Raw genomic sequence first — 72089 nt, forward strand, 5'->3', positions numbered from 1 at the left:
TGGCGCAATGCAAGTATGCAGGCTGGATCATTTTGCATCTGTAATTCCTCATTGTCATGGGCCCATTCTCTCCATAGGTGAGTCATTTCAGCTTGAAACCTGCACAAAATAACCCTAAAAACAGTTAAAATGGGGGAAAATCACTTAAGGAATCCATGCATGAGGGTTTCAACTACGCCCTACAGTCCTAACGCCCCCCCAGTGTTGCACAGGGAGGATTAATGCCCTCCAGTAGCTCGTACAGAGCGTTTAAGGCTCTCTATTGGCCATCTAGAGGGCGTTAGTGTGCAAATATGGCTCTAGGGTACCTCAGATCTGCAAATTTCCACGCATAAAACTGTTAAAAAAGGTTTAGTAAGGCATAGAGCAAGGTTTTAGGTCTCACCTGGGACTGACGACACGTTGAATGGTTGCCCGGATCTCCTACAATGGTCCACGGAAAATCTACTCCTCTTTAGCTCCAACAAAGCTCTCACAAACTTCCAAAAAGTGAAAATGATGCATGTGAAAGCTCAAATCATCTCCTTATAACTTTGAGAGACATGAATTTTTTAATCATTAAAGAGGAAGTAGTCCATTCTCCATGATTTTTTATCATGCATGAACCCAGATAATAGGAATTGCTGCTTTTTTATACTTTTTACTGCTTTTGATGAAAGTACTTTTAGGAATGAAAAGCAGAAAAAGCTGCATGCAATTCTAAATAGAGCACTTTTAGGGATATTTTATTGCTCTTTAAAAAATATAAACATCCCAGAGTTTTCGTTGTTGTGCTCATTAAATCTATGTAATGATAGATAGAGCACTTTTGGAGACATTTTATTGCTCTTTAAAAAATATAAACATCTCCGAGTTTTTGTAGTAGGGCTCGTTAAACATATATACCGCAATCAATAGAGCACTGTTAGGGATATTTTATTGCTCTTTAAAAAATATAAACATCCCCGAGTTTTCATCATTGCACTCATTAAATATATGCAACGATGGTCAGATCACTTTTTTTGATATTTTATTGCTCTTTAAAAAATAATAACAATATCCGAGTTTTTCATCATTTGCACTCGTTAAATATATGCAAATGCTGCTCTGAGCACCTCTTTTTCGATCTTTTTCCAGCTCATAAACTAAAAAAGACCAACAGAGCATTCTTTTTAGGCACTTTTTTCTTGCTCTTTAAACTGAAAAAATCTCGAGGTGTGTCTTGCCGCTCGTTAAACTTGCTAAAATATGACCTGAGCATTATTTTAGGTACTTTTCTTGCTCATTAAACTAAAAAATACCGAGTTTTTTTACTGAGCTCATTAAAGTGTCACGTAAAAACACGAGTTTAGTCTGTCACCTCATTCTCGTAACAAAATGAGGTCGACATCTATTGGAAAAAGGTTTCTCTTTATCCGGGTTCAATAGATTACAATACAGAAAAGTAATCGATTCGGGTATACTATTAACCTTTTGTCACACCTGGTTAACAACTATGACAAAGGGACTACCATGGAGTCTCTCTTTATGACCTTTTTAGACTCTCTGAATATGAAAAGACCACTGAGTTGCTTAGTCTGGACTCTTTAAATACACAGAAAAGACATAGAGTCATTCTTTTTACGATACTTTTCAAACTCTTAAAAGATGAAGAATCGACGAGTTTGCCTGTCTGGACTCATTAAACTAATCAGATACGGAAAATAGTTGTTCTTTTTGCGATCATTTTTAGACTCTTTAAAAATGAAAATATCGATGAGTTTACCCGTCTGGACTCATTAAAAAATCAGACAGGGAAAGTGGACAATACAACTGTATCCTGTATTCGAAAGCGTGGTTTGGCAGAAAACGTTCCCTTGAACATGGCACTCCCTCAGATAAACCTTCATTTTGATAGCCTCTCGATATGAACCCTACCAGCCTATGAGTTTTTAGCCTATATACCCTGATGTAATTGCATCTCCGTATCTTAAATACTTTGTAGTGTTCATGAGTTTAGTGCTGTCTGGTTAAAACCATTGTCATGCCTTCTATTGTTCAAGGGTCCCCATTTGTTTCCTCTATCAACCGATCCTACATATCCTTTCATCATGCCCTCCATTTTTTAGACCCAAATGCTCAAAAGATTCTTCAAAAAACAAAATCATTCTTGTCTGGTTTCATGTTGACTGATGTAGGACACGTCATTGCCTACCTTTCGACAGGTTTCTTCCTATCGACTTCAACACTCTATCTAGGAAGATAACCCAAAAACACATTCAGTGCCTTGGTACTTGCAGACATTAGTGGCAGGTTACCTTGTGTTTGATCACGAGTTTTCATTATTGGCTCCTGGTTAAGCGATTCTACGAGTGTTCGACGACAAAAAATCTTTCACACTCGCTAGTTTGCACTGTGCATCTTGGAGACCATCACCATTATCGGTGGCCTTCCTCACATCTGTTAACGGTCTCCATTGTTGGCTGGTAATTAGATGATTTTGTGCATGTTCGACGTCAACACATATTATCACGTGTACCAATCTATGTTGTTCAGTGAAGCGGGAATCAAGACCTTAGGTAGAGGCTTGCATCATTTAGCCTTGTTTCCTCTCCTAAGCTGTGGATATTGTTCTTTGGAGACAACTATTTCAGGATGATCTATTATGACACTAGATCTGCCCTGTTCCATATTGGCATCCAGCATTGTTATATCTCAAATGAAAAAATTACTCTGACATAGCTACTGAGTATGGGAATGCCTGACTCAGGACATGATTTTAGCAGTTTATATATATGTATTTGTGTTGTATTGGGTTTTCCTTACTGCCCGAAACTTCTCTCTCTCTCTACAAAGATTTTTAATAGCAAATTACATTGTTTTTCATAAAGTATTTCGGCCATCATCTCTGCCTCTGATCTCATACTTTAGGGGGCATCTGTTATAGGACAAATTGACCTCCTCATCAACTCAGAGGTGAAAGACAAGATGATTGAAGAAATGACCACAATTGCAGGCCCAGAATCCACACTAATGCTCTCTATACACTGACAACCTGCTTTATAAAGCTTGTTACCAAGCATAAAGGAGCGTTAGTCACCCTGCTAACTCATGTTGTTAGACCAGGGGGAGAGTTAGTGAACTTAAGTGATGTTCAAAGGATCATGCCAATGAATCTACTCATAAATATCTAGATATTAAATCCCTAAATTTGTGCAAGAAAAGTAAGGAAACTCCAAAAATCAAGATATTTGGAGAAATTCCATTCTGAGAATGAAGGAAAATGGGAAAAAGCTTGTAAACAGGTAGGTTCATGGTTTTTTCCCTAATGAACTCTAGGTGGAGCTTGGCAGCCCTAATTCGATTGCTACATAAGCAGCGAGAGGGCCATTGCAAAAGGGTCAGAGCATTTGGAAGGATAGCCCATAGAGCTGTTGTGAACTGTCATATTCTTGAAGAAGTTAGCTGAAAGAGGGGGAGAGAGAGAGGAAGAAGGGGTAAGGAAGGCTGATACAATGGATTATTGTAATCACTCTTCCATTCTGAATATAGAACTGCAGTTGTGTTCCCTACTCCAAAGTGTCGGTAATATTGTTCATTTATTTGTTCATTCTGATGCTTGTCGAGTTGAGTAGTTAAGTTATACATTAATACATATTTGTTATGGATTCTTACATTAGCTTTCAAGAGTATATGCTGTGATTGGTTTGCCTTGTCCTTTGTGCAGGAATTGTCTTGGAGCCGACCTTGAAGGAGTTCTTCTTGCTGCATAGAGATCCCCAAGAGAATCTAGAAGGAACCGCAGGTGATCCTCTTTCAATATCTTGTCAATTTATGTTTGATAGATGAACATGTGTGTAACTGGTAGCTTTTGAAGATAATCTTACAGTCTGTTGAAGGTCCTGGGAAGAACTTTGAGGGTAGTTTTCATCCTGTGCATTTTACCCCATAGTAGTAACAAGTGGCAGTTGTCTATGGCATGTTTTCCATCTATTTGACAAATCACACACCATAAAGCAGGCACCGCACTAGGTCCTTCTTTTGCTTCTGGCCTTAGAGGCATCGGTCCTCCTCCTGCGAGGTAATTTGTAAAAACCGGGCATTGGTCATTGTCATGACCCTGACTGTTTCATTTCATGCACCATACCTCTTCACATAGTTCTGGTCAAACCGTCCTGTATTGTTTCAAACTCTGCATCTCCATGCATAAATTCTTTAGCTATGCATGGATCTACTGAACTCCTAGGTTAGGATCCTGCATCGGGGTCTCATGTAACCTCATAACAATCTCTAAGGCCTCTTCCTGAGTTGTTATCTTCTACTATGATAGTGCACTCCTTAAATGTGGTATTAGTGAAGATACAAACCACTCGCGATGTTGTTCGTCTATCAGATTCATATTAGCTTCGCGAATCATAAATTTCAGCATCTGATCCAGTTCCTAAGGAGTCTCACCTGGCAGCATCGTGATCTCTTTAAATCCCACGATCGACTGCGCTTCATACTTAGGCCTGCTAAATTCTCTATTTAGCACTATTTGGATATCTATGATTCCTCCATTTAGATTATCATTGGAGTACTTAATATACACAGTCAGTGCACGATCCTGTAGGGCACTAACCAGTGTCACTTTCTTTATATGGTCATCTATAACTCCTTGCGCTTCCCATACAGTCCTTACAATGAAACAGAATTGGTTCGGATCCTCATTTCCCAAACCTTTGAACACAGACAAATTCACTGTTATTTCCATATTGAATCACGGTGGTGGTGGAGTTGGTACAGGTGAAGAAGGAGGTAATGGCAGTGAAGCTGGTGGTTGTGTTGGTGGAGGTGGTATTCACAGAATTCATTTCCTTATTAGATGAATAGAACTTCTTGGTGAGACCTTTGCGAGCTCTTCCTCATCCCCTCACAGAGGTGAAATCAAGGGGCTACCTTCTGGTCCCTTATTTCCTTCGTTGTTGTAAGCTTTTCCACTTCGCGTAGCCCCAAACATCAAGGTAACTGCATAACCCTCCTTTCACACAATAGCATTTTAATCCAAGTATTCAAAGACTTTACGTACTTACCTCGCGGTCATTTGATAAAACGTCGCTTTGCCTCATTGTAGCTAACTGAGGTTTCAAATGTGAACTCGGTAATGAATCCTCCTATAATACGATCGAGCCAATGATCAGGGACGCACGCAATCTTATCCTTTGATGCTTCCAATCTTCGCACTAGCTTTGGGGTCCACACAATAGGATCGTCAGGCTTCCACCTTCCTTGGATATCTGATAGCTTCACGATCTACTCATACAACTCAGTAAGGAAGGACATGAAGAAGATTTCATGAATCTTCGTATACAAGTAGTTGTCTAGCCACTCTTCTTTTGACAGTCGCAGGTTTCTGTTCTCCTGCATCGCGAACTTGTGAATTCTTCTGTCCAAGCAGCCTTCAATTTCTTTCTTAGTTGGATTCCAGTGATACGACATCAGACATCTCTATGAAAATTCTGGTTTTGAGAATGGAACCATTTGTTGGCTTATGTGGGCTTGACCCAGGTTCGAAGTTATCTCGCCAAACAAATCACTACACTACTGGCCCTTTCAGCGTCAGCGTGCGGAGCGTAGACTGAAGTCTCACGCGAAGTAGTGGGGGGAGTGTTGGAACCAAGTTTCTGCACCCTTGAGATGTTTGTGATGTCGATCCAGTCCAACTAGGCCTCCCTTCACATAGGTTGCTTCATGCACTATTCCAATCTTTAGTATCTCGCGAAGTGTCAGAATTGTCCTTCGTGCAGCCCTAACTAGGGACTGAGATTCTTTCGCTCTACTATGGCAGCAAACTGCACTATTTCCCAAAACTACACTGCGTATCTTACTTATCTTATTAACATGTCTTGATTATCTTCGCGTAACCAAATATTCTCACTTGCATTCACTTAACAATAATAGTTATATATATTCGCGCATCATATAAGAAATAGAATTGCAATTCATACCCAATATATCTAATGCATAAAACAAGAAATAAATACATAGAAATGATATGAAACCTCTATTTATCAATACTTCCTCTATTACAAACTCGACTCTCCCTACACACTCAACTGCAAGGGTCCGCGCACTCAGCTGCAGACTACTAGGCCTCTGTGCACTCAGTTGCAGAGCCTTTTCCTACTCTACAACCCAAAACTAGACTTTACTCCACAAATCTATCTTGCATACATCATTCTTTCTTGTTTTAATCTTCTTAAAATACTTAGAGCCTTGCTCTACTTATATAATCCCATGGTCTGATCTCTATAGCCAACATTACATTATCAAAATTAAGGGTGAACAACCCTATGACTCTTTAACAAACTACACGCTCCATGCCCAAAAAATTCGGAGTCTTTACATCAGATTTACAAAATTGAGCAAAATCTGAGCTCTAAGCCCCAAAACTTCCTGTTATAGCTCCAAATCTCACTCTTATGGTTTGTGATGCTGCACTCATGGCCTAGGGCAACCCATCCTTCTAGACTTGGTCCAAAAATTTAAAAAACAGTGTTTTATCCCTTATACGCGACATTGCCCTGAGTTAAACACGTGTATACATGAGTAGGTCTATACCCAACCCGCGTATATGTATTAAAACACTTAAAAAATATAAAACTCCTTAATTTCGGGCGGAGATCGTAGGTTTTACCTGCTGATCACCTATTAGAGCCCATGGCCCAACTATTCCCAACCAATTCCCAACTAAAAAACTACTTTGGGAGAAGTATAAAAAGGCTTCAATGGGAAGGCCTAAGAGAGGAGAGAAGAGAGAGAAAGATTATTATGCTGAAATTTCCCTGACCAGGTCTGAAGATCCTTGTGCCTCCTGCACTTCCCCCATTTATAGGAAACCCTTGTTTCCTTGTGTGTTGATGTCTATCCACCTTTTGAGATATCATGGAGTAAGTCATGGAAGGAGTTTGCTAAAGGCTTGAGTTTGGTCGAATCCAGAGGACGGTTCCACTTGGAGCCTCGCGAAAGGATGAATCAGGTGAAATTATTCCTTTCTGTACTTTATTTGTCTATAATAAAATAAACACTTGTCCTTGTTCCTGATATAGATCTTCTTCATGTTTATGATATCTATGTTATGATTCATGTATGAATGGTTGTTTAATTGCATAACTAACTACCTTTCAATATATTATGAAGATGATTTATGGGTGAGGTTGTTGCAAAGATCATTTACTTATATTAATTACTTGCACATTCCAAGATCTCATAATTGGTTAGCTGATTCTATCGCTAATCAAGCATTATACTAGCACATCAATCATTCATCACAATAAATTCAAATATCAAAAGTCGAACTGTATATATATATATCATAAAAACATCTCGAGTGTACATATGTCTGTCCAAAAATAATATACAAAATTGGGACTCAAATGCCCATAATCATGTCCGGTATATCTAACACCCCGGCCCAGGATGAGCGGCTAAGTAGGTAGATATCGCATTGGCTACACGCCTAAAAGTGCGAACCCAGTCACGTGGAATGCCTTTTGAAAAGTGTGCAACAAGAAAAGCTTGTTGAGAATGCAACAAGATGATGGAGCTTAGTGGAAAGGAGTTGCCTTCACTAAGTGGGCCCGCAGGCAAATTATGGTGCAAGTTCTATTTTATGGATCCCAGCAGGGATGATCATAGCAAGAGTGACCACAGTAGGGATGATCATAGTAGGAGTGACCACAGAAGGAGTGATCACAGCAGGAGTGATCAAAGTCTATTTTTAGTCCCGCTGTCAAAAATAGAAAAGTCAAATATTATTGTCTCATAATAATATTTGGACTATAAACTTGATCTTATTCTCTTGGAGCACTTCAGTTTGAGCTACAGATGTGGCACATGCAGCTGTCAGAAGGAAGTACGCTTTCTTTGTGGGTCAGTTGAGTTGTTGCATGCATGACTTCAGTTAGAACTCAATCAGTTGAGTTTGGTGGAGTTGATTGTAGAGTTGATGGAGTTGTGTTCAGTTTGACTTGGTTAAACTAGTTGTAATTAGTCTAACTGCAAATAGACTAATGATGAGTTGTTAAACTAATTATTAGCTCATAATGCAACTATAGAATACATCAGTTAACTCAATTTCATGTCAGTGCATGTTCAGTTCAGCAGGGACAGGTGTTAGAGGATCAGATTGCTATCAGTTGTGACTATAGTTGTGCATGATGATTTGCACAATCAAAGGGATTGAGTATGCCAATGAATTGGCCAATACCAAGTATTATAGCCTCTACTCACGTCTTTCCCAGTGTGAGTGATTCTTTGGAGGTTAAATATGAGTTTGGTAAACCATTCTCATTCATTCTCAGCAGGTATTGTGCAGTGGAGGCAGGCAAGCAGCGGAGGAGATTTGGAGATCAGATCTGAGCTGTATTGTGTGTAACAGGTGGAGATAGTGCTGGATACTGTTGAGGGCCCTGAAATCGAGTCAACAACAAGGGGGATACCCACCCGGTCCGGAACCTGGTTGGCGGCTCCTTGCCCGTTTGGTGTAGTGGGTCCGACTGGGGGTAATGGGACCAGTTTCCCAATGTAAGGGGTGTGTGTGTGTGTAGAGCTTGATGGTATTGATCTAGGAGAATTTTAAGCTAATTTAATTCTAACTTCTAAAACTGATTCTATGCTATTATAATCTAATGTTGACAACACATCTAATCTACGCTAACCCGGGGTAGATTTCTTCTATTATGCGATCTGAAAAGATTTCGAATAATAACTGGTAATAAAGATCATTAAGCTATTATAAGAATAGAAATCAATTAAGATAAACTATTCTGCATAAAAAGTTAGGCAAAACAGTTGTGAACAACATATCGCATAATAAGTTATTCATATGTCAAGCACAAATAAATGACTCCACCGTACAGAAGTGCCAAATGATAATACACACATTCATACATCAACATATAAACGACTCAGCTGCATATCACTTTAGGAATATAAGCAGAAATTAGTCAAGAGATAAAAGTACCATTTATGACTGATTTCACTAATAGACTTCAATCAATAACGATTTATCTCTACTTGTTCTAATATCTACTAACAGTACAGAAGTGCAACATCAGTAGCAGACATTAAAATGCAAACATAAATAAATCTCGATCCATCCATTCATCAAAAACCCCCTCCGAGGGTGCAAAAGTGCATGTTCTAAGGACAAGTTTTTTGACAGATTTCCAGACCCTTCTCCAAATGCCATGAGAAGGGTTAAATACTACTAACTAACTAATCTTAATTACACAAATTTAGAAACAGCTTCAAATGACCGCCCTTTTACTAAAGCAAATTTATTTCTAAAAATTGAATCTAATTTCTAACAATTTTTGTATCTGCTCCTTAGTGCTGTAAGCAATGTAACGTTTGCCTGGGAAGAGTCAGCTGGTTGTCTTCTTTGTCGCGAGTGATAAAAGTAGAAATAACAAGAGCTGGCACCTCTTTCTGACAAACTAGAAGATATTTTCGAAAATCTTCCTCTGGCTGGGTGTATTCGCTGTGTGTATACTTAGTATAACCCAGATTTCTTTCGAACTGATTGTGCTGTTGCTATTTCGGTTTCCGGCCGTGCGAATGACTCAATGAGTTAGGAGTTTCGTTGCCTGGACAATCCCCTGTATCGAGAATTGCTTCCGTTCTTTGTTCCAGGCTTTTCTGGAGCGTCCTCCTTCTTTTGCGTTTCTCTTTTTGCTTTACCCAGTCTGAGCTTCAGGATCTTTTGTAAACACGCTGCTTTTGTGCGCCTTTGACTCTGAGTCTTGGATAGTCTATTTTCATCAGTGTCTGTTGAGTGATACTCTGGAATCCGCGGTCCTGCTGCATGCGGCATCCATTTGCGGAGGCATCTTCTCTCTGTTACCTTAGTATTGGCGCTTTCCCCTTTTCCTTGGATGTTTCCTGCACATTGATTTATATTAGTTGCTGCCTTGCAGTTTACGCAAAGAAGAAGAGAAATGACGAAAAGATTGACATGAAAGCTTTAAGTTCTAATGAATGCATAATTATGACACTCATCATGACTTGACTCTTCGAAAAACGCGACACAATCATTCTTGGATACTCAGGCGTGCAGTCATTAATTTCCCTTAAGGTGCGCGCTCAATTTTGGGTTTACAGACTATGTCGAGGAACTCTTGCGATGAGTGATTTCTGTGATTCGCATCGCAGTATCGAGGGTTGTGATGTCAAAAAGTGTTATCGTGGGAATTGATAGTCGCAATATCGCAGATCACAGATCGCAAATCTTTATTCAATCACTATGTGTTGCTTTATGCGATGTTGTGATATGCGATGTCGCATATCGGCCGTTGGCAGTTCCTTTAAGATTTTTATTTTAAGAGCGCTTTGAATATATGCAACGCGATTAATTTCGCGTCGCTTCCTCGCAGTTTGCTTATGCGCATAGGAAACGCTTCACTCTCTCTTCGCAATGCGATCTAGCCTTAGGGAGTTAAAATACAAAAACTTTGATAAAAATATTTTTGGATTTTTTGTTCAGGGTCCCCCTTTGCTTGGTGTTATTGCTAATATCAAACAAAGAGGGGGGTTGTTGGTGACCACAACAATGGCGATTCACTGTGAAGAACCAGTTATCTCTGCTTTTCTATTGCATTTTCACTTCCGAAACAGAAAATTTTTCGTATGTCTAAATTTTGTTATGGACAGATAGAGTACATTACCCCTTATCCTGTCAATGATACTTTGTCCCAACCTTTTCATATTCCGATTGTCTGCTTCCTCTGGCTTAGTTCTTGCATTCATACCAGACATTACTCGGTCTTTTTTAAAGATAAAATAAGGTCTTCTCTGCGTACTGGTTTTTAAAATATGCTCATTTGTCGTAGGTAGAGCCTCTGCTGCCCGCAAGCGTCCATAGCCTCGACAGGGTTACCATGTTATCCAGCAATGATCCTTTTTCCTGCTTGAGGTTATTTACAACATTTCAGAGAAAAATCCTTTTGACACTTTTTTCTTTCTTATTCTCTAAAGAACAATTTCTTGGTTTGGTGGCCAAATTATGACACAGTCATTCACTTGATTTACACTTTTGCTGAACAAGCTGGCTCGTGATGAGACCCCTTGTCTTTTGATTGCAACAATCTTGAGTCGTTGCCTTGTTTTGATAGACAGTATTGGCAAAGTCAGCAAGTTATAATATCTGTGATCATGATAAGCCGGCTCGTGATGAGACCTCTTATTCTTTGAGATATAGTGTTTTCTTGGATTGTTTCTCTTAATGCTACGATTTCCCTGAGCAGGGAGGAAGTCATTTTTTTTCCTTAAGAAAGCTCTGGACGACAATAATAGAGTTTGAAAACAACAGATTTACAGATAATACTTATTTTATTATTGATGATACCTTTCATTGTGCTGATATAAAACAGTTTTTTACCAAAAGTTGCTTTCATCAAAGTTTTTTGAAGTTGAAACTAACATCATATTTAGGCTAAAGTTAACTCTATTTGTCAATAATAAAAATCAGATTTTTCGAAAAGTTTTGCTATTTGTACAAGCGAAATCAAAATCTGATAGAGAATTGGTGTGCTCTTTCATGAATCCTTTTTAATGATCAGTCACAACCGGTTTTATTTATAAAAAGAGGAAAACAAAATAAAAACTAAAACTATCCTACAAAAATAGAAGAATGATCTTCTTATGGAAAATACATTTTAAGAATCTGTCCATTCACAGGCAGAGAATCTCTTCTACCTGTCAAATCCTGCAACACAAAAGTCGATGGGCCTATGACTTCTACAATCTGAAAAGGACCAAGCCATAGCTTCTGAAATTTCGTATGTTTGCCCTTTTCTTCATGAGCCTTATCCCATTTTAAAACTAAATCTCCCATCTGAAAGTTTTTTCTGGTCATTATGTTTGAGTCAAAAGAGGATTTTATTAGCGCTTGGTGGTGAGCATGGGTTTTCTTAGCTTGTTCTCGTCGTTCTTCTAGTTTGATTATTTCCATTTGTCTCAATTGTAAGGAGGAAGTAGGTACTTCATCGATGTATTGTACTAAGGACAAAGAGGGAATGACTAAGTGAGTTGGAAGAACCACTTCTCTCCCATAAACTAAATTAAAGGGAGAAGTGCCGATTGAAGCTTTCTTCGTAATTCTATCTGCCCATAAGGCATTTACCAGCGCTTTGTGCCAATTCTTTTGGTTTTGGTCGACTGTTCTTTTAATAATCCTGATTAGGTTCTTGTTTGTTGATTCAGCCAACCCATTGCCTTGCGGATAGTAGTTGGCAGAATACTTCAATTTGAACCCTCTCTTAAGCGCAAACTCAGTCATTGTATTTCCAGAAAAATATGATGCATTATCAAACATTAAGGCTGTTGGCAATCCAAACCTAGTGATGATAAATTGATCTATGAATTAAATAATGTATTCAGAATTAGTTGTCTTGAGAGTAACTGCTTCTACCCATTTGGTAAAATAATCAGTTGCCGTGAGGATATACCTATGCTGCTTAGAAGAGTGAGGAACGATCTCACCTATTATGTCCAAGCCCCATTGACTGAATGGTTGCTCGATGTTAACCGGCTGTAGTGGCATGGATGATTTCTTTTGTTTCCCTGCAGCAGTCTGGCAGACTTGGCATTTCCTTACGTAATTGTGTGAGTCTTTGAACATCGTGGGCCAGTAATATCCTGCACGTAAGATTTTATGTGCAGTAGCTTCTCCAGCATAGTGTCCACCTGCTGGTCCATCGTGGAGTTCCTGCAAAACCTTTTCGGCTTCAGTTTTCTCAAGACACCTAAGAAGTACAGAATCGTAATTCTTTTTAAACAGAACATCATTTATGAGCTGGTATTGTTTAGCTTTCAATCTCAGGGCTCTTTTCTTGGTGTGATCCAGGTGTGATGGAGCATACCCGTTCTTTAGATAATAAATGGTGTCAGCATATAATGATTCTGCGTCATTTAGGCTTACCTCATACGTGTGTACCTCTTCAGATGAGTTCTCAGGGATTTGCGATGCTCCCGCTAACATCTTGCAGAAGCCTTGACCTCTTACAATGTTTGCTGGCCTGATCTCAAGATCGTATTCCTGTAAGGCGGTGATCCAATTTGCTCTCTTTTCGCCCACATCCTTCTGTATCAGAAGGTTTCTTACCGCTAGAAACGGTATTACGACTTTGGTATGGGCTTTAAGCAAGAAAGGTCTGAAATATTTGATTGCTTTGAAAACAGCATATGCCTGTTTCTCCACGTCTGAATAATTGAGTTCAGCACCTTGTAAGTTCAAGCTAAAAAATGCGATTGGAGCTTCTGCCTTCTCTTGATTTGCTTGAGTTAAAATCGCGGCATAAGATTTCTCTGAGGCAAACGTGTATAAGATAAAAGGTTCTGAAAAATTTGGGGTTGCTAAAGATGGAGCGTTGATGATAGCTTGTTTGATCAAGTTGAATGCTTCATGCTCGTCTAGACCCCATTTAAAATTTGAATTCTTTTTTATCATATTTTGTAAAGGAGAAATAATACGTGAAAAATCCGGGACAAATCTTTTTACAAAATTGATTTGTCTGATGAAAGATTGCATGGCCTTTTTGTTATGGGGCATGGATATTTCGGAAATTTCTTTGATTCTGTCAGGTTCAATGTGAATACCATATTTTGACACTATGAATCCTAGCAATTTCCCTTCACTTAATGTGAACAAAGATTTCTTTGGGTTAAGTGAAATCCCATACCTTAAACATCTTTGAAAGATTTGTTTCAAGTATTTGAGATGGTCGCTTCGCTTCATGGAGTACACTGTTATATCGTCCAGGTAAATCACTACCGATTTATTGACTAAACCTTTAAATGCGATGTCCATGGCTGTATGAAAGGTAGCGCCGGCATTGATTAGACCAAATGACATCTTCCGATATGCGTAGGTACCCCATTTAGTTCGGAAGGTGGTTTTTAACTAATCATCGGGATGTACCAGCACTTGATTGTATCCTGAAAATCCATCCAGAAAAGACATTAATTCTGAGCCTGCTACTGCCTGTAATATTTGCTCCATAGGTGGGAGGGGAAAATTGTCTTTTTGACAGGCTTTGTTGAGATTCCGGAAGTCGATACAGATCCTAATATCTCCGTTTTTCTTTCTAACGGGCACCATATTGGATACCCATTTGGAATGTCTGACCGGGAAAATTATTCTGGCTCTCAACAACTTATTCAGCTCAGTCTTTATCTGATTTTCTAAGTTGGGGTGGATTTTTCTGAGCTTCTGTTGGACAGGTTTTTCATTGTCAATCATAGGGATAGTGTGTTGAATGATAGAAGTGTCGTAAGTCTTCAGCTCATCGTAATTCCAGGCAAAAACGTTTTTGTATTGTCTCAGAAGACGGATATATGCTGATTTTTCTTCAGGGGCTAGGCCGTGACCTAGATTAACGTTTTGTGGCTTCTCATCGGTTCCTAGGTTCACTGATTCATAGTTCAGAGTCGAACTGTAGAGTTTAGCATTAGCTGACCTTTTAAACCGACTTTTTAAATCATATAAGTCTTCTAACTTGACCACCGATTTGGGTATAGCATTATCAGTGCTACTTTGTTGTATTTGGTGATCATGATAGTCTTCGTCAATTATTTGGTTTGAGTAGGATCCTTCAGAAGTGAGGAAACTTACAATGTCAGGATCGTCGTTGAATACTCTCCAGTTGGTGATGTTGTCAGGGATGGACGGTCTAAAGATTAATTCTATTGAGAATCTATCTGGACTAAAATCTTCAGAGGGAATAAGTCTAGAGGCTACGTTAGCTAACAGGTCTGTGCTTGCATTTTGGAGTCTTGGGACTGACGAAATATTGAATGCTATGAAATGTGAAGTCAGATCTTGTACTAAAGATTGATAGTGTTTCAAATGACTTGACAGGCAGTGTATGGTGTTACGTACCTGTTTGACGATAATCTCAGAATCTCCAAAGACTTGAAGATACTTAACGTTCAACCCGATTGCTTTGTATAGGCCTTGCACCAAGGCCTCGTATTCCGCTGTATTGTTTGTACAATCGAACTCAAGTCTGCACGTAAGCATGGTCTTATTTCCGTCTGGGCTAATCAGAATGCATCCTGCCCCTGCTCCCTCGTTGGATTTAGAGCCATCAAAATATAATTTCCAAAACAAAGATGTATTTACAGGGTTATCTAAAAAATTAACACATTTTGAATCGTCAGTTTGGGAAAAGTTTTCTACTTGGGACAAAACTGAATTTTCCAAATAAGGTGAAATATGAGCATTGAAATTGCCGAGGAAAGAATCTACCGAGTAGTTGCCTATGATACTGTTGTTGTATGCTATTGCTTCATTCTCTCCTTCCAATTCTGTCACTATGTACTTTTGGTGCAACTCTCGTTCAACCTTTATTTGATTTGGTTTACCATTGTAGGGTAACCACATGTGTGACCAGTCGGTTGAGAAATATCCATGGAGTTTTTTAGACCAATCCCTGCTAAGAATCAAACCATAGAATTCAGGGATATCAGCCACTAGAATGTCGATAACCTGGCATACCTTCGGGTTAGACGACAGTCTTATGGTCACTTGATTAAGTTCACCAATCACTTCGACTTGCGATCGATCAAGTTGAACTATGTGCACTGCGGATTTTTGTGGTTGAACATTCAATTTGGCACATATTGATCTAGGTAAAATATTGGTTGAAGCACCAGAATCAACCAAGCAATTGTGCACGTTTTTATTGAAAATTTCATAAGTGAGGAGAAAAGGAGGAGTATGAGATCTAGATCTTCCTCCAATCAAAGAGATGTCATTTGGATCAACCTTATTGATCGCGTTGGTTGGAGGTCTTCCCATGTTGTGGGAGGCTACAGCTGTAGGTAAAGATGTAGTAGGCACGGCATGTAATTCTTTCATCATTATTTTCTATTGATGTTTCAATTTGCTCAACTCATAAAGAGTGATATTAGCCCTAGTCTTTTTCATGTCATCGATAATGTTATACTCCATTTCATCCGACACTATCAGTGTTCTTGATGGAGGTGATTGGTCTGATTGGACTGGGCTAAATTGGGTCGCTCTAGCGGTTGTTTTATTTGTTGTGACCTTCTCTTTTATTGCAGGGCTTGCGCCCTTCTGTTTAGGGGTAGTTTGGGGAGGATCAAGTTGATTTTTGCTTCTTGTGCTAACCGGAAATGCTTCTTGATCTTCTTCTTGTGGGAGGATGAAATCCCACATTCCTTGTAGTTCCACAACTTCTTCATCATCGGTCTGTCCTTCGATGGTATTCTCTTCTTCTTCTTCTTCAGATTCAACGTTTGAGACAGCATTGGGTGGCTTCACCTCCATGGGAGGATTTCTTTTAAAAGTCCTGAAAGGCTTTTTTGAAGAAGTTTCTGCTACTTGTTTTCTTATGTCAATCATCTCATTGGACATGGCCTTTAACACTTTTTGTAATCCTTCCATATCGAAAGGATCTTTCGTTTGTTTCTTCTTGGTGTCTTCTTTGAAAGAGATTTTCTTAGATTTGCGTTCTTCAATTGCAGATCTCTTTTCTAGGGCTACTACGCGCTTTTCTACTGCTAACGCCTCTGTCAAGTTTTCAACTAAGGTTGTCTTGCTTGCCCTATCTACGAAGATAGCCAAGTTTGATGGTAAGGCCGTGATATACCATTCACATCTTACTTCCTCGCTGGGTTGAGAAGCAGTGGGAATTTTGTTGAGGATCTTATTGAACCGTAAATTGAAATCTTTAATGGGTTCTCTAGCCTCAGCTTTAAGATTGGATAGATCATTGATCAATGTCGCTGTTGATCTATCATCACCGAACTTGCTAAGGAATTTACTTTGAAAAATGTCCCAACTTGTGATAGACCCGGAAGGTAACGAAAAGTACCATGACCCGGTTGTTCCTTGCATTGTATAGGGAAAAAGCCGGACAACAACATCTTCGTTAGTAACTCCGTTGAGATTAACAGACAACATGAAATTATTGATATGCTCTTCAGCTAGCATGCCTGTTTCTGGATTGAATTTAGGTAGCCATTTCTCAGGATGGGCTGGTATTGGGCTCAGGGATGGAGGCATTAAAACCGCCCCAGGATTGTTCCATGGAGACTGGGCCATCGTTGAGCTGCTAGTTAATGAAAGTGTAGAAGATGATCCTTGATGCTGAGAAGATGGAGATATTATGATCTTCGATGATTGAAGAGGAAGGGTTGTGGAAGATGGATGAGTGATTTGGGATGAAGATGTGGGTGGCTGACTTCGCAGTGAGGGAGTTGAAATGGACGAGGTAGATGAAAGAGTCTCACTGTCAGACTCTGGAGGTGTTTTCCTTGCTCTTTTCCTAGTGGGGAGAGGAAGTTCAGTTGGCTGGATGCAAAACTTTTCACTCTTCAATCTGGTCAGGGGATGAGCAGGGTTGTACTGCGAAGTCACGCTGCTTTTAGATTTATCAGACCTCTGAGTAAAAATAGAGAATCCCTGGAGTTTATGAATCAAAGTTTGAATTTCAGGGGGATCAATGATAAGCTGGTCTGATATATTAGGGTATGTAGCAGCGGTGGATGCCCGAGCGGCTTCTAGCTCCAAGTTTAATCGTACTGGAGAAGTCGGGGGAGTTGGTGAGGGTGATTTACTCTCATAATGGTATTTAGATTTTGATTTATATGCCATTCATAGTTCGCGCCCTCCTTCTAGCGCCAAATATGTTGAGGGCCCTGAAATCGGGTCAACAACAAGGGGGATACCCACCCGGTCCGGAACCTGGTTGGCGGCTCCTTGCTCGTTTGGTGTAGCAGGTCCGACTGGGGGTAATGGGACCAATTTCCCAATGTAAGGGGTGTGTGTGTGTGTAGAGCTTGATGGTGTTGATCTAGGAGAATTTTAAGCTAATTTAATTCTAACTTCTAAAACTGATTCTATGCTATTATAATCTAATGAAGACAACACATCTAATCTACGCTAACCCGGGGTAGATTTATTCTATTATGCGATCTAAAAAGATTTCGAATAATAACTGGTAATAAAGATCATTAAGCTATTATAAGAATAGAAATCAATTAAGATAAACTATTCTACATAAAAAGTTAGGCAAAACAGTTGTGAACAGCATATCGCATAATAAGTTATTCATATGTCAAGCACAAATAAATGACTCCACCGTATAGAAGTGCCAAATGGTAATACACACATTCATACATCAACAAATAAATGACTCAGCTGCATATCACTTTAGGAATATAAGCAGAAATTAGTCAAGAGATAAAAGTACCATTTATGACTGATTTCACTAATAGACTTCAAGCAATAATGATTTATCTCTACTTGTTCTAATATCTACTAAGAGTACAGAAGTGCAACATCAGTAGCAGACATTAAAATGCAAACATAAATAAATCTCGATCCATCCATTCATCAAAAACCCCCTCCGAGGGTGCAAAAGTGCATGTTCTGAGGACAAGTTTTTTGACAGATTTCCGGACCCTTCTCCAAATGCCATGAGAAGGGTTAAATACTACTAACTAACTAATCTTAATTACACAAATTTAGGAACGGCTTCAAATGACCGCCCTTTTACTAAAGCAAATTTATTTCTAAAAATTGAATCTAATTTCTAACCGTTTCTGTATCTGCTCCTTAGTGCTGTAAGCAATGTAACGTTTGCCTAAGAAGAGTCGGCTTATTGTCTTCTTTGTCGCGAGTGATAAAAGTAGAAATAACAAGAGCTGGCACCTCTTTCTGACAAACTAGAAGATATTTTAGAAAATCTTCCTCTGGCTGGGTGTATTCGCCGTGTGTATACTTAGTATAACCCAGATTTCTTTCGAACTGATTGTGTTGTTGCTATTTCGGTTTCCGGCCGTGCGAATGACTCAATGAGTTAGGAGTTTTGTTGCCTGGACAATCCCCTGTATCGAGAATTGCTTCCATTCTTTGTTCCAGGCTTTTCTGGAGCGTCCTCCTTCCTTTGCGTTTCTCTTTTTGCTTTACCCAGTCTGAGCTTCAGGGTCTTTTGTAAACACGCTGCTTTTGTGTGCCTTTGACTCTGAGTCTTGGATAGTCTATTTTCATCAATGTCTGTTGAGTGATACTCTGGAATCCACGGTCCTGCTGCATGATCCAGGCGGATATTGGTGGCCACCTGCCAAGTCCACCTGGACCCCCACCATTGTCTTTCTCAGCATTTTCAGTTTCCTTAATCGTAGCACAACTTACTATTTTTAGCAGTTTTTTGGGTCCTGAACTTCCGGAGCCGTTTTGAGGCCCTAAATGACATTTTTTGGGGAATCCGGGAGCAACATGGGTCCATGGAATGGACCGATGTTGCCCATTCCAACAATGATAGTGCTCGGATAGATATTTCTAACGAGCTATTGTATGCATCAAACGGAGATCATATGCCAAAGTTACGACCCCGGGAAGTTGATGTACCAATTTACCCCAAACGGGGCCCCACAGTTTGGCGTTTCATCTCCTAGGGTTAGGTTTTGGAATGTTAAGGGTTTTCCATTGTTTCTCAACAATAAATAGGCCTTTGAGCCTCATTGTAACACAGTTCAGAGGCATGTGGCCATCACATCTCTTCTAAGAGATAAGCTACCATCGCCCTAGCTGGTTTATTTCCATTTCTGGTTGTAAGCATATTTCAGTATTTTCCATTAATGAAATGAAGTATTATTTCCGCTGCATCTTTGTGTATATGGTTATCTCTGTAATTTGTTGCGTTCCTGTTTAAATCCAGATCAGTGGTATCAGAGCGGTCTGCTTTTTCTCTGTTTTTCTTTGCATGTCCCCAACAAGGTCGGATATAAGGAGTTAGGGTTTGAACTGGTTGAACCTTTGCAAGACCAGCCTCGCAAATCTCGACGGCCTCCCATGGCGGACGAGAAGAAAGACGAGGGGGTAGGAGATCCCATCAAAATCTTGCTCGAAGAAGCCCTCGAGCGACAACGGAACACGATGATGGACAGCTTTGCCCAGATCCTTCAGTGGCTACCCAGAAGCGACGCATCGGCTTCTAGCAGCTACTTTGGAAACGCCACACCCTTTAAGGTAGAAGTTAATTTTGAAATCCCCATATTCGAGGGTCAGATAGAGGCAGATGCCGTAGATAAATGGTTAAATCTGCTAAAGAGTTATTTTTCTGTTCATGAATTTTCGAGTCGGGAAAAGATTGTTTTTGCTCTTCTCAAAGCAGCCCCCCACGTCAATGACTGGTGGGAAACCTACTGTGAGCAGAAGGATGAAAGTACTGGCTCACTATTTTCAGCCGCACCCACCTGGGATTCATTCCAGGATGCCATCAAGGAGTAGTACTACCCTGTCGGAAGCTATGAGGATGAATACATAAAGTGGACCACGCTGCGGCAGGGAAGGGACCAAGACGTGCCGGAGTTCACCAATCTTTTCCATACCCTTCGCAAAAAGTTGGGTATCAAGGATTCGGAGCAACATTTAATACTCAAATACCGTGGTTGCCTACATAAGTACATCCAGGAAGAAATACAATTCCTAAACATCCCCTCGCTCGGCGCAGCATACCGATATGTCGTCAAGGTCGAACAGGAGTTTAAACAAAAGAAGCGAGATTTTGGATCTGCGAATCCAAAGCAGGGGAAAGGTGCCCCTAAACCACAGAACAAAGGACAAAGCCAAGGCGGGACAGCCCAAGACAACCAGCCGAAGCTGCAAGCAAAGAACAGCGCCGCGAAGCCGAGAAAGGACACTGGAAAATGGTGCGAATTCCATAAGAGCTCCACTCACAACACAAGTGAGTGTCGGGCCAAGCAGTCACTGGTGGCTGAGCTAAAGGTTTCAGAATCAGATGCATGTTCCGACTCTGAGTCAGAACCCGATAAGGGGTATGAAAAAGGGAAGTAGATCATTGATGCGGATCCCAGCGCCACTGTTGCTACCGCAAAGATCCAGAAAAATGAACCCGGAGATCCAGAGGAGGAGGAGCGTCTCTTCCACTCCCAGATGTGGGTAAAGGGCTCCCCGATACAGTTCATTGTTGATAGCGGGAGTCAAAAGAACCTCATTTCGGCAGAGGTCGTGAAGCGGTTGGGCTTACCGACCACAGCACATCCACAACCATACACCATTGGGTGGCTTCACCAAGGACGAGATCTTCGCGTGAGCTAGTAGTGTCACCTTCCATACAACATCAAGCCCTTCACGGATGAGGTATTATGTGACATTGCTCCCCTTGAAGTTTGTGATGTATTACTAGGACAACCATACTTGTGGAAGCGACATGCTGTGTATGAATCAAGGCCCCGTGCTGTTATTATTACTTTGGGAAATAAGTTGTTCAGGATACCAGAGGTAGCACCACCTGCCGCCATCTCTTTGATTACTGCAAAACAATGCAGTAAGATCATTTCTAAAACCAGGAAATTTGTTTTCCTGATGATACGCCCTCAAGGAAAGAAGAAGACAGTGGTCGCGGCCTCTAGGCGGGGTCCCTCTGTACGACAACTACAGATGGACAAGATTGTGGAGGAGTACGAGGACATCTTCACCTCCCCGGCAGGGGTTCCTCTGCACTGTCAAGTCAAGCACTCCATCGATCTAACCCCAGGTGCGCCATTACCCAATGGACCAATTTATCGGCCCTCCGTTCTGGAGAACAATGAAATCAAGAGGCAGATTCAGGAGCTCCTACAGAAAGGTCACATCTGTCCGAGTTCATTGCCCTGTGGGAGCCCGATCGTGTTGGTACAGAAGAAGGATGGGACGTGGAGACTCTGTATTGACTACCGGGCGCTGAACAAGATCATTGTCCGTAATAGGTACCCGATCCCGCGGATTGATGATCTCCTAGACCAACTAAATGGGGCGAAATATTTCAGCAAGATCGATCTGAAGTCAGGATATCACCAGGTACCAATCGAACCCTCTGATGTGTGGAAGACTGCCTTCAAATCCAAGGAGGGCCTCTTCGAATGGTTGGTCATGCCTTTCGGATTGACGAATGCTCCTGCAACCTTTATGAGGCTAATGGATGACATCTTGCGGCCATTCACCAACTCCTTTGTAGTAGTATAATTGGATGACATTCTGATCTTCAGCCAGAGTTGGGAAGAGCACCTCCACCACATCCGGCAGGTTCTCCAAACACTGCGGCAACACAAGCTATGTGCCAATTTGGAGAAATGCACTTTTGGCATGACCCAGGTACAGTATTTGGGATACATCATTGATGAACAGGGGGTGCATGTCGATCCAGCCAAGGTCCAAGTCATTCGGGATTGGCCCTCTCCAACCACTCTAACAAAGCTCCGCAGCTTTCTAGGTCTTGCCAACTTCTACCGCAAGTTTGTGTTGGGGTTTTCTCATATTTCTTGGCCCTTGAGTCAAGTCACCAAGGGAGGGGCGAAAGCAAAATTATTTTGGTCTGAATCTCAACAGAAGGCATTCATGGAGTTGAAGGATCGCCTCTGCACGACACCAGTGCTCGCGTTACCAGATTTACAACAACCATTTGAGGTCGAGACAGATGCCTCTGACTATGCTATTGGGGCAGTCCTTACTCAACATGGACATCCAGTGGCATATCACAGTGAAACATTTTCAGACACAGTCCGGAAGTACCCCACTTATGATAAAGAGATGTATTCCATTGTACAGGCCTGCCAACAATGGAAGCATTACATCTTGGGGAAGGAAACGGTCATCCACACAGACCACCGACCCCTACAGTTCATACAGACCCAAGGGAAATTGCAGAATGATCGCCATCAGAAGTGGTCTACATACCTACAACAGTTCCACTTGAATATCAAGTATAAGAAGGGCAGCACCAATAATGTTGCAGATTTCCTCAGTCGACCACCGATCATGGCATTAACCACCATGCTCAACTCTTGTGGGCACGAGAATTCTGATTGGCCACTTCTCTACAAAAGCGACCCAGAATTCGGCCACACATAGTAGACACTCTTGGAGGGTCGGCATGTTGCAGATTTTCACCTCCAGGGTGCCCTATTATGCCACCTCGGTCACCTTTGTGTTCCTTCAAGCGAGCGTGCCAAGATGATTTGGGAAGCACACTACAGTCGGGCTGCTGGGCATTTCGGGGTCGAGAAAACAGTGGTAGTACTGCAAAATTATTTCTATTGGCCGAATCTTCGACAGGATGGATGGAAGTACATCCGATCATGTACTGCCTGTGCCATTGCCAAACCGACCATTAAGAAGCACGGCCTCTACACCCCGTTGCCTACCCCTAGTCAACCTTGGGAATCCATCTCCATGGATTACATTTTAGGCCTTCCTTCCACTAAGCATGGAAATGACTGTGTTTTTATGGTCGTCGACAGGTTCTCAAAGATGGCCATTATGGTGACCTGCAAGAAGAATATCACAGCGGAAGCCACTGCTAAACTCTTCTTTGAACGAGTGTGGGTGCACTTTGGGATCCCACAGTTTATCATCTCAGATCGGGACAGTCGGTTTCTCAGCACATTTTGGTCCAGTCTCTGGTCAATGCTGGACACCAAACTCACGAAGTCCACAGCCTTCCATCCTCAAACTGATGGCCAGACAGAGGTTGTCAATAGGATGATTGTGCACATTCTGCGCATGTATAACTCAAAGCATCCACGCACATGGGACGAGAGCCTTCCCTATGTTCAGCACAGCTACAACCGAGCTCTTCACACCTCCACTGGCCATAGCCCTTTTCAGGTGGGTTTGGGATTCTAGCCACTATGCCCCATTGATGTGGCCATGCCACTTGCAACTACTCACATGAATTCAGCACATGTCCAGTCCGAAACAGATAAGGCCACCAGCTTCATTGAGCACATCCAACATATTCGCTAGCAGGTCCATGACATTCTTGAGAAATCAAATGCCAAGTACAAGCATCGACATGATCAACATTGGGTGCCACACAAGTTTGAGGTGGGTGACAAAGTCTGGTTGCATTTGCAAAAGGAACGCCTTATTGGAGCCTATCGGAAATTGAGACCACTCCGATATGGTCCTTACACCATTACTAAGGCTATGGGAGACAATGCATTTGAGCTCAGCATTCCCCCATTCCTTGGCCTGCACCCAGTGTTCAATGTGGACCGCCTTCGGCCATACTTTCCACCATTGCTAGACACATCCGACATTGCAGAACAGCTCAAACCCACAGAATTAAATCCAGATTGCATGGAACAAGCTGCAACTGATCGGATCATGGACACACAGATCAAGAACACTCGCCAACACAATATCCAACTGTATCGAGTTGTCAAAGCAGGCCAACTCCTTCAGTAGGGCAAGTGGCTCACCAGGGAACAAGTTCAACAAAAGTTTCCTCATCTCATGGAGGAGCTCAACGCAATGGGGACCATTGCTTCCTAATGGGGGAGGAATGATCCAGGTGGATATTGGTGGCCACCTGCCAAGTCCACCTAGACCCCCACCATTGTCTTTCTCAGCATTTTCAGTTTCCTTAATCGTAGCACAACTTACTATTTTTAGCAGCTTTTCGGGTCCTGAACTTCCGGAGCCGTTTCGAGGCCCTAAACGACGTTTTTTGGGGAATCCGGGGGCAACATGGGTCCATGGAATGGACCGATTTTGCCCATTCCAACAATGATAGTGCTCGGATAGATCTTTCTAACGAGCTATTGTATGCGTCAAATGGAGATCATATGCCAAAGTTACGACCCCGGGAAGTTGATGTACCAATTTACCCCAAACGGGGCCCCACAGTTTGGCGTTTCATCTCCTAGGGTTAGGTTTTGGAATGTTAAGGGTTTTCCATTGTTTCTCAACAATAAATAGGCCTTCGAGCCTCATTGTAACACAGTTCAGAGGCATGTGGCCATCACATCTCTTCTCAGAGATAAGCTACCATCGCCCTAGCTGGTTTATTTCCATTTCTGATTGTAAGCATATTTTCAGTATTTTCCATTAATGAAATGAAGTATTATTTCCGCTGCATCTTTGTGTATATGGTTATCTCTGTAATTTGTTGCGTTCCTGTTTAAATATGGATCACTGCATGCGGCATCCATTTGTGGAGGCACCTTCTCTCTGTTACCTTAGTATTGGCGCTTTCCCCTTTTCCTTGGATGTTTCCTGCACATTGATTTATATTAGTTGCTGCCTTGCAGTTCACGCAAAGAAGAAGAGAAATGACGAAAAGATTGACATGAAAGCTTTAAGTTCTAATGAATGCATAATTATGACACTCATCATGACTTGACTCTTCGAAAAACGCGACACAATAATTCTTAGATACTCAGGCGTGCAGTCATTAATTTCCCTTAAGGTGCGCGCTCAATTTTGGGTTTACTGACTATGTCGAAGAACCTTTTGCGATGAGTGATTTCTGCGATTCGCATCGCAGTATCGAGGGTTGCGATGTCAAAAAGTGTTATCGTGGGAATTGATAGTTGCAATATCGCAGATCGCAGATCGCAAATCTTTATTCAATCACTATGTGCTGCTTTATGCGATGTTGCGATATGCGACGTCGCATATCGGCCGTCGGCGGTTCCTTAAGATTTTTATTTTAAGAGCGCTTTGAATATATGCGACGCGATGAATTTCGCGTCGCTTCCTCGCAGTTTGTTTATGCGCATAGGAAACGCTTCACTCTCTCTTCGCAATGCGATCTAGCCTTAGGGAGTTAAAATACAAAAACTTTGATAAAAATATTTTTGGATTTTTTGTTCAGGGTCCCCCTTTGCTTGGTGTTATTGCTAATATCAAACAAAGAGGGGGGTTGTTGGTGACCACAACAGATACTTGTGAGGAGTATTGTACTATGTATTGTTACATGTTATGTATTGTTACATGTTCTCAATCAATATAATATACATATAGTTGGGGTTTTTAGCGAGATGCTTTCCCCGGGAAAATACTGTGTTGATATGTGTGATTGATGCTTCTATGTGCGCATGTTATTGTTTCTGCTTCTATAAATTGATGATCAACGTAGAGGAGGTTATGTATTATGCATGTTTTCCGAAATAGTGTATAATCAGGATAATCTCTATTGAATAAGTGTCATATTATTCAAAATTTCTACATGGTATCGGAGTTGTTGATCATCAGATCTACTATTCAGGAAGTGTTTACATTCTATTTCTTCAGGCAGAGTCTGTAATCGGGCTAGGTAGCCTCTGGATTCATCCTTCCTTTGGAAGGTGAGATATCCGGTGAATGCCCATACAGTCAATCTCTGTACGAGAAATATTTTTTTCTCACGAATCTTAGATCCGAGGCAGTTGAGTTGGTGCTGGTGGAATTCGAATTTGCAGCAATGTTTTCTTGGTGGCAACGCAGCAATGTCTTTCAACGGATTGCGATTGGAGTATGCTCTTGAGGGCAGGTCAAACTATATTGCATGGAAGGACAGGATGGAGGTAGTATTGGATGATAATGGGCTGAAGGAGTTCATAGAGATGGATGTCCCAAAGCCTACTGATGCTACTCAAGCTGATGCTTGGCAAAAGAAGACTGCAAAATGTCGAAGGATTCTGTTGGAGGGCGTGAAGGATCACATTGTGTCTAGCCTACATGGAAAGACTTCTCCATATCTGATGTGGAAGGCTTTAACAGATCTATTCCAAAGAAAGAGCGATTAGAGGAAGATGGCGCTCAAAGATAAACTCAGAAACATCAAATGTGAGAATGGAGACAGTATGCCCAGGTATCTCACGAAGTTCACCCAGTGCCGAGATGAGCTAGGAAGTGTGGGGGTTACTGTCGATGAAGAGGATATGGTGAGTCTAGCACTCCTTGGCCTTCCTAAGAGTTGGCATAGCTACCAGGACTCGGTGAATGGAAGGGAGAAATTGCAAGGATGGGAGAGACTTTGGTCGGATCTTGCGCAAGAGGAGATTAGACGGTGCACCAGAGACATTTCTTCATCTATGCATGATGAGAAGAACTGTGCCTTAGCGAGTAAGGCGAAGAAGGGAAAGGGGAAGGTTTCTCTTTCTGAATCCAGTTCTTCTAATGATAGGAAGAAGGTTGACAAGTCGAAGGTGAGATGCTTTCGTTGTCATGAGTTGGGCCATTATGCTACTAATTGCCCAAAGAAGAAGTCCAAGAAGGGATCCGGGGAAGGATCTGAAGGTGAGGCAGCCTCACTTGCTTCATAGTTTGAGTTGGACTTCACACTCTTCGCATGCATGGTTTCATCCATGGTGGGAAGTGGTTGGTTTCTTGACAGTGGAGCTTCTTTCCACATGACCGGTGACAAAAGTTTGTTCAGTACTTTGGAGGAGAAAGATCTCCAGATACTCATTGGGATGGGTAATGATGAGAAGTATGGTGTCTCAGGTGTAGGCACGGTTATTTTTCAGAGGGAGCATGGAGCTCGCCTTACCTTGACCGATGTCAAGTATGTACCAGGATTGAAGAGAAACTTGGTGTCGATCGCGATGCTGGAAGACAGAGGCTATGATGTGGTCTTTAGTAAGGGAAAGGTTTTCCTTAGACACATCATCACTAGACAAGTGAAGCAGATTGGTTCACGGGTCAAGAACCTTTATGCTCTTGAGGTTCAAGATGCATGCAAAGCCTTGAGCAGCGAGGCAACTGATGGAGACTTGGTGGTTGAGAGGGAGCGCATATTACCTCTCAACATGCAGAGCCAGAAGAAGTCTCAGACGATTGTGGAGGAGCCACGATTGGTGCAGCAGTTTCAGGAGGTTGTGGAATAGCCACAACAAGGGAGGCTGAGAGGAGATCGAGTAGAGACATCTACTCATGCAGAGACCTCCAGTAGGGGGAAACTTCGAGCCATGTGGGCTGAGGGATCGCATGTAGCCATACCTCTGGGTAGGAGGTGGGGTGATGTGGATTGATCGTCCCAAGGAGGAGGGGCAGGATCCTTGAGGTACCCAACCTCTTGGATGAGACCTTGCTACGGGAGCCCCGATGTGTAGTAGCAGGAACTAACTGATTGGGTAGAGACAGATGCGGATGGAGCGGCAGAGAGAGCGACAGTGCAGGGAATCCCAGGACAGTGCATAGCTAGCAGGCTGCAGCAATGCGAGAGGCACAAGTGTTTTGCACAGTGCTAGGTGGCACAAAGAGGTGTTCAATGGTGCGAGATGCATGGAGATTTTGTAGTAGCGCAGATGTCAGAGAGGGAGCACTTGTCAGCAACAGGTAGAGCTTCAGCATCAGAGGGTGTTTCTAGTCCAATAGGGAGGTCAGTTGGGAGGTGCAGTGCAGATGCAATGCTGGGAGATAGAACTAGCAACAGCACAGATGTAGTCAGAGATCAAAGTGATAGAGGCTAGAGCAGTCAGATACTGAAGAGCACAGAGATGCAGAGTTTTCAGTCGACAGAGGCAATAGTAGTCAGAGACTTTGATGACAGAGCAAGTGGACCGGCCAGATGTGTTACATGGAGAAAATTCCAGAGTTATAGGATCGGGTTTGAGAGGAAGCCTTTCTTGTTGAGAGGGAGTGTTGAAAAGTGTGCAACAAGAAAAGCTTGTTGAGAATGCAACAAGATGATGGAGCTTAGTGGAAAGGAGTTGCCTTCACTAAGTGGGCCCGCAGGCAAATTATGGTGCAAGTTCTATTTTATGGATCCCAGCAGGGATGATCATAGCAAGAGTGACCACAGTAGGGATGATCATAGTAGGAGTGACCACAGAAGGAGTGATCACAGCAGGAGTGATCAAAGTCTATTTTTAGTCCCGCTGTCAAAAATAGAAAAGTCAAATATTATTGTCTCATAATAATATTTGGACTATAAACTTGATCTTATTCTCTTGGAGCACTTCAGTTTGAGCTAAAGATGTGGCACATGCAGCTGTCAGAAGGAAGTACGCTTTCTTTGTGGGTCAGTTGAGTTGTTGCATGCATGACTTCAGTTAGAACTCAATCAGTTGAGTTTGGTGGAGTTGATTGTAGAGTTGATGGAGTTGTGTTCAGTTTGACTTGGTTAAACTAGTTGTAATTAGTCTAACTGCAAATAGACTAATGATGAGTTGTTAAACTAATTATTAACTCATAATGCAACTATAGAATACATTAGTTAACTCAATTTCATGTCAGTGCATGTTCAGTTCAGCAGGGACACGTGTTAGAGGATCAGATTGCTATCAGTTGTGACTATAGTTGTGCATGATGATTTGCACAATCAAAGGGATTGAGTATGCCAATGAATTGGCCAATACCAAGTATTATAGCCTCTGCTCACGTCTTTCCCAGTGTGAGTGATTCTTTGGAGGTTAAATATGAGTTTGGTAAACCATTCTCATTCATTCTCAGCAGGTATTGTGCAGTGGAGGCAGGCAAGCAGCGGAGGAGATTTGGAGATCAGATCTGAGCTGTATTGTGTGTAACAGGTGGAGATAGTGCTGGATACTTGTGAGGAGTATTGTACTATTTATTGTTACATGTTCTCAATCAATATAATATATAGATAGTTGGGGTTTTTAGCGAGATGCTTTCCCCGGGAAAATATTGTGTTGATATGTGTGATTAATGCTTCTATGTGCGCATGTTATTGTTTCTGCTTCTGTAAATTGATGATCAACATAGAGGAGGTTATGTATTATGCATGTTTTCCACAATAGTGTATAATAGGGATAATCTCTGTTGAATAAGTGTCATATTATTCAAAATTTCTACAATGCCAACCACATGACGCTGCATATCCTCAGGAAGGTCCTCTACGGCCGCCATCGGTACTTGGTGAGCCAGTCTCACCAAGTGCCGCTAAACTGTATGTAGAAGTCGTTCTATATCAGTGTCCGCCTCTTCGGCTCCTCGGCCATGCCGTCCGTGCCGCGGGAACCCATCTGGTCATACCGGCCCAATATCTGGAACATGATCATCATATTAATCATTTGAATCCTATCAAAAATATTTTGAAAAATTCATTATTATATTTGAAAAATCACAAAAAATCATAAAATCAAAAATCACTTACCAATGTTGCCCCATGCTGCAGTAGGTGGTAATGCTAGATCGAGATCTCCTCAGAAATCCAACCCAGCATAAGGGTAGTCATCTATGGCGATGATCTGCTGATCCCACCAGGTAAAGAAGTCATCGTCAAATGCAGTCCGTGGGACGTCCCCACCTCCTAGGCATTTCATCAGATCAGCCCACCTGCCCATGCGTGGATCTCGTGGGGTGCTGATTGAAACTGGCACTCTAGGACGAAGTGCTGGGACTCTCTCAAAGAAGAAAGAGCACAAGATGGTCCCGTATCCAAAGTTCTTAGTATGCCCTCTCTTGATGGAAGTAAGCTGGCTTTTCAGGCTAGCCAGAAGAGGAGTACACTAGTCAAATACGGTAGTGAGACAATCTACCGCCAGGCTCATGGCTGGTCGTGAAGCCTGGTGCAGAGATGCTGATCCGTTCACTCGAGCTATGGTGAACAAGATTATCCTCAACGATAAACTCGCTACATTTTTTATCGGAATCTGACTTCCAATCTTTCTCGGATGGCCCGGGCAGTATATGTGTACGTAATCCTCGATCGAGAGATTGCTCCGTGTCCTGCCCCTAGAATGTACTATCTCTCCCCTCCGGGAAAGACCTATGATGAAATATATGTCTTCCACTTCCATCGTGAGTGGCATCTGGTCAATGATAAATGCATCATCTTCGATACTCCAATAGTGAATGAGCATCTCAAGCAACCGTGTGTTTGCTTTCATATTTGGCAATTTGAAGAATTTTAGCAAACCACATCCCTGCAAGGCATCCAAAGAATTTTGATTGTTCATGACCTCATCGTCCACTGCAATATGCTCCCTCTCTCGCCAAGTGACAGTCATCCTGAGGAAAAAATTATTTTCAACAGTTAGTTTTTTTTGTTTAAAATGTTCGTGCCCTATACGTGGGTCCCCTTTACACACAGTTGTGTGTAGGGCCCGCGTGTACGCGGGTTTGATATACCCAACCCGCGTATACGCCGCGGAGAAATTTTGGCAAAAAATCCAACGGTAAAACTTCAACTAAAATTTATAAAACTAGTCACAATTAAATGCAAGCCAAGTATAGAGCTTACCTGGTGATTTTCGAAGGATCTGAATGGTTGAATCTAGTATATGGAAAGTTTTCTTCTGTTGCTCCAATTTTTGCTCTCAAACTCAAATGGTGAAAATGGTGAGTCCAAAATCTATTTTATAGGCTTTGAAAATTCAAAATTTTTTCAAAACTTGATTTTGTTTGGCCTCATGTCACTTTTAACTTGGGAGATTGGAATGTCAAGAATGGTTTGCTTTTCAGGTTATTTTAGACGCTTTTTCGACAGTTTCGAGACGGATCCATGACTGCTGACCCGTCATGGCGGGTATCATTTTCTCACTAGAATATAGGTTAGGAAAGCCATTTTTTCGCTGCATTATGCATACTAGCCTCCATTTGTCGATACATCTGCCATAGGGTCAACCCCATCGTGTTATGGTCAGTAAACCATCTTCACTCGCCGATTTTTTAATCATGACACGACGGTAGAGCCATCCTTTTCATGGGCATCGTAGTTAGCACCTCACTGACATTTGTTGCCCATGCTGCTCCGATTTGAGTAGGCTCGGGAGTCCTCTGTAGTCCCGCCATGACTTATGCAATGGAGACTCATTCCGCTTTGCTTCTTCGCTTCGTTCTGGCCTTATACCCTAGAGGCTCCTCTGTGTTGAGTTGTACTGCTGCATTGCATTTTGACCATTTGCACCTTTTGGCCTTGAGCCTGCTTCACTTGGACTCATGTTTAAGCCAACTTTTGACCATGACGTCTGCAATATCAAACTTGCATACCTTTGACTTCTGCAACTTGACACACCTTTACCCGTGGAAGGAACACACCTTTGAGTGTCTTTGACCAGTTTCGCCTCCCTGCATTGAGCATAGGAATGTTCCCATCCCAGGAACTAGATCATCTGTTTCACCGACACTCATTCTTTCCACTGTACTATAGCATTCTTTTATTCTTTTTCCAGCTTAAAGAAAAAGACAAAAAAATTATATATTCCAAAAAAGAGCGAGAACGGGACAAGATTTCCATTTATTGTTGGGAGCTAGAGTCGGTCGTGTCACCCTTGAACAAAGCACTCAAAAGCAAAGTCTCCTCCATTTGGGTGGGATTTAGTTTGACTTAGGTATGCCTTAACCTTGTTATTGAGTCAGTTCTCCCTCGATTAGTTATCTCTTCCAATCATATGGAGGGTTCGTTCGTGCCTCCTGCATGACGAACATATACAGAGTCATCATATGCTGCCACAGAGTCACAGTGAGTCGTGCTTTTGTTCAAGGGAAGTTAGCCTAAGTCCGCCTCTCTGCGGTGTCTCTTGACTCATTTTTCAGTCGGCCATCCCTGGTTGTCAGTATCATGTCTATCATCACATCAGTTATATTGGTCCTTTACTTGTGCCGGTTTGAGAAGGTCCCCATTGACTTCTTGCTGGCGGGTCTTGTCCTTATCGAAGACGACATCTTGCTCTGAGGGCAGGCCTAGAGTCGCACCCTGGCCCTATTTACATTATTGATAGGTCACCTCGTGCTCAGCATCGATTAGTATCATGGGTCTTTGACTGAGTGGTTTCCCTTGTGTTCAACATCAGCTTACATTATCACACATTGGGATTCGTGCAGTACCTTGGTTTCCATTTGACCCTATTGGTGGGTACCTCGCCTCTGTGTCAAATTTCATTATTGGTTGGTTTAGAGGGTTTCTGCCGTGCGCTAGCCACATCTTGTGTACGCCGGAAACGTGCTTCAGTCGGGTTACTACATCTTTTTCATCTGATTCCTTCCACATTATTGGCCTATGGGTTACACTCGTGCTAGATTGATGAAGGATGCCTTAATGCCTTCCTTCTAGCGGATCTTTCCCTATCGACTATGACTCATTGCTCTAGGGCAAAGATCTAGAGTCCATTTGGCAGTACCTTGGGGTTTGCAGTCATTAGTGGCAGATCCTTCTCTATCGATAGTGGGAAACCATCATTGTCTCCTGATCGATAAATTCTTCCAGGTGTTCAACTCCAGCTCATCTATTCACACTTGTTAGATTGTACTGGGTACCATGACGCTCATTATCATTATCGGTGAGTAGTCTCGCGTTTGTTAACAGTATACATCAATGACCGGTAATCAAACGATTTCTCACATGGTCGACTTCAGATCATTTATTCCCATGGTGTAGAAATGTACCACGGCGGTTGGTGAAGACCTTAGGTTGCATCAACATTCATTGGTTCACTTGACAATTGCTCCTATTGCTGCTAGTTGATACCATTCCACCTTATATGTTGCAGTCATTCATGGTGACATTCTATATGCTGGCACCTGAGTTTGCAGTGTAGTACCATCTTACTCCATCATGTTCATTTGGTACGTTTTTGGGATCAGTCTTTGATATCAGTGATCCGTTGCATCTTTCAGCATCATTGACAGTCATATATCCGATATTCAGACATGTACTTGTTTCGATCATGATCAGATGATCCATTATGTATTTTCCAGTTCTTTATAATTGTATACGTAGTGGATCCGCTTGTACTTGATATGTGGACATGCTTTACTTTCTCTAAGCATGGGTATGCCTGCCTCAGACAGTGTTTCTTTCTGATCTCCTTTTGTGGCTTGACATGCTGAACTCCGGTGACGTTCTTCTCAGTTTTTGCAGATCTCCTTTCCATGGACTTTCTTAATACATTTCGGCCATCATGTACCCCTTCTGGCCTCATATATTAGGGGGCATCTGTTATAGCTCCAAATCTCACTCTTATGGTTTGTGATGCTGCACTCATGGCCTAGGGCAACCCATCCTTCCAGACCTGGTCCAAAAATTTTAAAAATAGTGTTTTATCCCTTATACGCGACATTTCCATGAGTTAAACGTGTGTATACGCAGGTAGGCCTATACCCAACCCGCGTATATGTATTAAAACACTTAAAAAATATAAAACTCCTTAATTTCTAGTGGAGATCGTGGGTTTTACCTGCTCATCACCTGTTAGTTCCCGTGGCCCAACTGTTCCCAACCAATTCCCAAGTAAAAAACTACTTTGGGAGAAGTATAAAAAGGCTTCAATGGGAAGGCCTAAGAGAGGAGAGAAGAGAGAGAAAGATTATTATGCTAAAATTTCCCTGACCAGGTCTGAAGATCCTTGTGCCTCCTACACTTCCCCCATTTATAGGAAACCCTTGTTTCCTTGTGTGTTGATGTCTATCCAGAGATATCATGGAGTAAGTCATGGAAGGAGTTTGCTAAAGGCTTGAGTTTGGGCGAATCCAGAGGACGGTTTCGCTTGGAGCCTCACGAAAGGACGAATCAGGTGAAATTATTCCTTTCTGTACTTTATTTGTCTATAATAAAAGAAACACTTGTCCTTGTTCATGATATAGATCTTCTTCATGTATATGATATCTATGTTATGATTCATGTATGAATGGTTGTTTAATTGCATAACTAACTACCTTTCAATATATTATGAAGATGATTTCTTAATGATGTTTAGTCCATATACTGCTGTACTTTCTTGAATTGATGGTTTTGCAGGTCAAAGGAGCAAACGGGAATCAAAGAGAGTTTGGACCCTAAGTGGATCTTCTCAAACGAAGTACCCCCAGGTACGCCCCCTATCGCATAGTTTGCCTATATTAGCATTATGGTTGTATGTAATGTGTGTTTCTTTGCATAGACAACCTCCAGTCTGCTAGGGTATTAACCCAAAACCCTAGGGTAACATTTCCGTTAACACTTCCCTTGGGGGATCCCGTGCCCAACAATGCGCCTGCAATTTTCTCGCGCGTAGTCCTTGCTGCGTTCAAGGAATTTATTCATAAGTTCCTAGAAGTGTACTTTGATGACTAGACTATGTTTGGGCTAGTAAAATGCCACGTTGCAAGTTTGCGCCTGATGCTAGATACCTAACGAAGATACTAGATCGCGCTTAATCTAAAGAAGTGCCTATTTTGTGTTCCTTTTGGGACCCTGCTGGGTCATGTGGTTTGTAGATAGGGACTGATGGAAGATCTTGCAAAGATAGAGGTGATACTTAACTTAGAAGCACTAAGGAGTGTGAAACAATTACGTGCTACCTTAGGACAAACAGGATATTACAAAAATTTTATCAAGGGCTATGCCCAAATCACCATGCCTATGGAGAAGTTGTTGAAGAAGGAAGTCACATTCAGCTAGAACGAGGACTGTAAGAAAATCTTGGATGTATTGAAAGAAAAGATGGTCATTGCATTGATTTTAGTCTTCCCGGATTGGAAGAAGGAGCTTCACGTACATGTCGACACATCATTTATAGCGCTAGGAGTAGTACTGACACACGCTGGTGGAGGAGACTTGGACCATCCCATAGCATTCACAAGTGGAAGGCTATCCAAGGTGGAGAAGAGCTATTCCACCACCGAGCACGAAGGGTTAGCCATGGTATACGCACTCTAGAAGTTTAGACACTATCTGCTGGGTGGTCATTTTAAGATGTATATTGATAATTCTGCGTTGAAATACCTGGTCAATAAGCCTGTGTTGGGGGGGAGAATCTACAGGTGGTTGTTATTGTTACAAGAGTGTGATTTTGAAGTTATTTTGAAACCTGGATGATTGAACGTGGGACCAGACCATCTGTCACGAATCGAAACAGGGGAAGATTCCACTAATTTGGAGGAGGGATTGCCTGACACACAACTATTTGCAGTGCGCATCGCGAACGGTCATTTTGAAGATATCATACACTTCCTAACGATAGGAACTGCCCGGAAAGGATACACCGTCCAGTAGAAGAAGGAGTTAGTGGTGCACACAGTAGATTTTTCTGTCATTGCTGGGTATCTGTACAAAATGGGGTTTGATGAAATATTCCGATGATATGTATGTGAGTTTGAAAGGAGCAGTATCGTCATGGACGCTCATGGGGGTGCCAAGGGAGGACATTATGCAAGGAGAGAAACCGCGCAAAAGATTCTATGCTCAGGGTTGTGGTGGCCAACCCTCCATCAGGATTCAAAAGCTTACTACAAAGCAAGTGATGTGTGTCAAAGGACTGGCAGGCCATCGTGAAGGGATGAGCTTCCTCTAAATCCATAGATGACGTTACAACCCTTTGAAAAATGGGCGATAGATTTTGTGGGACCAATTCAGCCCCAAGGGAAGAAGACGGGGGCGAGGTACATTATCACCGCAACAAAGTATTTGACTCGATGGGTGGAGGCATAGCTTGTGAAGGATTGCACAGGTGTGACTGCTACAAAGTTCCTCTTTGAGTATGCACTGACATGATTTAGGTGTCCAAATATTTTGATGAGTGATCGTGGTACGCACTTTCTGAATGAGATGATCAGCGCGTTGACGGAGGAATTTCAGGTATATCACCATAAGAGTATGCCTTATCACCCATAGGCTAATGGGATGGTGGAAGTATTCAATAAAGTGTTGGAGAACGCGCTGACTAAGGGTTGCAACACTCAGCGAAGTGATTGGGACCTACACATACCCATAGTACTATGGGCCTATAAGATGACATGCAATAAGTTAACCAGAAAAACACCATTTAGGATTGTATATGGTGTTGAAGCAGTGATTCCCATGGAATACATTGTGTCTAGTCTGCACATAGTGGCACTCACGAGTATGAAAATTCATGGAGCCTTGGAAGAAAGGCTCACGCAGCTGATTGAGCTTGTGGAAGAAATATTTCTAGTTTGATTTCACCAACAGGTCCAAAAGCAGCGCAAAAAATCATGGCATGATTGGCACATTAAGTTGCACACCTTTGAGGTAAATGACCTAGTTTTTTTATATGATAGCAAGTCTGATAAATTTCTAGGGAATTTCAAAATGCACCGGTTAGGGCCCTATGTCATTAAGGAGATTACCGATAGAGGAGAAGTTCACTTGGTTAAATTGAATGGAGATCCATTCCTAGGAAAGGTGAATGGTAGTTGATTGAAGCCATACGCCGTGGTCCAGCCATGTGACTATATGAAGGTAGCACAGTCTTAGCGCCCCAGGCAACTAAAAGGAGGTACGAGACTATAAACTACACAGCCTAGGTTGGGGGGCTATGAGATTAGAGGATTGTGTGAGGCAAGTAAGTGTCATAGGGTTTGTGAGAGCGCGAAGAGAGTTGTGCTACCCAGGGATAAATTGCGCAGGTCGGCCAGAAAGTGACCGTTAAAGTCACTGTTCATAATTTGACGGGAGAAATGTGGCCAAATGGAGTGGGCGGCTAGAATTTAAGACAAAATTTATGGGTCAGATCCTTGAAAATCTACCACCAATTCGGCATTAATGAACCGAATTTTGGGGGAATGGTTGGATTTGAATTCAAAATGCCCTATAAATTATAGGTGGCTGCCTAGCAAAAAACACTTGGCATTTTGAGAATTGAGTTGTTGAGCTCTCAAGCGCACATGAACCGAGAATTATTTGAGGCTCTAATAGCGAGTTCAATGTTTGAGAACTTACCAGAGACATCACGAGCACTATTGGAAAGTGTTATGTCGACACTTGCAATATCTATAGATACTGAAGAAGTGATTGTAGAGGAGTTGGTGCCGTTAATTGTTATGGAAGAAGCTACTCCAGAGGTTTCTGAAGTATTAGCGGAAGTTCCCAAATCACCAAGGACACTGAGACCAAAGCCCACCCGAACTAAGGAAGAGTGTGAAGGATAAAAAGGGCAAGTAACCTGTGATACCGGTGCATGCATCACCAAGAAGAAACCCATCGAAGCCTACCACACGGGAAAAGGGCAAAGCCATCAATTTGGATCCGGAGCAGGAATACATTGAAGACATCCCGATGGATGATGAAGATGTGGGGATAGATGTGGAGGAAGTTGAAGCCCAGGGTGTTGACCCTATCACTCAGTTCCCTGAGTATGTCCCTCTATGCAAGGGCGAGACTAAGGTGCCAAAAGATATCAATGAGAGCAAGGTCCCCTTGCAAACCCCTCTATTGCAGGATGAAATTGTTTTTGAAGGACCACGCTTGGGGTGGGTCCCTCTGTTAAAACTCAAAGACTATTACTTGGCTAACCATGAGAAGTTCCCACACCTGGCGACCGAGCAGCTGATGCATCACATTATTGATACAATCATCAGAATGACCACATTAGAGCCGTGGAAGTAGCTCTGAGGAGTAGACAAGGCAGGTTTGCTCAACCTGTTGTGGGTGTCGCACTACAACCACACCCTGGTTATAGTATTGGTCATCAAAAAGCTACTATGCTTTGTGCATGATGGGTGTATCTGGCTGGAGGAGCTAATACCCATTAGTGACAAGTTGATCCACAGGATCATGCAGTTACCTTACACAGGAGAAAATATGGCCATGATATTTTTCGGAAAAGGTGGTGAGACGACCCTCGCGGAGGATATGCCATATCCAATATCTGTGACTCTGTTGTAAAGGTGGCTACGTATATTTTAGCAGGGAAGGTGATGAGGAAGTGTTGCACCAATGCGGTGTCGGTGCCTGTCGTCACGCTAGCAGTCCAGTGCACCAAAAGGAGTTCATTTCAATTAGGAAGACTATCTCTGTGGTGAGTTCCTTGCAAACTACTGTGAGGCATAGGAGCTCAGAAAGACGTTCCACTCTGCGTGGATCTTGCTGTCTATTGTGCTATTAGCATGGGAGTTACCAGAGGTGTTGGACACCTAATCCTCAATGGGTTAGTGTGGAAGCTAAATAGACAAAGTAGTCCAAGAGACCTTGGGATGTGAAACCCAATGGTCACAACAATGTACTATAAATGTATATCCGTTGTTAATAAAATTGTATTGTCATGTTTTATCCTTCACAGTATTCTTGCTGCCCATGTGTGTTTAACATGGTATTAGAGCAGGTGCCTTCCTGACCTGCTCAAATCTTGTGTGAGCCACTAGTTTTGTGGCATTTGTGTGCATTTCAGTGCTACCATTTATTATTTTGCTGCCATTCTCAGCATGTCATGAAAAACGCTCAGAGCGGCAGGTGAATACTTGCGTTGCCATCCCTGACCGATCGTTTCTATGCGTGATAAGGAATACTCGATTTTGCCCTGTAGAGTGATTGGTCTAAGATCTGCATACTGACCTTGTTGAGGAGGTAAATCCCCTCTGCGGACAGAGGCGATCCCTACTAGCCCAAATGGCGTCTAGCAGCAATCAAACAATGCTAACACGCAGGTTGCTAATTGCAAATTAATAGACCAGTGACAAAGGCCTACCTAGATTCCAACGCTAGTGCTTGTAGAATAGTTGGCGCTCCCATTCCTTTGCTCCGGCAGATCACAATCCTCACGATCTCCGTGAATAGACACCTGCACATGCAAAGAACGACACAAACACAAGCATAAAATCCAATAGATGCAACTATATATCAGTCAAAAAGGATATAACTCAATCATCATTACAAGAGACAATGAGAGTGGAACCATAATGATAGTCGTCTATTATTATTAATCAATCAAAGAAGAATACAACCATAGTTCTGACACCAAATCCTCCTTTAGCTGGGTGGTTAGCAACAATGTCTTGCAAAGCTTGTTGGAATGGGAAACAAGCCTCTCTCTCCTTGGTTACAAGAATATCCTCACTTAGATTTGGCCTTATGGGTGCAAAGAAGGCTCTTGCAGCTTCAATCTCTTGGACTTCTGGAATTCTTCCTCTCACTAGCACTAGCTTGCCAAAGGCATAAAGACAAGCTTTTATAGATAGAGGGGAAGGAGTTAGAGTCATCCACAAGATTCATGGGATTGGCCTTATCACTAAGAAGCTTCCATGAGAGGTGGAGAACTACTTCCCTCCTATGGAGATTCAAAGCCAAACTGACCCAACTCAATATAGATTTAGTTCATGAATGGGTTAGGAAGAACCTTCGTAAGTTCTTTTGTTAAAAACTTTACCCAACTGGGTTGGCGTGAGTGCGACTCTGAGACAGAGCGCCATCTGGCACGCCCTCTTTGGAGGATTTCCCTTATTGGCGCGAGTGACACACTGTGGACACGCGCCAATGGAAAAAGGGCTATTTTTATGGGTATTTTGCAGAAGGTGTCTTCAGGGCATATGAAGTACATACTTAGGGTAATATAATGCAAGTGTTTTTAGGTTATGTCACTTCTCACAGGTCTCGGAATAAGTCCTCCAATGTGCGGGGAGAAGGGGTAACAGGGACGGTGACAAATTACTGTGTAACAGATACCCCCTAAAGCATGAGGCCCGAGAGAGAGAGGGGTGAAATGCTTTACAAGAACATGGCCAACTGAAAACACTGCCGCTAGAGAACCTGCATGAAGAAGTACAACTGATATCTCAAGTACATGATGTATGTGGTATGGGCGCAACCATCCATAGCAGAGTGCATAAAAATCCAGATCCAAGGTATGGGCACAGCCATTCAGTAAGGATCGATAAGTAGACTCAGGCATGGTCGCAGCCATCCAATGAATGAGTCATGTAATGATCATAATAATCCACAAAATCGCAACCTGGATCTCAATAGATAAAATCCAGGGTCTTGCGCTCCATCTCGACCGGAACAAAGTAAAAGTTCAAGCATGCGAATATAGGAGTCAAAGTTGAACATGCAAGAACATCGTTTGATTACCAGTCAATAATGAAAATTGTTAACAGATGCGAGAGGTACCACCAATAATGAAAATGGCCCTCAAGGTACTATAGGTACAGTCTACAGCATGCGAATCAGTGAGCTGGCATCGAACACCCGCAGAATCATTCGATCGGAGGCCAATGATGAAAACCTCGCGTCGAACACGAAGAACCTACCATTGAGGCATGCAGGCTCCAAGGCACCTGAAGGGAGTCTCTAGATCAGCTTCCTGGATAATGAGCTGAAGTCGACAGGAAGTGACATTGATCGAAGGTAGGTCATAGTGTTTCCCACATCATCGACATGAGACAGAGGAAGAATGTTGTGAATCAGGATTATGTGAGTGATCAGAGGAAGGTTTTTATTTTGCAGAGATCAACTTCTCTTGAACATATTGGTAGCATGACAGTGGGCTTGGCAGTATTTGACATCAAATGAGCAGAGGTCATGGCGACAAGGCAATGAGTAGATGAGAGGTCAAACAGGATCACCCAAACCCATGGAGGCAAGTGAAAAACAAGATGAGATGTCCCCACCCAGACACGAATGGAGACAAGTGCCATGTTCAAGAGCGACATACTGCCAACACGACAATGATCGTGGTTCCATTTTCCCCACCATCTCGGCGAGTACCCTAGTTATTTTTATTAACAAGCTTGACGGGGATAGCATATGCTTGTAGAGCGTCATTTCGACGGAATCCAATGTCATCAGGTTTTAACGAGTCTGACAGAGGAAGAACTAGGCATCTTTTCATGTTTAGAGAGTTTGAAAAGACAGCAGAAAAGGAAACTCTAGGGGTGTCCTTTTTCGTAAAGTTGTGTCTCTCGAGCCCGAAAAAGTATAAAACAATGCTCAAAAGAACCGCCCGACCATTACGATCGAGGAGTACTTTTCATGTTTAGTGACTTCGACCTGAAAAAGTAGAAAAGCGATTGAGATCACATCGTTTCATAACCGTTAACGAGCCTGAAACGACAAGGGCCCGACAATATTTTCATTTTTACACGGTCGGAAAATAGTTTAAAGACGACCGTCCCTTATTTACGTTTAACAAGTCAAGTGGGAAAACTCGGCAATCTTTTCGTCTTTAAACGGTCGGAAAAGAGCTAAAAGTAGACCTCCATTTTTATTCTCTTTAACAAGTCAAAAAGGGAAAAAATATTCGGCAATCTTTTCATATTTTATGAGTAAGAAAAGAGCTTAAAGGAGACTTGTCCTAGAGGAACAAGTGGTATAACGGGTAGCAACTGGTTCCGGCAATGGTGGAACTACTCAAAACATGTAATGATCAAGAGGCTGGCTAATAAAACCACTCATCGCTGCGGTTCCTCAGGAAAGGATAAACAACCAAGTGAAAGAATATGATCGACCAAAAAGATGGTGTCAATGGAATGAAACAACCAAGGCAATCACGAGATGTAAATCGGGTATAGGTTCATTTTTACACAAGCTTGAACCATGGAGAACTTTGCTTGGATTCAGTTTCATGTTTACACAAACTTGAAATGAAAAACTATGCTTGTTATAAGTTCGCATACCCCTAGCATAATAACGCAAATCAAGGTACATGCCCCCCAAGCTTCATTGCATTCAACAAAGTGGATGGAATGAAGGTTCACTCTCGAGATCTAGGAAAGTCTCGACTTGTATTTTACGAGATCTTAATCAAAAGACTCGAGTTGGAAAGGGAGTTGTTTCATTTTTTAATGAGGTTGACACAGTAAAAGAACTATCCTCATAACCCTTGTTTCATTTTTTAACGAGCTTGACACAAGATCAGGAACTATGCTCCGGACACTTCTTGTTTCATTTTTTACCGAGCTTGACACAAGACAAGGAACTGTGCTCCACACTCCTTGTTTCATTTTTTAACGAGGTCGCCACAAGATCAAAATTATCCTCGGACAGACTTGGTTTCATTTTTGAAGGAGCTTGACACAGGAAAACCGAACTATTCTCCGCCCAAACTTCATCATAATGAACAGGAAGTCGGGGCTTCCAAGAGTGCCATGCCTGAGGGAAGGCCAACATCTTGGAAGTCAAGGCCCAATGCCCCCAGGACACTATGCACGACGGCGGCATCACTGGATCTAGGCACGGGATAAGTGGCCACGTAGTTGATCTGTGGTGGGGCAGATGCAACCGGTGGATGAAAACCAGGAGGGGATGACAACTGCATAGGAGGCACCCGGGGACGAACGAACGATAATTGATCTATAGTCATGATTCTTCCATCGTGTGGAAAGCAAACCACATGGAAAAGTGAAGAGACAAGGGCCCCCATAGCATAAACATAGTCACGGCCAAGGAGAAGACTGAATTCTAAAGCACCTTGGGTAATCGATATGTCTATATAGACGGTTTTGCCTCCCAAAGTAATAGGGAACTTTGGAAGGATCCCTAATGGTTGACTAGTTCCTCCGTCAAAAGCCGTCAGATTCGGTGCGACTGGCACAAGCTGTGGGGAACCCAAAGCTTGCCAAGTAGTGGTAGGCATAAGACTGACAGATGCACCCTCATCCAAAACAGTGCCAGGTATCGCCTTATTATAGGCATGTACCGTGACCCAGAAAGGCACATGGGATGGAAGGCGGGAGGTGGTCAAACGACTCCAGTCGAAGGAAACGACTGAACTACTTGGTGGGGGAATCGTATGATTGCCCCCCTGCTCTAAAGGGACCGAAGCAGGACTCTCGGGAGCAGCTGGGATAGGAGAGTCATTTCCGGACTCAGGAGAATCTGAGGAGACGAGAAGAACATGGGAGTGATGCTCTTCTGAAACAGAGTGATCAGGTGGTGAACTTGAGCCGACACTCTTTCCGACCAATGGTTGTTCTGGAACAGGCTTGGCACAACTAGGTTCGGGAAGAGGAGCCTGGACACGAGAAGGATTTAAGTCAATCTCATTGTCAGCAGGGGGATGATCTGCGGCTGCAGAGAGACGTTGATAACCAACGGGAAGTTGGGGTGAAGGAGCTGTAAGACTTTTCAAGACAGCAGAAGCTTTATCCATGAGCGGACAAAGGTGAAGGGGATGATTGCCTTCACAAAGTCTACAGGGGATTCGAATCTTCCCTTTCTCCTTACCATTGCGAGTCGATAAGGTAGCATCGCCGTGAGCTTCAGAGGATGATGAGGGGTGGGCTAGATCGCGAGACCATACTTCTAAGACCCTGGGAATGCCAGGAAAATCACGAAGAAGGTGGTCATCCTTGCACAATCTACAAGGAAACTTGACCTTCCGCGGAGGAGCAGAAGGTGGCCCGACTTGAGGTGTACTCAAGGCAGTAGCTGCACTTTTAGCCTCTCCCTTAGGAGACTTCTTCTTCTTTGTCTTCTTCTTCTTCTTCTTAGTCACCTGGTTACTTGAATCCAGACTTTCACCAGGCGAAGTAGAAGATGAGGACGTAGAAACAGGCGAAGAAGGGGAGAGGTCCACCTTAGAATCAACATGATGTTGTTCAAGTGGAGGGACTGGTTGACTAGAAGTTGAGACGACAGGGACCAAAGAGGTTGAGAACAACCAAACAGGCAACCCAACAGTTAACCCTGGGAGGGACAACGTTGCCATGTAAGGAGCACCAACATTCCCAAACGGAGTGAAATGACCAGGGTTCCCATCAGAGGGGATCCCTGGGTTGGTGAACCCCAGAAAAGTTGCCATCGAAAAAGAAACCTACTCAAGCTAACGCAAACGAGATCTAACCGGGTAAATGTGAATCGTGGCCGAATAAATTTTAAGACAAAGGAACCGAACTTGACCTTTTCACTTTTTAAGAGTCGAGAAAAGGACAAAAAGATGACTCTAGTCTCCTTCGAATGTTTAATGAGCCCGAAGTGAAAAAATGCTCAGCTGAGCCTTTTCTTTTAGGGAGTCTGAAAAGGATCAAAAGTGACTACTCTGGAGAACTAGGCAAAATGTTTACCAGACAATCCATAAAACTGCATATACACCTTGGCAATCATATGAAAACCAAGGACTTTCCGCACGACAGTCAATCTTCCTGAATGCTGTGTTCGGTGTGTTATGACTTGTAAGGTGGCAGACACAGCTTCCTATGGATAAAGGATGATAACCTAGTGGGGTCTCCCCATATACTCGATGGTACGTGGGAGCACAAATCCGTGTTAGACCACTATTGAGTCACAAAAGGAGGAATCACCCAACCTTAAGTGAAAACAACAGTGACTAGGTTTAACAACGCTGGAACACGTCTCTAGCCTAGACCTCTAGATGTGTGCGTTAAGTTCCAATGTGTTGTTAGATTTATTTAGTTGATTTTAAGGTTGATCTTGGATTAAGTTTCAATTTTCAGGCCTTACCGTATGTAATATCTCAAAATTTCCTAAATGCCAACTATATGCCAAAATATATCATTTCGTTCGATGAATGCTAACTACGAGAGGGTTGAGAGCTTTCACACAAACAAAATGACCATAAAACAATAAAAAATAATTGTAATGCAGCTAATGGCAATTAACAAAACTTTTCTCTAAAGTTACTAATCGATAATAACAACGAAAAGCTCTAATTTCCATTAACTAATGCAAAGCAAAAGAGAGTGTTTGTTTTCTTTTTGATGGAAAAATGCACTAAACAAATTTTGAGAAACAATAACAAAGAGTAAAAAGACAAATTTCACTCAATGAAAACACAATCAAGTCCCTAAATACCAAGGCAGTCCTTTAAAACCAAGAGAAGATCTCAAAGACCTCAATGGGCCATGTGATCTAAGCCCAAAACGAAGCCAAGCGGAATCCAAGTGAAAAAGAAGTAAGTTACTCGAATAACGCAATAAAAAGCTTAACAATCATTGAACAAGTGCAAGAGGGTAACCAAAAAGTTGACTAGACCAACAGAAGACCAAAACTCCTAAGGAAGGCTCGATGCACAAAGCCACTAGATGCCCTAGGGCTAAAATGTGAAATCGGTGGAAAAAAGCAAACACCCAAAGGGTAACGGCCAAGAACCAATCAAACAAGACTCTAACACATTCAAGTGATTGAGAGGAAGTATCCAAACACAAAAACCAAGCTTGGAAGGCTCAAAACAAGCAAACTCTAAAAGGTTCCTTCGGCTGGCGCGACTTTCAAGCTAAAAGTAGCGCCAATTGAGGATTGGCGCGGGCTGTACATTGACAAGCGGCACCAATTGGCGCGACTGTCATGAAAAAAAGAGCGCCAATCAAGTTTGCTATGCTAAAATAAAAAACAAGCAATCCAAGACTAGGCCAGCAGTACCCAGATAGACCAAGAAGCAAGAGACAATCAAAGAATCAACCCAGAAAGCTGACCAAGCAAGCAAAACAAGAAAAACCAAAGAGGCAAGACAAACTCCAATTTGTTTAGTTTGTAAACCAAATCGGAGATTGACTGAAGTGGCATTGATCTACTTCGCTAATGCAGAGCAATAGCGTTTCGAAGGCTATCTGGCCGTACTTCAGGCTCCGTCTAAAGTTTACAAATCAAACTACAAGCTAACTCCCCACCGGAGTCGCCAAATTGTTGAGGAGGTAAATCCCCTCTGCAGACAGAGGCGATCCCTACTAGCCCAAATGGGGTCTAGCAACAATCAAACAACGCTAACACGCAGGTTCCTAATTGCAAATTAATAGACCAGTGACAAAGGCCTACCTAGATTCCAACGCTAGTGCTTGTAGAAGAGGTGGCACTCCCGTTCCTTTGCTCCGGCAGATCACAATCCTCACGATCTCCGTGAATAGACACTTGCACATGCAAAGAACGACTCAAACACAAGCATAAAATCCAATAGATGCAACTCTATATCAGTCAGAAAGGATATAACTCAATCATCATTACAAGAGACAATGAGAGTGGAACCATAATGATAGTCGTCTATTATTATTAATCAATCAAAGAAGAATACAACCATAGTTCTGGCATCAAATCCTCCTTTGGCTGGGTGGTCAGCAACACATGTCTTGCAAAGCTTGTTGGGATGAAACAAGCCTCTCTCTCCTTGGTTACAAGAATCTCCTCACTTAGATTTGGCCTTATGGGTGCAAAGAAGGCTCTTGCAGCTTCAATCTCTTGGACTTTTGGAATTCTTCCTCTCACTAGCACTAGCTTGCCAAAGGCATAAAGACAAGCTTTTATAGATAGAGGGGAAGGAGTTAGAGTCATCCACAAGATTCATGGGATTGGCCTTATCACTAAGAAGCTTCCATGAGAGGTGGAGAACTACTTCCCTCCTATGGAGATTCGAAGCCAAACTGACCCAACTCAATATAGATTTAGTTCATGAATGGGTTAGGAAGAACCTTCGTAAGTTCGTTTGTTAAAAACTTTACCCAACTGGGCTGGCGCGAGTGCGACTCTGAGACAGAGCACCAGCTGGCACGCCCTCTTTGGAGGATTTCCCTTATTGGCGCGTGTGATACACTGTGGACCCGCGCCAATGGAAAATGGGCTATTTTTATGGGTATTTTGCAGAAGGTGTCTTCAGGGCATATGAAGTACATACTTAGGGGAATATAATGCAAGTGTTTTCAGGTTATGTCACTTCTCACAGGTCCCGGAATAAGTCCTCCAATGTGCGGGAGAAGGGGTAACAGGGACGGTGACAAATTACTGTGTAACAGACCTGTAAACCAACATTTCTGTCCATCTGAGCTTTGCGCTCAGAAACCATCGTGAGCTATTTTTATATGCCCAGTGTATTTGCAACAATTTATCTGACTTTTCCAGGCCCTGGAACCTCGTCAGTGTTGTCCTCGGTAGTTTCCCTGCTGGTGGAATGAGCGAGGTAGTTTCTTATGCATTTTATACCACTCTGGTTACACTCCCCGGTCATTGAGTTAATGCTCTCCATCCCCCATCGAATACCACACTTTTTAAACATTGTACATCCATAGGGCCTCGGCCTCTCGGCCCTCTCTACACACCATGCTTGGGTTCACAGTTCACACTATGCTCTTCACATGGTGCCCTAAATATGAATTCTAGCGAGCAAGAGTGTCAACGTAACTGATCTGCGCGCAACATGATCACTGTCAGGAGTAAATGTGTGCATTTAGAAATTCCAGTGGTTGGAACTTGCGCTGTTAAAGTTACGCCTCATTCCAGTCTATGCTGCTTCAGGCACAGATTTAATGATGGACATCGGTTAGTACTACTACCATGTTCTTGAAGCTCGTTATTAATATTCACTGGTTCATTGCAGAATTCCGAAGGGTTGCCCGCTAGGAGGACTTATATACATAAATATACGAATCTCGAAAATACAGATGAAAATGAGAGCACGTCCCTCGGTCTCATCGAGAATACTGTATTGAGTATTTTCCCCCAGAGGTTTCTGATTAAGTTCAAGACCTCCGTGCTTGACTGTTTTAGTATTTTATCTGTTTGCTGTGAATATTTTTATGTATGACGGAAATAATGCCAGAAGCTGCATCAATTGTGATGATAGCATCAATTGTGAACAGCGCTCTAGTTTTTTCAATATATATCGCTCCTCTTCCCATGAGATCAGTGTAAGTAGCAGGCCAGAGTTCACACATAAGTGCCAAATAGTCTTGGCAACATGTGCCAGATAGTATTGGTGACATTGGCTATATAAAAATGGTCTACTGAGAAAGGTGGAAGTTATAGTCTCTGCAAGTTTCTTTAATACTTTATTTCTGCCGAGTGAGGTACGGCGCAGACAGCTTTGAAGGGCTACACGAAGTTCCACGACCCTCCGTGGCTCTTTCTGTTGAATGATACGTTGGATTTATTCATACAAATAAGGAGACCAGTCCTGAGAAGTGCAGAGATCCCTTGAGAGCAAGCCGACTCCAGACCTTGCCTTCCAAAACCGGTTTGGATTATTCAATATGAATTCCGGTCTATGGTATGGTAGTGTGATTGACCTTAGATTCGACTATTGCTAGGCAGGCTCTGAAGAAATCACAGTGAGTAAACACAAGCAAAGCAAATTCAAAGAACTGCTCTTCCTTGATCGTAGATGCCAAACGACTCTTGGCATTCCCTCGCCAAATGCTTTTGCTCTGCGATAAAGCATTACGACGTTGTTGCCAAAGACACATCCTCCTCCTGGAATGGATACGCATACATCCAGAGTCTTTATTTCTTAGTCATTCTCATTGCATCACTTTCGTGATTGATTCCAGGAATAAATATTATTGTTAGTGTATTTAACCTTTTTTCAGAAGTGTTGCTGCTCATCAGTAAAGGGCTTGTGGGTGTGACCTATATATACATATTCCTGTTTTCATATCGTGTATGCGTTCGTTGTTCTAAAACTTATAATTTGTTTTGGGTTTTACACCTCAGTCTGTGTTGGGTTTTTTCATTTCCGCAGCATAGGAGGAGGATCCCATCAATATCTGATCAATTATGGAGGTTGTACAAAGCTCTGTGGAAGCTAAGATGCCACTTTGCTGGGCGGTGGTAAAATACCATTAGCCAGGCAACATCTGATATTTCTGGTCGGTTCATCTCTGTGCATTCATACATAAATGAACATGTGGAATAATCCTTTCATTGGCGTGTAGCTCCTACAAGTGGGTCACTGTTGTGTTCATCATTCTTATTGGAATACTGGAGGTATCGTTGACTCTTTATATATTGCATTCTAGCATATGTGTTGTTAGCCCTCCATAAATTCTGTGTGATATATGAGGGCAGATTGTTCTCTTTGAAGAAGTAACAAGATCAGAGAATATTTGTTCGTACCCTAATCAAAGAATTTATATATGAGCATTCAAGTACTGTCCATGACATGGTGCTATAGTTATTAAAGTTTTGATAACCATCATTTCTGCTTTGAAAGTGAAGGAGTATTTGAAGGATTCAAGCAAGTTTGCAGTTGCTGCTGCCCCAGTGTGGCATTGTATTTAAAACTCATTATAGTGCATTAATTCCTTGCTTCGACTGCTGCATAAAGAGTTTGGTGGGCTGATTGTAATCTTTTATGGAAAAAAACATAATGCTGGTCATGAGTAAACTCTTATTTTGGTGCTTGCTGGTTGCACACTAGTCATTTGCTACATTGAAATTGGTACTGTGCTGTCTGCTACAACGACTTGGTGATATTGGTATGCTGCTACTCATCTAATAGTTGCAATTATTTATCATTCTATAGACCAATTTGTAGCTGAAGACAACATCACTTCTCTGATTATATTGGTCTGAAATGGATAGAATAGATGATGTATTGAAACTACTGAATAATTTAATACTTTCCACTGTTGATGAGATGGTTAAGATCAACAAAACCTCTCTTTCCGATATTAAAATTTTTCTCCAAAATGCACATGAGAATATTGAGTTCTTGCAGCTTGAGACAAAGCTACAGCAGGAAGAATTACAGTAGTGGAGTCATCATTCTGAACCTGTTTCTGTTCAGAAGATTGAAACAGACTCCCATAAACAGCGAGACAATAATGTTACAGTTGGTTCAGATTTAATACCCAATAAAGCAGCAGTTGTACATGCAGATGCAGAAACTCAGTCTGTACTTCCCAAGCCCATCATCAAACCTTGGGAACAACTTGTCCACAACAAGCACAGAACTGGTCTTGGATATGACAAGGACTTGTCCTTTCATATTCCAGACTACTCAAAGCCCATTCAGTTTCAGAGTGCTAGATTCACTCATGACAGTTCACTTGCTCCTCATGACAGTTCAGCTTCATCTGTTCCAGACTCTGCCCCTCTTCCACAACAAAAACAACAACAACAACAACACATTGTGAAATGCCAACACTTTGACCGAGTTGGCCATCTGAAAGATCACTATTTTGATCTTCATCCATGTAAGCACTGTCATAAAACCACCCATTATTCACACAGATGCTTTAGAAACAAACGTCCTGCAAGAACAAAGATTCATCTTGGATGGATCGCTTCTTGGCAATGGGCATCAACAGCCAATAAGATATTCCAAACACATGTCAGAACTTGTTCCAGAGTATTGAACAGTCTTGCAGTTGAGTTTTCTCCATCATCTCACCTTATATCTGACAGGGGGGAAATGATGGTCATCTACAAGCTTCAAAGTCACATCAAGCGAGCCTGAGCCACAACCTACCACACCAGTTTCAGAGTTGTAGCCAGAGACAAAGATGCCCCTGAGCATGCCTTCAGTTGGCAATCTGGGACACTTCCTCTAGCAGAAGACTTCAGCTTCTTGCCAATTTCGGAAGAATTCCAGAAACAAAATTGAGAACACTTCCTCTAGCAGAAGACTCCAGCTTCTTGCGAGATTTGGAAGAGTTCCAGGAATTGCATTAAGCATTCCAGAGTTGTTGGTCATCCTTAAACCATCACAGGTTGAGACTTCCCTTTTTAGGTTGAAGTTCTCCATTTTATGCGGGGTGAGACCCCCCTTTCATGGTTGAAGGTTTCCCTCTTCAAAACAATAGGAGCACTTCCTATAGCAGAAAACTTCAGTTTCTTTCCAGTTTTGGAAGAGTTCCGGGAACTACACTAAGCATTCCAGTGTTGGTGGTCATCGTTAAACCACTGCCCTTTATACCAACATTTCAGAAAGCACATTCAGCCTAGTGCTGCCATGCATTTTTGTACATCTTGTATTACAGCTCTCTTCTTGGACTCATACATAACCCTTCGGATTAAGGGGGGAATGTTGGACACCTAATCCTCAATTGGCTAGTGTGGAAGCTAAATAGACAAAGTAGTCCAAGAGACCTTGGGATGTGAAACCCAATGGTCACAAAAATGTACTATAAATGTATATCAGTTGTTAATAAAATTGTATTGTCATGTTTTATCCTTCACAGTATTCTTGCTACCCATGTGTGTTTAACAAGAGGACAGTCAATTCCCCTCGGTTGCACCAAACCTACCATGAGCAGTGAAGTACGCTTCACTATGAGCGACCAAGGATGCGCAACACATCAAGGACTACAAGATCTTCTGGATCTTTGTTAAGGCCCTATAATACTATGATTCCCCCATTACTATTGTCATTGTATACCTTATTGTTATTGTTGTGCCCCTATTGTCCCCATATTGTTATTACTGTGCCCCATAGAATCCACTATTGTTATTTTTGTGCCTTGATATTATCATTGTTAGTTCAGCTTGGTTATGTTGTGAACCCTTAGACTCTTATATATAGAAAGGAAGTTTTGTAATTTGAATCATCCAAGAATTTTTCATTTGTTTAATGTAAAGGAGGTTTCCCCCTCGAAGAGGCTTATTTCTAAGGCGTTCACCTATCTTTATATCTTTTTGTGAGTTGGTTTCATAACATTTGGTATCAAAGCTTTGGATTCTAGGGTTTCGCTACTCCAAACAGGTCATCATGGAATTTTCGCTATAACCTTTTTTTGCATCGTTTCAGAAGCGAACAAAAAAACCCATTTGATATGAAATTGTGCTTAACGATGGGCCCAAATTTCATATCTTGGCTCGCTATATTTTCGGAGATATGATCTGAGGAAGTTAGGGTTTTTGCAAACCCTCGAATTACATGCCAAACAAGTCACCTTGGGAAAATCATCATAAATTTATCTTAGAGCATCAGATTGAATTTTCGTAAGAAGTTACAAAAAGAAGACGGACTGTAGTTTTTGAGTTACCATTTGCAGAACCTAAGGTTGAAACAGGGACCCGTGACATGTTGTACAAGTTTTCTCTACTGAACTAGTTTATACTCAGGTCATCGTGGGAAATTTGGCATAACTCTTCATTGGAGAATCCAATCTTGATCATACTTGTGGAGTTAGAAATATTACTCAGAGGGTTACCTCAGGAAGAAATTTTAGACCTTGGAGATCCAAAATTACCGAAATACATCATATTCAACATCAAGCTCCTACAAAGTGGAAAAAAAAAGGTGTGTAGTTTTTTTAAATTTTTTCATAAGCTTGGTTAGCAAAAATAGTTTGAAGGAATTCAAAGGGCATAGTGAAGAATTATTATCAGTAATTGATGCCCCAAAGAAAGAAAATGGAAACATCTAGTAAGCAACCTGAAAGCTCTAGCATGGCTCATGAAGAAGAGGAAGAAATGCAACATGATATATCAAAATTACGAGACCAAGTGCAACAAATGTCACTCGCACAAAAAGTAACAAAATCTAAGATGGATGGTTTAAAGAAAGACGTAGAAGCTAAGATGTATGGTGTGGAAGCTAAGATGTATGGCTTAAAGAAAGGCATGGAAGCTAATATGGATGGTTTAAAGAAAGGCGTAGAAGCTAAGATGAATGATGTGGAAGCTAAGATGGATGACGTGGAAGCTAAGATGGATGGCATGGAAGCTAAGATGGATGTCATGGAAGCTAAGATTGATGATTTGAAGACAAATTTGAAGACAGGCATGGAATATTTGAAGACAGATTTGACAAAGTTTCTACAAGAAATGTTTAGTAATGGTGAAAGGGTAGTAAAGGAAATTCATGATGAGAACAAAATAAATGTTAATCATGATTTCATAGACTCTAACATTGGATCAAAGACCCACCATGTTTCAAAGATAAATATGAGGAAGTTTGATGGCAAGGATCCCGAAACATGGATACTACAAAGGGAGCAATATTTTGATCTCCATAATGTGAAAAACACACAAAAGGTATGCATTGCAACTTTATATTTGGAACCAAATCAGTTTGTATGGTATTGATGGCTTTTCTCTCGTAAACAAATTGTCACTTGGGTTATTTTTACAAATGAAATGATAGCACATTATGAGGATACAAAAAGAAAAACTTTTTTTAGCCAATTGATAAATCTCAAACAAAAGGGTTCAATGATGGAGCACATTGAGGACTTACAAAAATTGAATATAAGGGTAAAAGATATTCCAGAGGAGCATAGGATTGATGTGTTCATAGGGACTTTAAAAGATAACATCCAACATGAGGTTCACCTTTGGGAACCAGATTCATTGGAGAAGGCATTAAGGTTGGCAAGAAAAATGGAAAGTAAAATTATGGCAACAAGGAAGCCTACCACTCACAATCATAAATATGGAAGTGTTGTTGCCCCTAGCCATCCACAACCTACAAGGTTGGCAACACAACAATTGGAAGAAAAAAGAGAAAAAGGGCTTTTCTACAGTTGTGATAGCAAACACACTAAAGGTCATAAGTGTGCCGACAATAAATTGTTTTACATAGATTGTGAAGAGGAGGAAGAAAAGGAACAAGAAACGTCAAAATAAGAGGACATACACCAGGAACAAACCCTAGAAAAAGAAGAAATGAATCCGACCATATCTTGTAATGCATTAGCTGGAATTACCACTCCTCAAACCATCAAGATAGAATGGCATATCAAGAAGAAAAAGGTAATAGTGTTGATTGATTCAAGAAGTACCCATAATTTTATTCATTGTAAGATAGCCAAGGAATTGAATTGCTTACTATATCCAACACCAGAGTGTCAAGTGATGGTTGCAAGTGGAGGAACCATAAATTTCTCAGGAAAGTGCCATAATATCAAGCTATTCATGCGAGAATATGCATTGAATAGCCCAATGCTTTCCATTCCAATGGGTGGTGTTGATGTTGTACTAAGAGTCCAATGGCTACAATCCTTGGGTACAATAGATTTTAATTTTCAAGAACTTTTCATGAAATTCTTTTTAGAAGGAAAGGAAGTTGAATTAAGGGGTATTGCAGGGAAATTAGGAAAGATAATTAGCTCTAATGGAATGACAAAGCTTCTAAAGAAACAACAACGAGGCATAATTGCACAATTATGTTCACTAGAGGTTCCTGTTATCACTGTAAAACTTCCTTAAAAAATTTGGACAACTTACATGGTTTCTCAATTCTTGTATCAGTCATGGTCAAGTCATGGTGAAGTCATTTTTATGTTTTAGAGTCTAAGTCATAGGGTTAGAGTCTCATGTCCATCTTCAAATAAAGTTTGATAGCCTCATTCCATGTCCTAGAAGCCTCACCATGTGTTTAGAAGACATATCTCACATAATTTCGGAGAAATTTTGAAACTAGCTACGAAATCAGTGTTTTCATAGCGCTACGAAACCCCTGTAGCAGCCTGTTTCAGCAGAAAAAACTGTTTTACTAGTTAACTTCCAAAAGCTTTTCTGAGCAGTTGAAAACTCATATCTGAAAATTGAAAGAGGTTTTTATTCCTAAGATACTAAAGTAAAAAAACCTCTTCCACTTTCTTCAAATCCATTATGATCTGGGATAAATGAAGGACCAAAGTTGCGCTATGAAACTGCTGTAGGTGCAGTTTTTCATCTCCTGTTTTACACCTGTTTTTCAAAGACTCATTCTGGGCGGTAGAAAAGATGTTTCAAAAACCCAAGAGAGGTTTTTGTTAAGAATGGATTGGTTCACAAAAACCTCCTTCATTTTTTCCAAATACATTTTTTACGAGAAGTTATGACCTCTGTCCCAAGACCTATTTTTCAGCCAGAACAGAGCAAGGGACAGTTTCCTGTTTGACACGTGTTTTTCAAGGACAGATTCTGAACAGCTGGAGGAATGTTTTAAAAAACCAAGAGAGGTTTTTTGTTCTAGACAACATGGGCTACAAAAACCTCCTTTTGTTTCATAAAATGTGTCATGGATGAAGAGATAAAGGCTCTTTCCCACGTGCCAGGTTTCAAGTATCTAATCCTAAAAACAGGGAAACATGTTCCCTAATTACTAGGGGTTGTCTAGGGTTTGTCATCAGCAGTTGGGTGACCACGTGGGAGGCTTCATCAAATTCGACTTCATGGAGTGTTAGGTGTCAAAGAATTTTTTAAATGTTTAGATAAGTTTGTTGTAATCATAATAAGGAGTTACACTCCTAGTTGTATTAGGTCTCTAGGACTGCTAGTTAGGTGTCAAATGCATTTAAAGTCTTGTTTTATGGTTAGAATAGGTGTCACTGATGGTAAATTGGAATTCCCCTCATGATGTAGGAAGGAATCCAGGCATGTAAAGAGCTCTATATATAGAAGAACATTTGATGTACAAAGGGTTGGATATTTTATAAAACAGAGTACTGTTTTGGCTTATGTAAAGACAGAATTCAGTAATATAAGTTGGTTGTTTTTCTTCTCAGGATTCATGAGGGATTTCCATGTTTAGAATGTGTGATTTATTCTTTCCTTAATGTCTTTTACAGTTGCATATATGTGTAATCACTCAGAATTCATTGATCATGCTCTGACTTCCTGTATGCATGTATGAACTGTGGTTTTATATGAGTTGTGTTCTGAACATCTAAATGCTAAATGCCCTGACTTCTATGTAAAGGCAGTCTCATTATTTACTGAAGTATGATTGACTCCATAGGCCCAATGGGAATTAGTTTAATGTTTGTCCAGCCTTCATATTTGTTGATGTTATTCCACAAGAGTTAGCCATCTTATTAATAGTCAAAATCAATAACCCTTTGAGAGAGCCCTCTCAGGCTAAGGAGGCTAAGCCTTAGTCAAAAGATTGGTTTGAAATAGTTACACTAAGGTCTTCCTGATTAGCAGCCTATCAGGGTCATGATTTTGTGATAACAGTTCCCACATTGAAATCATCCATTTCTCCAGATCTCCAAAAAGTCTTAGACAATCATCTAAGGTATTAGAGACTCCCAAAGGCCTCCCACCTATTCACGATCATGATCATTCTATCAATTTGATTCCAGGAAGTGTTCCTCCAAACATCAGGCCTTACAGATATCCCTATGTCTAAAAGAGTGAAATTGAACATATAGTTGCAGAAATGCTAGAGGCTGGTATAATTCAACCTAGTCAAAGTTCTTTCTCTACTCCAGTAGCATTGGTTCACAAGAAGGTTGGATCATGGCGCATGTGTCTAGATTATAGGAAGCTCAACAAGCTCACTATTAAAGATAAATTTCCCATTCCTTTCATTGATGAATTATTGGATGAATTGCATGGATCAATTTACTTCACCGAGTTGGATCTTCGTTCAGGATATCATCAAATCAGAATGAAGACTGAAGGCATTCCAAAAACAACATTTAGAACTCATGAGGGTCATTATGAATTTTTGGTCATGCCTTTTGGCCTTACTAATGCGCCTTCTATGTTTCAAGGTTTGATGAATTCCATTTTCAAACCCATCCTTAGAAAATTTGTGTTAGTATTTTTTGATGATATACTAATCTACAACAAGTCTTGGAAGGATCATGTCCAACATGTTGACATGGTGCTCAAACTATTAGAGGAGAAACAATTATATGCAAAATATCCTAATTTTTCTTTGGAGTACAAGAGGTGGAATATCTGGGTCATATTGTATCTCGTGAAGGTGTTAAGGTAGACCCTAGCAAAATTAAAACCATTAAGGAATGGAAAATCCCCACATCCATAAAGCATCTATGATGATATCTCGGGTTGACAGGGTATTATCGCAAGTTTTTTAAGAATTTTGGGAGAATAGCAGCACCTCTAACAACATTATTGAAGAAAGATGCATTCTCATGGACTCCAGAAGCAACGACTGCCTTTGAACATCTTAAAGAGGTAATGTGCCAAGCACCAGTCTTAGCTACACCAGACTTCAAAAAAACCTTTATTGTGGAATGTGATGCCTCAGGAAATGGAATTGGTGCGGTTTTAATGTAAGAAGAAAGACCCATTGCTTTCGAATGTCGTCCAATCAAAGGAAAGTATTTACACAAAGCTATTTATGAGAAGGAAATGCTGGCAATACTACATGCACTTAAAAAATGGTGACCCTACCTAATGGGAAGACACTTCAAGGTAAAAACAGATCATGATAGTCTTAAATACTTTTAGAACAAATATTATCTTTAGAAGAGATGCAAAAATGGGTCACAAAGATGTTGGGCTATGTATTTGAAATCATCTACAAAAAAGGGAAGAAAAATGTTGTGGCAGATGCACTCTCAAGAAAATATGAGGATGTGGAAGCATTTCTTTGCACCATTTCTATTATCCATCCAGATTGGATAAACGAAGCAAGGGATGAATGGAAGAATGATGAGGAAGTGTGGGAACTCATTCAAAAGATATAACAAGATCCTAGTACATCTGATACATTTAGCTGGAAATATGATTCGTTGTGGTACAAGGATTTATTATACCTATGTAAGAATTCCCAACTCAAACAAAAGATTCTTAGGGAATTGCATGCCTCTCCCTTAGGAGGGCACTCGGGCTTTCGAAAAACCTACCGAAGGTTTAAGAAGGATTTTTTTTGGGATGGCCTTAAATCAGATATTCAAAATTTTGTCTCGGAATGTTTGGTTTGCCAACAAAATAAAGTTGAAACAACTAAGACCCCAGGAATATTACAACCTTTATCCATTCCAAGCCAACATTGGAGGTTTGAATGGATTTTATCACAGGTTTACCCATGTCCAAAGGAAAGAGCGTTATCATGGTGGTAGTTGACAGACTTACCAAGTATGCACACTTTTGTGCATTATCTCATCCATTTAAAGCGAGTACAGTTTCTACTGAATTTATGGAAACAATTCAAAAGCTACATGGAAACCCAAAGATTATTGTAAGCGACAGAGATCCCATTTTCACTGGAAATTTTTGGACGGAATTATTTTCTTGTCTTGATACTGAGTTAGCTCATAGCTCATCTTATCGTCCTCAATCTGATGGGAAAACTGAGATAGTAAACAAATGTTTGGAAGGATATCTTCATTGCTTTGTATCTAATAAACAAACACAATGGGTCAAATGGTTGCCTCTGGCTGAATGGTGGCATAACACTTCCTTCCATACTACAACAAAAATGGCCCCGTTTATGCCACTTTATGGATATCATCCACCATCCATCACATCATATTTAAGAGAAAATTCTAAGGTTCAAGCAGTGGAAGATCACATTGAGCATCAACAACAAGTTCTCCAACTCTTAAAGGATAATCTCACCTTGGCGCATAATAGAAAGAAACAGCAGTTAGATCAACATCGCAGTGAAAGAAGTTTTGATGTAGGTGATTGGGTATTCCTATGGCTACAACCATATAAAAAAATGTCCCTCAAGCAAGCTAAGAAGGATAATAAATTATCACCAAATTAGTATGGTCCGTACAAGGTGTTGCAAAAGATAGGTACTATGGTATACAAATTGGAGCTTCCTGTAGCTTCCTGAGTGCACCCAGTTTTCCATGTTTCATGCTTAAAGAAGGTTATAGGTGACAAGATTCCAGTTCAAACAATATTGCCATAACTTGATGAGGAAGAAAAAATCATATTGGAACCTGAAGTGGTTAAAGAAACAAGAACTCGACAGCTACGAAATCGATTAATTTCAGAGTATCTCATCAAGTGGAAGAACTTACCTATTGAAGATTCCACATGGGAGGATGAGAATTTTATACAGAAGCACCCATAACTAATCAAGCATTGAGGACAACACTTTTTTGAAGGAGAGGGGCATGTTAGGGACCTATAATACTATTGATTCCCCCATTACTATTGTCATTGTATCCCTTATTGTTATTGTTGTGCCCCTATTGTCCCCATATTGTTATTATTGTTCCCCGTAGAATCCCACTATTGTTATTTTTGTGCCTTTATATTATCATTGTTAGGTCAGCTTGGTTATATTGTGACCCCTTAGACTCCTATATATAGAAAGGAGGTTTTTTCATTTGAATCATCCAATAATTGTTCATTTGTGTAATGTAAAGGAGGTTGCCCCCTCGAAGAGGCTTATTTTCTAAGGCGTCCATCTATATTTTTTATCTTTTTGTGAGCTGGTTTCATAACAATCTTGATGGAGATGAACATCCACATGGCCATCAATCGCAAACCGTAGTTGTCACCTACGGTGTTTTCCAACCTGCAGGGATACACAGACTTTAAAGCATATTTTCACCATGTGTCCATCAGGGCGCAGAAGGACCTTGTGCAAAAATGGTATGACTTGCCTTACCTGGCAACAGATGACGCCATTGATGTAGTACTTGATCGATGGCTGATAGAATTGCGCACTACAATAGACTTGGTGGTGGGAGGGAGCAAGTCTACCGCACAGTGCAAGAAGGACAAGGCCAAGATTAAGATGACATAGCCAGATGAGAAGAGGAAGAAGGATGCTGCTGACAAGGCCCAGGCAGAGTGCAATGCCGCTCAACAGAGGGAGAAGCAAACAGGTGGAACAAAGCAGGGCTCTAACAAAGGCACAAGGTTGACTTCACCTGAGACAGAGGAAGAGATGGACGAGTAGACAGAGCAGCAAAATGCAGACCCACAAGTGACGTATGCCCACATCAAGCATCCAAGGGAGAAGGAGAAAGGAGGGTCCAGGAAGAAATCCAAGGCCACTAAAACATCACTCAACCTAATCACCCTCACAGAGGGCAACTTGCACGACATCGGTGACATGGTGCGAGATGTCACTGCGGAGGCCCTACAATAGTTTGAGCAGAAGCAACAACTAGTATTGTGGGCTATCTAGACAGGTCTGCAGGAGCTACAAACCCACACATCACAGGCTGGCATGGTGTCCACCAACCTTGCTATCAGCACTTTAGAAGCTACCGAAATGCTACACGCGAAGGCCTATAGCACGATAATACTACCTGATGGAGCACTGATTACGGATAATGAAGCTGACAAGCCCACTTTTAGCACCCTCAAAGGAGTAGGGTTGAATCTGGCAGTGCTCCATTGTGAAGTACTCAACCTTTTGTAGGATGGAGTGATTGCAGAGCCGAGGGCCTGTGAGCACTACGCCCTCCAGGTGATTAATGAGCAGTGGATTAACAATGAGAAGATGGGACTATAGGGAGACTCTTCCATCATTGTTGTGACCGAGGCGACCAACTAGAACAAGTGTATAATGCAGGTCGTTGAAGAGGCATGCCGAATGGTCCTAGAGTTGGCCATTCCTGAGGAAGAACCAGTCGAGGTGCGCATCCGCAAGTTGGCTACAGGGGTGCATGACGCTCGTATAGAAATGGAGAGGTTTTAGTTGGAGTTGAACCTATAGATCACCAAGCTACAGTTGAAGGCCTAACCTTCAACCCTACCAGAAGTAAAGGAGCAGTAGGCAACCACTGTCACAGAAGAAATAACGGTGGTTGACAGTGTAGTAGTAGACTGCACACAACATTTTGAGTAGTCGTTCGAGGTCTTGATCAACTTGCAAGAAGACCCCAATGTACAACGACCAGAGACAGAAGCATGCGAGCTACAACAGTGCTATGATGAGATCAAAGGCATAGCGTGAATCGTCGTGCTCACCCAGAGACTGGAAAAGCTTTAGGAGGCCAAGCAGCTGAAAGAACAGGTGGATGCAATGCTGCACAAGGAAGCAGTGCTGAAGGCATGACTGAAGCCCTGGCTAGATGAGGCTTACATGATCATAGCCTCTATTGAAGGAAAACTTGCAACTCTACAAGAAACTTAGAAAAAGGTTCAGGCCAACTGATGAGCCCCAATTTTTGGTATAATTTGGGCTCATTTGGCCTACTTGCTTTGCTCAAACCATTCACTTTTTACTGCTTATGCATGCATTTCTTAGTTTATTCGTGTTGTTTGTAGGAAGAAGGGTAGACATTTTATCTACGTGACTAATGCATGATGCTTTCAGGTTTTTTACATTAAAAGGGAGAAAAAGACAACAAAAAAGGAGACAAGGAGACAATGAGGTGGCACTGCTGGTTTTTAGGAGAGGATGTCCACGGTCTTGGGGAACTTCCTCGTGATTCCCACCAAGAACTCCGAGCTCCAATCCATCTCCCCGCCGAGCTTAGAAGCAGCCAGCTGTTCTACAGGAACAGCAGTTATAACTGTTCTACAGGAACAGTAGTTATGACTGTCCTACAGGATCAGCAGTTAAACTTTAGTTGGACAGCCGAGCTCCTAAAATCAAGGACATCTATTGGATGATCGTTGTTGCATAAATACTGAGGCCGTAGCCTTGCAGAGAAGCTTTTTGAACCTTGGCATTACTCTTGTAATTGGAAAGTACGAGCTAGAGCTCAGTTTTTGTTCCTTTTTGTAAGCCAATTTGGCATGACATCAGATTATGAATAAAGAAGGCAGATTTTGATCTAGTTCTGAGTTTTCTCAAGGAGCTATAGCTCTCAGGTTAGGGCCCAACCTGAGAGCAATAGATCTCCTCAGTGTTGTAATGTGTTTGCATTTCATTCCAGCACTTTGAGTTTGTTTATTTTCACATGCAATTCAAGTTCACAGTTTGGTAATTTAGTCGTTTTCATGAGCATAGATAGGACTAGTTTATGGTGATCTGCTTTCAGTTGCTTAAGTTTGATAGGAGGATAGATATAATCTCTTGGAGCTCCAGCAAAAAAGTTGAGGAAGTCTCCACTGCCATCTCTGTTTGGAGATTGGAGTGAAGCTTATACCAACCACAAAAATACGCAGTTCTTCACTTTATACATGCTGCAACATAGTCTCGTTTATGATAGGTCTTTCCATGCACTTCACTCTTGCACCATACACCTTCATCACCGCTTCATGCACATTCCTCTACATGCTTTATATTGCTGTTCATAGGTTAATGAATTTTCATCTTGGTGACAGTCATAAGCCATTTGTTTTATTTACACTGCTCTTCGTCGTTCTATTACCTTCTTCTTCATCTTGATCACGCATGCAACCACATCCTTGACCTCCGCTCCGCTCTGTTATCTCCCAAACTCCTCCACTCCTCACGTAACTTCATTCTTTAGACATTTCGTTGTTATAACCTTCCATCCATCAACCCACTTCATACACTCATTCTCCATCCTACTTCTCCACTCCTGAGCCATCACCAGCTTTATTCCTACCTTGCACATCTCCCCCTACCATTCCATCACTCCACCATCACTTCAAACACCCACGGTAGGTCATCCTGTAGCAATTTGTAGACTTCCTGTAGAAACCCTTGCGTTTCCTGTAGAATCCCCTGCAGACATCCTGTAGGAGGCCACTCACTCGGTTGCTGAGCCTCTGAACGTGAGGAACCTCTGTGGACTGATGCTAAGGATCTCTGGGGACCTCTCCTAGCCTCCCCAACCTTTCCCAAGCTTTCCTTCCTTCCGCATCACATCTGCACAACCAAACCCTAATAAGCACAAAATCACGATCACTCCATCCACTTAAAGAGAAAATAAAAAAACATGTCTTTTAAGATGCAAGTAGATTAGATTCATGCATTTTCACTTATTAGAAGTAATGGCATCATTGGTAGAAGTTTCCTTCACATTCTTTGCATCATAGAGGTTAGACTAGTTAAATTAGGGTTTCCTAGGGTTTCCATGTTTTGATTTGCTTTCAGTTCATTTTTGCCAAGTAGATTAGTCTTCTTTGAGCTAGCTTTCGTCCATCATTTAAAAAGCTTCTTCTGAGAGCCTATAGAAGTTGGCTTGAGCCCTAGCGGACTTGTGCCAGCTGACCAAGTGACAGCTGCGACAAGAGCTAGTACTTGTGCATACAGCACCGTTGCTTCCAAGTTTGTACGAACTACCGGGTTGATAAAATTAAGAGACAGGAAGCCCCAGGAGTTGTAGCATTATTGCTACAATACTGGAGCTCACCATATTTTTGGTGCCGTTGCTAGGGAAGCGTCAGAGTATTAGCATTTGTTGCTTTTCTTCTACTTTCTTACTCTTACCTTCTGCTAAGTAGTTTACTTCATTTCCATTCTGCAAAAGTAGCATAACATTTCCTGCTTTCATAGATTAGCATTTCCTGCTTTCATAGATTAACATTTCCTGCTTTCATAGATTAGCATTTCCTTTCTGCAAGCGTGGACTAGCATTTCCATTCCTGCAATTTCATTTGAGCAAAGTAGATTAGTCCTTTCCTGCTTTCAGTTAATTTTGCATCTTTCATAGATAGTTGTAGATCAATCTGTCTCAGTTTTGCAGGTACCAAAAGAAAAGCAAAGCAAAAGCAATCAAAGAGAAAAAAGAAAGTCTTTTCCATTTCATGCCTCGTAGGAACCGAGATAGATCAGGCAAATTCCTACCAAACACCCCCACCACATCACTGAGTCACCCTTCTCTCCTCTTCGGTGACAGTGACCCAGAAGAACCTATAGGTGAACATCCTGAGATATCTAAAGATCCTATAATAGTAGAAGAAGAGTTAGAGACTACTCCATTTGAAGCTATGGCTGATAATAGAAGAGAAGATGAGAGAATAGAAGGTGCCTTCCCCATCCGAGAGACCAATGGAGAGATGAAAATGAAAAACATTAGCCCCTCCGCCTTACCTCACTTCCATGGGTTGACCACTAAAGATCCAGATACCTTCCTGTTTGAGTTTGCTGTCCTTTGTAGAACCTATGACTATACTGAAGATGAGCAAAATTTGAAACTTTTCCCTTCCACTCTCAAGGATGCAGCACTACGCTAGTTCATGGGTTTACCTGGGAATAGTATCACTACTTGGGCTCAGATGCAGCAAGCTTTCAACACCAAGTACCGGGATTACTGTAGGTCCAAGGAAACAAAGGGGGAAATCTTTCGGATGTCCATGGGAAATGATGAGTCCTTAGAGGATTATGAGGAGAGGTTCCAACTAAGCTATAAGCGGGCCAGGTGCACACTTGACCCTGAATCCCTCAAGTTGGTCCTACTCCGAGGAGTCCCTGAAGACCTCTTAGATACCCTTCACATGTTAGCTGGGGGGGACATTTACCAACTACCTTATGAGGACATCAAGACTGTGTTTAGAAACCACTCCAGGGCAGCTCGGAAATGAGGTAGAGGAAACCACCTCTCAACTAGTGTCCCTTTCTCCAAACATGAGCTTGCAAACCAATTAGAAGATCTTAAGAGTGAGGTGAGACAAACCATTGCCATGCAGTTTGATACATTCAGGATTCAGCAAAAGAAAGAAGAGGTTGAGAGAGCCTTGGCTGTCTTCTGTCTTAGGTGCACAAGGAGGCACCCTAAGAACGAATGTCCATTGCATTCGGTTGAAGTGTGTTTCGTTTGTGAGGAGGACCATCCCACAAATCAGTGTCCAACCTTACCTGGGTTTAAAGCCATGTACCAAGGGACCGAAGCTCCCACAGAGCCTCTCTATTACCTCAACCAAAGGAGGCCACAAGGATCTAGACCTTATCAGCAGGGGATGCAAGGGGCATCTCAAGCTTATTACAACCCCAACCAGTCAACTCCTATGCCTTCCTGGGGTCCCCCTGCTCATCCTTCATGGTCCATGCCTCCTCCATGGTCTTATCCACCTCGGTACCCCACTCAACCTACTTCTCATCCATATCACTCACATACCCAGCCACAGCCTCAATGGAATGCACCTCAGTCGGGGTGGAGGCCCCAATACAACACTCCTCCTGCCATTTTGCCTCCACCACCAGTGCAACCTCAACCATTACCTCCTGCTCCTCCAAGGCAACCTCAACCATTACCTCCTGCTCCTCCAAGGCAACCTCAAATGCCTGCTCAACCGAACCCGAACCCCAACAATAGACAGGCCCAGCAGGTATACACTGGGGAAACCTCATGCCCTACCTATGCTGTGGAGATCCAGGAGATCAACCTTCGATCTGGAAAGACTCTACCAGATCGCCAACCTCCTCCCCCAGAGGATGAGGAAGATAAACAGGAAAGTGAACCAAAGGCTATTCCACCCTTTCCTGAGAGACTAACAGCCACCACACAACCTAACCCAGAAGAAGATGAGCTTTTGGGTGAGCTCAAGCAGTTGTGTGTAAAAATCCCACTTCTCCAAGCCATCAAGGATGTGCCAATATATAACAAGCTGGTTAAGGAGAAGTGTTTCAAACACCCAGGCAGACGGAAGAAAGATGCCTCAACTATCAATGTCATAGGACAACTGTCTGACCTTATGCTAGGACAAGTCATCTGCCCAAAGTACCTAGACCCTGGAAGTCCTGTAGTAGATGTTCACATCAATGGCACCATTATCCCCCACACCTTGATTGATCTGGGGGCGGCCATCAATGTGATGACCAGGGATACCATGCTTAAACTCAATCTTCAGGGTTCCTTGAGGAAGACCTCGACAGTACTGCAATTAGCAGATCGCTCCACCGTGACTCCCGAAGGGATTGTGGAGGATGTCATGGTCTCCATTGATTCTTGGGAATACCCTGCAGACTTCTTGGTTCTGCAACCAAAGGCGAAGCTTACTAGATATCCTCTCATTTTGGGAAGGCCTTGGTTAGCTACTGCAGATGCTTACATAAGTTGTCGGGCAGGAAACATGACCATCAAAAATGGTCCCATGTCCAAGCAGCTAGTCCTATACCCTCCTGCCCAACCTTCTTTAGAGCATGATTTACCACTCTGGTTGGAAGAAGGAGAAGAAGACGAGGTGTACTCAGCACCTCTGTGCACCTTAGATACCAATAGAAAAGACCCCCCAACCGAGGATGACTTGATCGAGACCTTGATCCAGAATCCACCTTCCAGTGCACTACCCTTGGAGGAATTGGTGGAGGATGCCCAAGCTAGCACCTTAGTGGATCTCTGTACAACCAACCCTGTTACTCCCAGAGTCAAGAATGTAGAGTTCGGCCTTGAGAAAGCATTGAAGATCAGCTCCTCCCTATCTCCTTCCCAGGAAAAGGAGCTGTGTAGTCTGTTGGCCAACCACCTAGATGATTTTGCTTGGAGCTATAAGGAAATGAAAGGAGTCCATCCTTCGGTCTGTACCCGTCATCTATACATCAAAGAGGATTGTAAACTGGTTAGGCAACCTCAGAGGAGAATGAATCCAGCCCTTAAAGACATTGTCAATGAAGAATTGCAGAAACTGTTGGATGCCGGATTCATCTACCCCATCTCAGATAGTGAATGGGTGTCCCCTCTAGTGTTGGTTCCCAAGAAAAATGGGAAATGGAGAATTTGTGTGGACTACCGAGAACTGAACAAAGCTACCAAGAAGGACCACTTCCCTCTACCTTTCATAGATCAAGTGTTGGATGGACTGGCAGGAAAGAAGTTCTTCTCTTTCCTGGATGGGTTTAGCGGGTACAATCAAATCCAAATCAGCCCGGAAGACCAAGATAAGACCACCTTCACTTGTCCTTGGGGTACCTTTGCCTATCGAGTCCTTCCCTTTGGGCTAAGCAATGCTCCTGCTACCTTTCAGAGAGCTGTCTTGAGCATCTTCTCGGAGCTGGTCCATGATGCAGTAGAAATATACATGGATGAATTTACTCCTTATGGGGCCAACTTCCAGGAAGCATTGTCCAACCTGGGGAAAGTCTAACCAAATGCACCGAGATGAACTTGTCCCTTAGCCCTGAAAAATGTGAATTCCTAATGACTGAGGGGACCATGCTAGGCCATACCATTTCTTCCCAAGGATTGCAGGTGGATCCTAACAAAATTGCTCTCATCAAGAGGGTTCCACCTCCTCAAAAGGTAAGGGATGTCCGGAGTTTCTTGGGATTAGCAGGATACTACCGGAGATTCATTAAAGATTTCAGAAAGCTAGCCTCGCCATTGTTTGGTCTGTTGGCAAAAGATGTGGAGTTTAAATGGACTGACGATTGTCAGAGGGCTTTAAATGAATTGAAGGACAAGTTGGTGTCAGCTCCAATCCTGAGAGGTCCAAACTGGGCCCTACCTTTCCACATCCACACTGATGCCTTGAACAAAGCCATAGGTGCAGCTTTAGGACAAGTTGAGCAGAAACTTCCATATGCCATTTACTTTGTTAGCAAAAACTTGTCCAAAGCTGAGCTGAATTACACTGTAACCGAGAAAGAATTCTTGGCTGTGGTCCATGCATTGAACAAGTTCCGACATTATATTACTGGTTACCAGACATTTGTACATACTGACCATGCTGCTATTAGATATTTGATGAATAAACCAGATGTGAATGCTCGTATTATTAGATGGTTACTTTTATTGCAGCAGTTTGATCTAACCATTGTTGATAAACCAGGTAGAGAAAATGTTGTTGCTGACTTTTTATCTAGATTGGATTTGTCTGCAGATGAGGATGGAACAGTGGACGATCAGATGCCTGATGAACATCTGTTTGCTATTTCAGTACTCTCTCCATGGTTTGCTGATATAGCAAACTATCTTGTTTCAACACAGTTCCCTCCAAACCTATCTTCCAGAGAGAAGAGCATAATCATCAGAAAAAGTGCCTCATTCACTTGGATCGGGGGCAATCTGTTCAAGCTTGGCCCCGATCAGATCTTAAGGCGTTGTGTAAGGGAGGAGGAAGTCTTTGATATCCTCCTCACTTGTCATGATGGGCCTTGTGGAGGGAATTTTGCAGCAAAGAGAACTGCCTTCAAGATCCTGCAGGCAGGCTACTATTGGCCCACACTTCATCAAGATGTCAGAAGATATGTCAGTCAGTGTGACCAATGCCAAAGAATGGGGAAACCGACCCAAAGGGATGAGATGCCTCTCCAACCTCAAGTGACTCTTGAGCCATTTGAGAAGTGGGGCATGGACTTTGTGGGCCCAATCAACCCCTCTTCGAGGCGAAGGACTTACATCATTGTGTGTACTGACTATTTGAAAAAGTGGGCAGAGACCAAAGCAATCAAAGCAGCAACAGAAGAAAAGGTGGCCGAGTTCCTAAGAGAGAACATCTTCTATAAGTTTGGCTATCCAAGAGAGCTGGTCACCGATCAAGGGAGCGAGTTCACCTCCAACCTGGTTGAAGATCTCCTAGCTCATCACAAGATCAAGCACAGGACTTCCACCCCTTATCACCCTCAAGCAAATGGGCAGGTGGAAGTCACCAATAGAGCATTAGAAGGGATCTTGACTAAAGTGGTGAGCAGCAGCAGAAAGGACTGGGCAGATCGCCTGGTAGAAGCCACATGGGCCTACAACACCACTTGGAAGACCACCACCGGTTTCACACCATATGAGTTGGTCTATGGGAAGAAAGCTTTGATGTCCATTGAGTTTGAATACAACACCTTGAGGATGGTAGCTCAGCTGGACCTAGATCTCAGCCATGCACAACAAGAAAGGCTGCTGCAACTGAATGGCCTGGACGAGCACCGCATGCAAGCCCTCCTTCACTCAGAAGTGGTTCAACTTCAGAGGAAGGTGTGGCATGACCAACATCTCCATGACAAGCAATTTCAGCCGGGAGATTGGGCTTTGTTGTATGATTCCAGATACAAAGATTTCAAGGGGAAGTTGAGAACCAGATGGCTAGGACAATATACAGTGGAGAAATGCCATGACAATGGATCTGTCCTCATTCGAACCATTGATGAGGAAGCCATTCCCATGCTTGTCAATGGGCATCGATTGAAGATCTACAGGAGACCTCTCTCAAGACAAGAGTTTATCAAAACTATGGAGAAATCTGTATTGGTCATAGAGAAGGGTTTTGCCTCTGCCTCTGGCACACCCTGAAAGAATATCTGAAGAAAGAAAAAGAAAAAAGAAGAAAAAAAGAAAAAAGAAGAAAAAAGAAATAAAGATCCTTGGGTGAAAACCTCTCTGAGGCGCCCAAGGCAGGTAGTAGCGGTGAAAACCTCATTGAGGCGCTCCTATTGCTTTTGTTTAAAAAAAAAAAAAGAGAAAAGGTTGAAAAAGATCCTTGAGTGAAAACCTCTCTGAGGCACTCAGGGTAGATGGCATGGGTGAAAACCTCCTTGAGGCGCCCCTGTTATCTTTCAAAAAAAAAAAGAAGAAAAAAAAAAGAAAACACAATAAGCAAAATATGGTAAAAATTGCAGGTTGCAGATGCTCTATGGAGAAGAGGAAGCCCTTCAACTCACAGCCAAGGGTCCTTATCATGCTGTCAAGGAACCTCATCAGTACCTCCCGCAAGAGCACCCATGTTTTTCAAGGTATGTGCAATGTTATCATGGTTTGAATCTTCTATAGGAAGCTGCTGTCTTTCTACAGGAAGGCGCAGTCTTTCTACAGGAGGGCGCAGTCTTTCTACAGGAAGGCACGGATTTTCTACAGGAAAGTGCAGACTTTCTATAGAAAGGCCGAACTTTCTACAGGAAGCTCTGTGTCTACAGGAAACTTCCTGTAGGAGTTCTGGACGGCCAGAATTCATCTTAAAAAGAGATTTTTCAACCATGGATTGGTTTGGATGCACGCCAGCCTCCGTTGGCATCCTTGCACGTTGCTGTCACCATGCTCCACCACCCGTGTCGACATGCGGCCAAGTCCCTGCACAAACAAAGCAAATCGGTGAGTTCTCGCGGGAAAGCCATTTCCAAAGATTAACAAATGATGGAATCTCATACCACATGCATCAAGAGCTCCGGGATTGTGATCGAGAAGCCAGAACCGCCATCGTGCAGCATGCACCCAAGGAGAAAGGATTGTTACGAGACCTCTTGCGGGGATCCTGTAACAGTTCAACCTGCTCGAGTGGATACCATTCACAGCACCGCCATCCGAAATGAAAAGCGGGCGCATGCAAGCAAAACCACCCACTCCAGCGTTGGCAGCATGTACCCACGAGCTTCCGGGTCTGTGTAAGTCGCACACAGCAGGTAGATCCGCTCACCATCGTCCGAGAACTGGAAAAATCGTGTGCAGCCGCGCAGGTAAGTGTCTCCACCCTTCCTTCCATCAAATCGCATGAATCTAACTTTGAAATTGTTTGCAAAGCGTAAAATTGAATGGTTGAGCGGCCGTATGGCCAGTCGACTGGCCACGTCGGCTAGTTAAAGTGTAATTGGATGTTTGGGTGGCGACCACGACAAAGAGAATGAACGGCATGCACGTGGGAACACTCTCGTCAGGAGCATAAGTTTAACAGGAAAGGCAGCGACAAATCTGTGGGAATGAATGCAGCAGCAAGTGAATACGCAGGCGGAGGATGGATGACGTCGCCCAACGGTCCGGCGAGGACAGCTCATCTCCCGCGCCACGGATTGCGCTGATTCAAAATCCAATCGGCTAAATCATGCGCATGCATTTATCATCCAACACTTCAACTCGGATAGCTATTCTGATCTCCTCTGCACTTTGATACGCCGAGTTGTTGGCTACCAGAACGCTGGTCAAGCACCCCGCGAGCTCGGCCAACTACAGTCCTCCCCGAGAATTGCGTACGGCTTCTACAGGAACGCAGTTCTACAGGAACGCAGTTCTATAGGAGCGCAGTTCTACAGGAACGCAGTCTACAGGAACGCAGCCATCTACAGGAAAGCGGGTGCCTCGCGAAGAAAGGTGGCCAATTAAGGAGGTAACCCTGAACTCTTAATGTAACTGGTTATTAGAAGTGGCAAGACCATCGTCCACGGTCGGGTTATAAAGATATTGGTGGAATTGTTGTTTGCTGTGCCATTGCTACCGTTCTACAGGATGTTGGTATAAGTAGTCTGTGTTGAAATTTTGTATGTGCATGCTCTGTCTTCATAGACCAAATCTCTTTTGCATCTGCCACCTTTAGTTAAAACGACCGTGTTCATCATGCCGGGTGGGTTTATAAGACGAGAGCCCACTGATTCAACTAACTTAAGGAGAAACCTGGCAGTGGTAGAGCTCTTCACCATAGCACAATGGATGCCTTTTTGTGATAAGCTGCAGGGCTACGATGATGAAGTAGCCGAGGAATTCTTTCAGGCTTTGAAGCCTAAATCCCAGACACTGGCCACAGTAAACTTCAGAGGTCTAAGCCTCAAACTCACCCCAGAACATATCAGTCGGATCACAGAACTTCCTATGGGTCTGCCGTGGGATAAAGAGGAGAGAAAGCTGAGTCAGCAGACAAAGAAGGAATTCTTTCCACCTGAGGAAGAATTCTCGGAGGATAAAAACGGGGTGAGAAGAACGAGTCTATCACCACCTTGGAATGAAGTCAGTTTGCAAATCATGAAATATATTACTTGTGAAGGCCGGTTCAGCATCGTGTATGCATATCACTTTCAGCTACTCACTGAGCTGAGGCACCGAATTGACCTTCCTGTAGAGCAAAAACTGAGCATCCCTTATTATCTCCTGCAGTCCCTAATGGAGTGTGCTACAAAGCTAAGAGAGGGCATACCTGATCAGATAGCCCACCATGGGTTAATAAAGCTGCTTGTGGAAGATGCATTGCACTCATATAAGGTCCCCCTCTCATGGGAATCCTTCCGCAATTTGACCAAAGATGGGGATATTAAAATGTTGATCGAAGAAACGGGTTCCTCTAGCAGTGAGGAACACGAAGCAGTGGCCGAAGAACAAAGGAAGAAGCATGAGGAAAAGAAGGACCAAGAAAAAGGTGGCACACCTATCCTGTCAGCAAGGGAAAAGAGGATGAAGAGGAGAATGGACAAAGCAGAGGTGGCCCACGTCAGCCCAAGTACCTCAACAGCACCTGCACCCAAAGCAAAAAGCAAAACTTAAGCAGGCAAGCAAGCAGAAGTGGAGACACCTGTGTCTACAGGAAAGCAAAAATAGGCTTATACAGGAAGCCCAAAAACACAAACTCAGGCTTCTACAGGAAGCCCAAAAATCATTGAAAAATAGGCTTCTACAGGAAGCCCGAAAACAAAGACAAAGGCTTCTACAGGAAGCCCGAAGATCACTGAGAAACAGGCTTCTACAGGAAGCCCAAAAACAAAGACCAAGACTTCTACAGGAAGCGCGAAAATCGTTGGAGAACAGGCTTCTACAGGAAGCCCAAAAACAGAGACAAGGGCTTCTACAGGAAGCCCGAAATTGGAAAAAGGGGCTTCTACAAGAGGCCCAAAAGTCATTGAGAAACAGCCTCCTACAGAGAGTCTGAAGGCAG

Source organism: Pinus tabuliformis, chromosome 2_1 (genome assembly GCF_031772625.1).
Source record: "Pinus tabuliformis cultivar Carrire ecotype Pingquan chromosome 2_1, CPIR1, whole genome shotgun sequence".
Lineage (NCBI taxonomy): Eukaryota > Viridiplantae > Streptophyta > Pinopsida > Pinales > Pinaceae > Pinus > Pinus tabuliformis.